Consider the following 72,089-nt stretch of genomic DNA (forward strand, 5'->3'; position numbering starts at 1 on the left):
TTGGGATCTCTTCAGGGACAGATGGGACCTGTACAAGAAGGACGGGTTGCATCTAAACTGGAGGGGCACAAATATCCTGGCTGCGAGGTTTGCTAGCGTCACTCGGGAGGGTTTAAACTAGTGTGGCAGGGGGGTGGGAACCAGAGCAGTAGGACAGCAAGTGAAATAAATGAAGGGGAACTAGTAAATAAGGCCAGTAAGACTGAGAGGAAGAGCAGGCAGGGAGATGTTGCGGAGCACAGCGGGACTGGTGGTCTGAAGTGCATTTGTTTCAATGCAAGAAGTATAACAGGTGAGGCAGATGAACTTAGAGCTTGGATTAGTACTTGGAACTATGATGTTGTTTCTATTACAGAGACTTGGTTGAGGGAAGGACAGGATTGGCAGCTAAATGTTCCAGGATTTAGAAGCTTCAGGCGGGATAGAGGGGGATGTAAAAGGGGTGGGGGAGTTGCATTACTGGTTAAGGAGAATATCACAGCTGTACTGAGGGAGGACACCTCGGAGGGGTCGTGCAGCGAGGCAATATGGGTGGAGCTCAGAAATAGGAAGGGTGCAGTCACGATGTTGGGGGTTTACTACAGGCCTCCCAACAGCCAGCGGGAGGTAGAGGAGCAGATATGTAGACAGATTTTGGAAAGATGTAAAGGTAACAGGGTTGTAGTGGTGGGTGATTTTAACTTCCCCTATATTGACTGGGACTGACTTAGTGCTAGGGGCTTGGATGGGGCAGAATTTGTAAGGAGCATCCAGGAGGGCTTCTTGAAACAATACGTAGATAGTCCAACTAGGGATGGGGCCGTACTGGACCTGGTATTGGGGAAAGAGCCCGGCCAGGTGGTCGAAGTTTCAGTCGGGGAGCATTTCGGGAACAGTGACCATAATTCCATAAGTTTTAAGGTACTTGTTGATAAGGATAAGAGTAGTCCTCGGGTGAAGGTGCTAAATTGGGGGAAGGCTAATTATAACAATATTAGGCAGGAACTGAAGAATTTAGATTGGGGGCGGCTGTTTGAGGGTAAATCAACATCTGACATGTGGGAGTCTTTCAAACGTCAGTTAATTAGAATCCAGGACCAGCATGTTCTTGTGAGGAAGAAGAATAAGTTTGGCAAGTTTCGGGAACCTTGGATAACGCGGGATATTGTGACCCTCGTCAAAAAGAAAAAGGAAGCATTCGTAAGGGCTGGAAGGCTAGGAACAGACAAATCCCTTGAGGAATATAAAGACAGTAGGAAGGAACTTAAGCAAGGAGTCAGGAGGGCTAAAAGGGGTTATGAGAAGTCATTGGCAAACAGGATTAAGGAAAATCCCAAGGCTTTTTATACGTATATAAAGAGCAAGAGGGTAGCCAGGGAAAGGGTTGGCCCACTCAAGGACAGAGAAGGGAATCTATGTGTGGAGCCAGAGGAAATGGGCGAGGTACTAAATTAGTACTTTGCATCAGTATTCACCAAGGAGAAGGACTTGGTGGATGATGAGCCTAGGGAAGGGAATGTAGATAGTCTCAGTCATCTCATTATCAAAAAGGAGGAGGTGTTGGGTGTCTTGCAAAGCATTAAGGTAGATAAGTCCCCAGGGCCTGATGGGATCTACCCCAGAATACTGAGGGAGGCAAGGGAAGAAATTGCTGAGGCCTTGACAGAAATCTTAGTATCCTCATTGGCTACAGGTGAGGTCCCAGAGGACTGGAGAATCGCCAATGTTGTTCCTTTGTTTAAGAAGGGTGGCAAGGATAATCCAGGAAATTATAGGCTGGTGAGCCTTACGTCAGTGGTAGGGAAATTATTAGAGAGGATTCTTTGGGACAGGATTTACTCCCATTTGGAAACAAATGGACTTATTAGCGAGAGGCAGCATAGTTTTGTGAAGGGGAGGTCATGTCTCACTAATTTGATTGAGTTTTTTGAGGAAGTGACAAAGATGATTGATGAAGGAAGGGCAGTGGATGTTATCTATATGGACTTCAGTAAAGCCTTTGACAAGGTCCCTCATGGCAGACTGATACAAAAGGTGAAGTCACATGGGATCAGAGGGGAGCTGGCAAGATGGATACAGAACTGGCTCTGTCATAGAAGACAGAGGGTATCAGTGGAAGGGTGCTTTTCTGAATGGAGGGATTTGACTAGTGGTGTTCCGCAGGGATCAGTGCTGGGATCTTTTCTGTTTGTAGTATATATAAATGATTTGGAGGAAAATGTAGCTGGTCTGATTAGTAAGTTTGCGGATGACACAAAGGTTGGTGGAGTTGCGGACAGTGATGAGGATTGTCAGAGGATACAGCAGGATATAGATCGGTTGCAGACTTGGGCGGAGAAATGGCAGATGGAGTTTAATTCGGACAAATGTGAGGTAATGCATTTTGGAAGGTCTAATGCAGGTGGGAAGTATACAGTAAATGGCAGAACCCTTCGGAGTATTGACAGGCAGAGAGATCTGGGCGTACAGGTCCACAGGTCACTGGAAGTGGCAACGCAGGTGGATAAGGTAGTCAAGAAGGCATACGGCATGCTTGCCTTCATCGGTCGGGGCAGAGAGTATAAAAATAGGCAAGTCATGCTGCAGCTGTACAGAACTTTAGTTAGGCCACACTTAGAATATTGTGTGCACTTCTGGTCGCCACACTACCAGAAGGACGTGGAGGCTTTGGAGAGGGTACAGAAGAGGTTTACCAGGATGTTGCCTGGTCTGGAGGGCATTAGCTATGAGGAGAGGTTGGATAAACTTGGATTGTTTTCACTGGAACGACGGAAGTGGAGGGGCAACATGATAGAGGTTTACAAAGTTATAAGCGGCATGGACAGAGTGGATAGTCAGAAGCTTTTTCCCAGGGTGGAAGAGTCAGTTACTAGGGGACATAGGTTGAAGGTGAGAGGGGCAAAGTTTAGAGGGGATGTGCGAGGCAAGTTCTTTACACAGAGGGTGGTGAGTGCCTGGAACTTGTTGCCAGGGGAGGTGGTGGAAGCAGGTACCATAGAGACGTTTAAGAGGCATCTTGACAAATACATGAATAGGATGGGAATGGAGGGATACGGACCTCGGAAGTGCAGAAGGTTTTAGTTTAGGCAGGCATCAAGATTGGCGCAGGCTTGGAGGGCCAAATGGCCTGCCTGTTCCTGTGCTGTACTGTTCTTTGTTCTTTAGTTAAGATGGCCAAAAGCTGGGCCAATGAGGTAGGTTTTAAGCAGCATCTGAAAGGACAAAAGAGATATGTTTCGGGAGGGACTTCCAGAGCTTAGGGCCCCAGCTGAAGGGATGGCTCCAATTGTGAAGTGATTAATATCGAGAGGTCAGAATTGGAGGAGAGCAGAGATCTCAGAGTGTTGTGGAGCAGGAGGTGATTAGATTTGAAAATGAGAGTGAGAATTTTAAAACTGAGGCGTTGCTTAACCAGAAGCCAATGTAGGCCAGCAAGCCCAGGGATGATGGGTGAACAGGATTGGTGCAAGTTATGACATGGTCAGCAGAGATTTGAAAGACCTCAGGTTTTCTAAGACATGCAAACTCACTCATTCTTGCACGCATAGACATCACACTCATAGAATCATAGAATGATACAGCATAAAAAGCCATTTGGCCCATCATGCCTGTGTCAGCTCTGTGATCGAGCTATTTAATTAATCCCATGTCTCCACTCTTTCCCCATAGCCCTGTAAATGTCTTTCCTTCAAGTATTTATAAAATTCCCTTTTGAATCTATTTCTGCCACCTTTTCAGGCACTGCACTCCAGATCATAACAATTCATGTGTAAAGAAATGTTTCCTTATGTTGTCTCTGATTCTTTTGCCAATTATGTTAAATCTATGTCTCTGGTTACTAACCCTTCTGTCACTGGAAACAGCTTCTCCTTATTTACTGTCAAAAATGCTCATGAATTTAAGCGGATCCATCGTGCTGTGTGGTTAAATGAGATTGATTCAGATCTAGCAGCTCAAAACTGGGCATCCATGAGGTGCTGTGGCCCATCAGCAGCAGAATTGTATTCAACCACCATCTATAATCACATGACCTAGCATAATCCCTCACTCAATCATTACCATCAAGCCAGGAGACTAATCCCGCTCCAATGAGGAGTGTAGAAGAGCACGCCAGGCGCAACACCAAGCACACCTAAAAATGAGATGCTACAGCACAGAACTATATGGATGCTAAACAACGGAAGCAGCATGCTAAAGACAGAGCTAAGTGATCCTGCCAAAGGATCTGATCAAAGCTCTGCAGTCCTGCCACGACCAATTTTGAATGGTGGTGGACAATTAAACAACTAACCAGAAGAGGAGGTTCCATAAACATCCATATCTTAAATGATGGTGGAGCTCAGCACATCACTGCAAAAACCAAGACTGAAGCATTTGCAACCATCTTCAGCCAGAAGTGCCGAGTGGATGATATACCTCGACCTCCTTCTGAGATCCCCACCATCACAGATGTTATCCTTCAGCCTATTTGATTCACTCCATGTGATATCAAGAAATGGCTGAGCGCAGTGGATACCTCAAAGACCATGGGCCCCGATGACATCCCGGCTGAAGTACTGAAGTCATGTGTTCTAAAACTAGTCGTACTTCCAGCCAAACCGTTCCAGTAATTCAAGAAGGTGGCTCACCACCACCTTCTCAGGGGCAATTAGGGATGAGCAATAAATGCTCATTGGATCAGCCATGATCTTGTTGAATGGAAGAGTGGCTCAAAGGGCCGAGTGGTCTCCTCTTGCTCCCAATTCGTATGTTTGCATGGCCAGCAATGCCCACATCTCATGAAAGAATTAAAAACAATCTCTTAACCTTCTCTGCTTTAAGGAAAACAACCCCAGCTTCTATAGTCTCTCCACATAACTGAAGTCCCGTTCTACTAAATCTCCACTTCATCCTCTCTAATGTCTTGACATCCATCCAAAAGTATGGGCGCAGAATAAAATACCATACTATGGCGGAGACCTAACCAATGTTTTGCAAATTCTAAGCATAACTTCCTTACGTTTCTACTCTTTACCTCTATCAATAAACCAAGGATCCTATGTGCCTTTTTAAGTCTTCTCAACTTATCCAGCCTCCTGCAAAGATTTGTGTACATACACCTCCAGGTCTCCCTGTTCATGCACTCCCATTAAAATTGTCCCATTTCATTCATATTGCTTCTCTTCATTCTTCCTACCAAAATGTAACACTTCACATTTCTCTGTGTTAAATTTCATCTGCATGTGTCCACCAGTTTCACCAGTCTGTCTATGACCTCCTTAAGTCCGTTACTATCCTCTTCATTGTTTACTACATTCCCAAGTTTTATGTCATCTGCAAACTTTGAAATCATACCTTGCACAGTCAAATCCAGGTCATTAATATGTCAAAAAAGGACTGGTCCTAACACTGACCCCTGGAGAACACCAGTATACTACTCTCCTGTCTGAAAAACCATTCATCACAACTCGTTGCTTCCTGTCCCTTAGCCAATTTTGTATCCACACTGCCACTGGCCCTTTAATCCCATGGGTTTTAATTTTGCTAACAAGTCTATGTGATATTTTATACTTCATCAAAGAACTCAATCAAGTCAGTCAAATACAATTTGCCTTTAACAAATCTGTGCTGACTTTCATTTACTAGCCATATTTTTCCAATGTACTTGTTTGTGACATTTAGTTTCCTCTACTTCTCACACTGAATTTATTGACTCCTCGCAGACACTGCCACACCTCACTTCTCACACTTCATATTAGCTCCTCAAAACTTCATTGTTTACAGTATCATTCACACATAAGATCTTTAACATAAATATACTAAGGCACTTCCCAATTAAGCAAAAGGGAATGAATGCCAAGCTGGGAAGGGAAGCTGGGAAAGAAGACTAAAAGCTGGTTGATGAGATGGGCTCTGAATTTTAGGTGGAGAGGGTAGGAGTTTCAGGGGTGAATAGGAATGGAGGTGGTTAATGACTGTCACTACTGGTGGGGAAAATGGAGGGATATATACACAATAGGTTAGTCAGAGGAACAGAATTTTCATTGGAAAGGGAGGAGACCAATTAGCCCCTTGAATCTGTTACATAGAAACTGGAGAAGGCCATTCAGTCCCTCAAGCCTGTTACATAGGAATAGAAAGAGGTTATTCAGCCCCTCCAGTCTGTTCTATCATTCAATTAGATCATGGCTGATCTGTACCTCAACTCCATTTACCCACTTTAGTTCCAAATCTCAAAACCCTTACCCAACAAAAATCTATCTCTGTCATGAAGGCTCCAACTGATCCTCCAGCATCCATATGCTTTTGGGAGAGTGTTCCAGATTTCCTGATTTCACTCCTAATTGCCTAGCTCTAATTTTAAGATTGTGCACCTTGTTCTTGATTCCCCTACAAGAGGAAATAGTTTCTCTCTAACCGATCAACTCCTTTCAACAGTTTAAGCACCTTGATCAGATCACCAAACAATCTTAAAAAGTGAAGGGAATACAAGTTAAGTTTATGCAATCTGTCCTCATAATTTAATTATTTAAGGCCCAGTATCTTTCTGATAAATTTGTGCTGTAATCCCTCTAAGGTGAATTCTTCCTCCCTAACTGTACTCCAGATGAGGTCAAACCAGACCTTTATACAACTGAAGCATCACTTCCTCCCCTTTGTATTCCAGCTCTCTTGAGACATTCCATTAACTTTTTACTTTTTTTTGTGATTTCTGTACTTTGGCTCCAGAATCTCTGCAGCTCCTATTTTCTCATAATTTAGAAAATACACTAATCTATCTTTCTCAGGTCCAAAATGACCTCACACTTTCCCAAATTGAACTCCACCTTTCCACAGGTTTTCCCACTCACTTAACATGTTTATTCCTTTAGGTTACATGTGTGTTCGGCCAAGCAACAAAATTTAAAAGGCCCGTGTACTTAAACAAATTGGCTGCACATTAGTAAAAGAATTAGAGGGTACATTGTTCATGCACCTGCTCAAAGGCACTATCACATACTTTATACACTCAATCTTAAAACTCACTTTCATTTCACACACCTCCATAATTGTATTAACTATTCACACAGACACTAATCGATATTAATTTACATGTGCTAATACTATCACGAATGCATTTCCCACTCACTCTCAATTCACTCATACTCACTTTCACATTCTTTCACACACTCTATGGGCTGCATTTTAAAGAACCCTTGATGTCGGGATCCGTGGTCGGGGGGCCTGAAGTTGGCCACTGGAGGGGCCCGGCCTGATCCTCCTGGTGGGTGCGAGGCACCGTGGCAGCACTCCCGCCATTCAGCATAGGGACCACAATCAGCATGTGCAAATGAATAAAATGATTATATTTACATGTACTTATCTTTAATCTTGATGGCCCACTCTGATCTTCGGCTCGGTGGCTGGAACACTTGCGCCTTCGGATCCCCGTCCAGGGAAATGAGACACAACACTGGTGGGAAGGGGGGAGGAGCAAAGTTGCTCCGTGCAGGGAATGGGGGCGGGGGTGGGGGGGGAAATGGGGTTAAATTAATGTCATGGGTTTAGGGGATGGTGGGAAGGTTATAGTTTAAATTTTGTGCAGCTTTGGGGGGGGGGGGGGGCGAAAGGTCAGATGGTAAAGCTAAGTATTTTGTGGGGAGGGAGAAAGGAAAAATAATTAATTTAATTGCTGTTGGGGGGGGGGGGCGGGGGGGAGGAAGAGGGGCAAAAGAAATGTATTTTTATTGAATATTTCTTTAAATATTAAAATAAGCCAGTAGGGCTGGCTGCCCTTTAAAAATGGTGACTGTGCCTGCACACAGGCAGCTGATGCCATTGTCAGGGATGGACAGCCTTCCCCCTCCATGTGATCGGGGGGTGGGGTGGGGGAGCTGCGGGGGGGGGGCCGCCTGCCTGGCTATTTAAATGAGCTGCTGTGATCAGCGGGTGAGCCGCCATTTTTGAAAACCACTGCCTAAAATGCAGCAGAATGTTTTAGCTGTGGCTCAGTGGCGAGCACGCTCACCTCCAAGGTTTAAGGTTGTGGGTTCAAATCTCACTCCAGAGACTTAAGCATAAAATCCAGGTTTTTCAGATGTGATGTTAAATTGAGACCTTGTCAACCTGCTCAGGTAGATGTAGATGTAGAAGATCCTGTGGGACTATTTGATGTAGAGCAGGGGAGTTCTCCCCAGTGTCCTAACCAACATTTATTTCTTAACCAAAACCAAAATAGAATTACCTGGTCATTATCTCATTGTGGTTTATGGGACCTTGCCAGATGCAAATTGCCTGTCATAGTTTTATTTTTTTTTAAATTTATTTTATTTATAGATACAGCACTGAAACAGGCCCTTCGGCCCACCGAGTCTGTGCCGACCATCAACCACCCATTTACACTAATCCCATATCCCTACCACATCCCCACCTGTCCCTATATTCCCCAACCACCTACCTACACTAGGGGCAATTTATAATGGCCAATTTGCCCATCAACCTGCAGGTCTTTGGCTGTGGGAGGAAACCGGAGCCCCGGAGAAAACCCACGCAGACACAGGGAGAACTTGCAAACTCCGCACAAGCAGTCCCCAGAATTGAACCCGGGTCCCTGGAGCTGTGAGGCTGTGGTGCTAACCACTGCGCCACGTTACGACAATGCCTACACTGCAAGAATACTCCACTGGCTTTGGGATGTCTTCAGATTGTGAAAGCATTTTTTTCTTTTTTCCTCACAAACACTGTTGAAAATTTGCTTCTCACACTTACACACATTTAGTCAAAGCCAACATATGCATTTTCAAGGGCCCGCACAGGCACATCAAGCTGAATGTACCCCTTCTGTGCTATAATTCTATGATTCTAAACAGAATTAATGTTTCAGGTCATTGACTTTACGCCAGAACTGTCAAAAAGGTAGAAATGTAACAGGTTCTATGATTCGGTACATTCACATATTTCCCATTCCACACTCTCTCACAGTCTCACTCACCCATTCATGTACTTCCGTGCACTAACTTTGTATAGTTTTGGTTTGGATACAATCATTAAAATGATTGTGCCAGATGATGATGAATTTCATTGTAATGACATTACTACATTTAATCCAATCACACACCAAGAGGTGTTTCTGAAAAGGTATTCTAACATTTAATCAAAAGTCATATTGTGAACAGGACAGACAGCTGTCAATTATTGAACCCCAAAGTGGATTAATTCATTCCTGAGAAACACTTCAGAATAATACTTCCCTCAATATGTTTCCAGGATCACCACCCTGTTCAGTGTCGACTATGGTGCACAGAGCAACTAACCAATGGAATACATAACCTAGAACATCTTGTTATTCACAACCTCTGCCCAGTCAGCTTATCTTACAGGGAGATTGCTCTGCCCTTTTATAAATGAAAGATTAGAGCAAAATTCCTTTATTTATTTTGAAAAACATTTCCCCTAAACTAAGATTGGACATAAATAGCCAGATTGGAAAGTCATTCTGGCCATTGAATGTGTTCCTTCTGCTGAGGCTGCAAATGGTCAGCTCCACATCAGAGTCTCCCCAAATTATTTAGACTTCTGAAAGAGGAAAAGCATCCAAAGGAAAACACTCGAGAAACTCCTCAACTTCTTCTGATGGAAGTGGATCAAGGTTCTAGGCTTTAGGTCGAATATCATAATCTTCATTATGCAGCCCAATAATCAGCACCTGAGAGATTACACCTGTGATCTCATACTGCCCCACACAGAATATCTTTGGCATCTATATGAGGGTGGAACTTTGCCTCAGACCTCTGGGTTCTGCTACATTGTATGTAGACAGGCCAACCAGGGGCGATGCCACATTGGATTTGGTACTGGGTAATGAACCCGGCCAGGTGTTAGATTTAGATGTAGGTGAGCACTTTGGTGATAGTGATCACAATTCGGTTAGGTTTACCTTAGCGATGGGCAGGGACAGGTATATACCGCAGGGCAAGAATTATAGCTGGGGGAAAGGAAATTATGATGCGAGTAGGCAAGATTTAGGATGCGTAGGATGGGGAAGGAAACTGCAGGGGATGGGCACAATCGAAATGTGGAGCTTATTCAAGGAGCAGCTACTGCGTGTCCTTGATAAGTATGTACCTGTCAGGCAGGGAGGAAGTTGTCGAGCGAGGGAGCCGTGGTTTACTAAAGAAGTTGAAGCGCTTATCAAGAGGAAGAAGAAGGCTTATGTTAGGATGAGACGTGAAGGCTCAGTTAGGGTGCTTGAGAGTTACAAGCTAGCCAGGAAGGATCTAAAGGGAGAGCTAAGAAGAGCAAGGAGAGGACACGAGAAGTCATTGGCAGATAGGATCAAGGAAAACCCTAAGGCTTTCTATAGGTATATCAGGAATAAAAGAATGACTAGAGTTAGATTAGGGCCAATCAAGGATAGTAGTGGGAAGTTGTGTGTGGAATCAGAGGAGATAGGGGAAGCGTTAAATGAATATTTTTCGTCAGTATTTACAGTAGAGAAAGAAAATGTTGTCGAGGAGAATACTGAGATTCAGACTACTAGGCTAGATGGGATTGAGGTTCACAAGGAGGAGGTGTTAGCAATTTTGGAAAGTGTGAAAATAGATAAGTCCCCTGGGCCAGATGGGATTTATCCTAGGATTCTCTGGGAAGCCAGGGAGGAGATTGCAGAGCCTTTGTCCTTGATCTTTATGTCGTCATTGTCGACAGGAATAGTGCCGGAAGGCTGGAGGATAGCAAATGTTGTCCCCTTGTTCAAGAAGGGGAGTAGAGACAGCCCTGGTAATTATAGACCTGTGAGCCTTACTTCGGTTGTGGGTAAAATGTTGGAAAAAGTTATAAGAGACAGGATTTATAATCATCTTGAAAAGAATAAGTTCATTAGCGATAGTCAGCACGGTTTTGTGAAGGGTAGGTCGTGCCTCACAAACCTTATTGAATTTTTCGAGAAGGTGACCAAACAGGTGGATGTGGTGTATATGGATTTCAGTAAGGCGTTTGATAAGGTTCCCCACGGTAGGCTATTGCAGAAAATACGGAAGTATGGGGTTGAAGGTGATTTAGAGCTTTGGATCAGAAATTGGCTAGCTGAAAGAAGACAGAGGGTGGTGGTTGATGGCAAACGTTCATCCTGGAGTTTAGTTACTAGTGGTGTACCGCAAGGATCTGTTTTGGGGCCACTGCTGTTTGTCATTTTTATAAATGACCTGGAAGAGGGTGTAGAAGGGTGGGTTAGTAAATTTGCGGATGACACCAAGGTCGGTGGAGTTGTGGATAGTGCCGAAGGATGTTGTAGGGTACAGAGGGACATAGATAGGCTGCAGAGCTGGGCTGAGAGATGGCAAATGGAGTTTAATGCGGAAAAGTGTGAGGTGATTCACTTTGGAAGGAGTAACAGGAATGCAGAGTACTGGGCTAATGGGAAGATTCTTGGTAGTGTAGATGAACAGAGAGATCTTGGTGTCCAGGTACATAAATCCCTGACAGTTGCTACCCAGGTTAATAGGGCTGTTAAGAAGGCATATGGTGTGTTAGCTTTTATTAGTAGGGGGATCGAGTTTCGGAGCCACGAGGTCGTGCTGCAGCTGTACAAAACTCTGGTGCGGCCGCACCTGGAGTATTGCGTGCAGTTCTGGTCACCACATTATAGGAAGGATGTGGAAGCTTTGGAAAGGGTGCAGAGGAGATTTACTAGGATGTTGCCTTGTATGGAGGGAAGGTCTTACGAGGAAAGGCTGAGGGACTTGAGGTTGTTTTCGTTGGAGAGGAGGAGGAGAGGTGACTTAATAGAGACATATAAGATAATCAGAGGGTTAGATAGGGTGGATAGTGAGAGTCTTTTTCCTCGGATGGTGATGGCAAACACGAGGGGACATAGCTTTAAGTTGAGGGGTGATAGATATAGGACAGATGTTAGAGGTAGTTTCTTTACTCAGAGAGTAGTAGGGGTGTGGAACGCCCTGCCTGCAACAGTAGTAGACTCGCCAACTTTAAGTGCATTTAAGTGGTCATTGGATAGACATATGGATGAAAATGGAATAGTGTAGGTCAGATGGTTTCACAGGTCGGCGCAACATCGAGGGCCGAAGGGCCTGTACTGCGCTGTAATGTTCTACTTCTACTTCTACTAACTGCTCCCCACTTGATGCTTTGCTTTTTCCCTGTGTTTACTCACATTACTCAGAAGATGAAATAAACTGCAGAGTCCCTGATGATGCAGATTATACACTGTTTGCTGGAAGGACTGGGATGTGGAGGTACAGAAAACTTCTCCAATAAAACAATCCCAGCAGCAGAGACTCTCCGCTACTGGATTCAGGTCTGTCACAAATGAGCCACAATAACTAGTTTGAATTTTTCATTTAACCCACTGCAGGTTTGGAAGCATCGACACTGATTGAGCTGCTGGTCAACTGGTAGCAGCAGAGTTATTGGGGTTTGTAACTGCCCCTAGAAATGGAACTTCCTACACAGAATTTGGTGATATGCCCAAAGAGCTGAGCATGGGGTGCGGGGTGGGGGGGGAGACCGAAAAAAACAGATGATATTACAGGAAAATGTTCCTACTAGTTTGACAATCACAAGACTCAGTTCTAAGGCAGTGAGACCACTGCTCTGTGAAGATGGATCATGCAAAGCGCCACACACATTGAGCTGCTCTAACTCAGACTTCACTCATCACTGATCGGGTGGTGATCAGCACATCTGGTGTTGAAGGGAAGAAGCAGGATGGTCGTTCATGTACCTTCTGAGAATGCAGCTGGACGATTCTGGAAAAAGAAGGGTTCAGATTGAAATTGTGCTTGAGATAGTCGAGGTCTCAGTCAAAGTGTAACACAGCAAAAGCACATAGGGTTGATCAGATTCACAGCAGGCACTCGGACGAAGTCCAGCTCATGTATTTCTGGCCTGTGTACCTCTCTATCTGTGTCGGTGTATTTATTTATCGGTATCCTCATGTCTGATTGGATCCACAATATAGCAGTTAATCTCACCTCAGTTTGTCCCTGACATTTGACCTGCAACACATAACAGCTGTTGCTATGAAATGCAGGCAGGACAAATGCATGCATTGGGCAGGAGTTGAATGCTTGGGCTCAGACATGAGGTGTACGTATGGTTTGGTTTAGTTTAGTTTAGAGATACAGCACTGAAACAGGCCCTTCGGCCCACCGAGCCTGTGCCGACCATCGACCACCCATTTATACTAATCCTACACTAATCCCATATTCCTACCACATCCCCACCTATCCCTATATTTCCCTACCACCTACCTATACTAGGGGCAATTTATAATAGCCAATTTACCTACCAACCTGCAAGTCTTTTGGCTTGTGGGAGGAAACCGGAGCACCCGGAGAAAACCCACACAGACACAGGGAGAACTTGCAAACTCCACACAGGCAGTAGCCAGAATTGAACCCTGCTCGCTGGAGCTGTGAGGCTGCGATGCTAACCACTGTGCCACTGTGCTGCCCAAACCCAACCAGATAAGCACCAAATACTGGCCTCACCCACTGAACTCACAGGTGTTCTGGAGTTCTTCAGAGTCATGCAGAACCCCACCTACCAAGAATGAGGCATATTAATTTTCTCATACGAACATTGATTTTAAACATTTGCTGGAGTGAAGAAAGGACTTGTTAAAAAATATCACCAGACACTTGGCTGGAAGGATATTTGCAAACTAATAGGTCGTGCTTGTGGAGACAAAGGACTATTCCCTGGTCCACTTAACCCACAATGGACTTTGATCATCAGACATTGAAGGTGAGGCAGCTCACATTCCAGGATGACTGCTAAGATGGTAGAATCCACAAACAGAAGTGGTCAAACCAGCTAGTCACATGACTAACCTGCTGGGCAACCTGGTTTTTTTTAAATTGTGCCACACAGAAAGACTCAGCAGGCAGATTGGAACTGGAACCTGGAGCAAGAAAGCCTCTCTCTCTCTTGCTTTCTCCCAAGCCACCAGACCCACGGAAGACACATAAACCTCAAGAGAGAAAAGACTCCGACCTCGAAACAAGTTGAAGTGTGCACTGGGCCCCAACGAATTTGCAAGTCTGACCGGCAACCAAAGACTTCACAGCAAACTCAAAGGACAGTAAAATAAAAACCCATCTATTGCCTTAAACTTTTCCCCTTTATGCTTTTTTATTTTTCTGTCTCTATCTGTGCGTGTTTATTGCGTATGTGTGCTAGTGTGGTGGCGCCGCATATTCTTAGTCGGAAACCGGATTAGAGTTTAAGATTAATAAACTTCTACCTTTCTTGTTTAAAATCTAAGAAAACCTGTCTGAATTGATTTCTTTGCCCTACAATTGGAAAGCGGAGAACAAGGATTCACTAAGAGGGAGCTAAAATACAGTGTTTTAAAAAATTAAACCCTGTTACAGTTAAACCAGGCAAAGGCTGAGAGGGAACCCCTAGACCCCTCCTTCCTGGTCGTAACAAGAGCCTCAGTGTAGCGAGTTCAGTGAGTAAAATATGTTTTAGTGGACAAAGTAGGTAAAAAGTAGTTAAGCACTTTTGAAGTGTTTAATATTTCAGGAATTAGAGGATGATGAGATCATTTCTTTATTGGAGATAAATGTTTAATTCTTTCAGCCTAGTTTGGTGCAATGCTCATTCTCACTTCCTAAAGAGTACAAGGATCATTGAGCTGAATAGTCTGCAATTTTGCCACATTTCTCTTCCACAGCTTAGTGGATGGAGGGAGAGCAGTTGAAGAGACGAGGCTGCTTCTCAGCTGTCACTCTGCAGTTTTCTTTTGGGTCACGACCTCTTACCTGAACAACACTTAACTTTTCTAGTGGACTTTCCACGCAAGGGAGTGCAAGCATCACACAGACCGGTTTCGGCACACTCCGCGCTCTCTTACACATGGGACTCGGGCCCTTAAAATTATGGACAACACAGCACACCTGCAAGAAATTATTGGAGAGTCTTAGGACTTATACTTTGTTCCCAATGAAAATATAGTTCTCTTTAAATACGATGTATGTAAAAGAGAACCATTTAGAACTCTTCTGGTGAATTATCAGAGCAGTTCAACAGGGAATAATCCTTATCCTGCTGAGCAACAACTCTGTACAGTGACATAGTGAGAAATCCTTATCCTGCTGAGTAACAACTCTGTACAGTTACATAGTGAGAAATCCTTACCCTGCTGAGTAACAACTCTGTACAGTTACATAGTGAGAAATCCTTACCCTGCTGAGTAACGATTCTGTACAGTTACATAGTGTGAAATCCTTACCCTGCTGAGTAACAACTCTGTACAGTTACACAGTGAGAAATCCATACCCTGCTGAGTAACAATTCTGTACAGTTACATAGTGAGAAATCCTTATCCTGCTGAGTAACAACTCTGTACAGTGACATAGTGAGAAATCCTTACCCTGCTGAGTAACAACTCTGTACAGTTACATAGTGAGAAATCCTTACCCTGCTGAGTAACGATTCTGTACAGTTACATAGTGAGAAATCCTTACCCTGCTGAGTAACGATTCTGTACAGTTACATAGTGAGAAATCCTTACCCTGCTGAGTAACAATTCTGTACAGTGACATAGTGAGAAATCCTTACCCTGCTGAGTAACGATTCTGTACAGTTACATAGTGAGAAATCCTTACCCTGCTGAGTAACGATTCTGTACAGTTACATAGTGTGAAATCATTACCCTGCTGAGTAACAACTCTGTACAGTTACACAGTGAGAAATCCTTATCCTGCTGAGTAACAATTCTGTACAGTGACATAGTGAGAAATCCTTACCCTGCTGAGTAACAACTCTGTACAGTTACATAGTGAGAAATCCTTACCCTGCTGAGTAACAATTCTGTACAGTGACATAGTGAGAAATCCTTACCCTGCTGAGTAACAACTCTGTACAGTTACATAGTGAGAAATCCTTACCCTGCTGAGTAACAATTCTGTACAGTTACATAGTGAGAAATCCTTACCCTGCTGAGTAACAATTCTGTACAGTTACATAGTGAGAAATCCTTACCCTGCTGAGTAACAACTCTGTACAGTGACATAGTGAGAAATCCTTACCCTGCTGAGTAACAACTCTGTACAGTTACATAGTGAGAAATCCTTACCCTGCTGAGTAACGATTCTGTCCAGTTACATAGTGAGAAATCCTTACCCTGCTGAGTAACAATTCTGTACAGTTACATAGTGAGAAATCCTTATCCTGCTGAGTAACAATTCTGTACAGTGACATAGTGAGAAATCCTTATCCTGCTGAGTAACAATTCTGTACAGTTACATAGTGAGAAATCCTTATCCTGCTGAGTAACAACTCTGTACAGTGATATAGTGAGAAATCCTTATCCTGCTGAGTAACAACTCATCAGATCATTGACCTGAAACGTTAACTCTGCTTATCTCTCCACAGATGCTGCCTGACTTGCTGAGTATTTCCAGCACTTTCTGTTTTTATTTCAGGTTTACAGCATCCGCAGTATTTTGCTTTTATTTAAGAATTGTTAATGTCTGCATAATGTCTGGAAGGAACTTAAGCAAGAAGTTAGGAGGGCTAAAAGGGGTCATGAAAAGTCATTGGCAAACAGGATTAAGGAAAATCCCAAGCCTTTTTATACATATATAAAGAGCAAGAGGGTAACCAGGGAAAGGGTTGGCCCACTCAAGGACAGAGATGGGAATCTATGCGTGGAGCCAGAGAAAATGGCGAGGTGCTAAATGAGTACTTTGCATCAGTATTCACCAAGGAGAAGGACTTGGTGAATGATGAGCCTAGGGAAGGGAGTGCAGATAGTCTCAGTCATCTCATTATCAAAAAGGAGGAGGTGTTGGGTGTCTTGCAAAGCATTAAGGTAGATAAGTCCCCAGGGCCTGATGGGATCTACCCGAGAATACTGAGGGAGGCAAGGGAAGAAATTGCTGGGGCCTTGACAGAAATCTTTGCATCCTCATTGGCGACAGGTGAGGACCCAGAGGACTGGAGAATAGCCAATGTTGTTCCTTTGTTTAAGAAGGGTGGCAAGGATAATCCAGGAAATTATAGGCCGGTGAGCCTTACGTCAGTGGTAGGGAAACTATTAGAGAGGATTATTCGGGACAGGATTTACTCCCATTTGGAAACAAACGAACTTATTAGCGAGAGACAGCATGGTTTTGTGAAGGGGAGGTCATGTCTTACTAATTTGATTGAGTTTTTTGAGGAAGTGACGAAGATGATTGATGAGGGAAGGGCGGTGGATGTTGTCTATATGGACTTTAGTAAAGCCTTTGACAAGGTCCCGCATGGCAGACTGGTGCAAAAGGTGAAGTCACATGGGATCAGAGGGGAGCTGGCAAGATGGATACAGAACTGGCTCGGTCACAGAAGACAGAGGGTAACAGTGGATGGGTACTTTTCTGAATGGAGGGATGTGACTAGTGGTGTTCCGCAGGGATCAGTGCTGGGACCTTTGCTGTTTGCAGTATATATAAATGATTTGGAGGAAAATGTAGCTGGTCTGATTAGTAAGTTTGCGGACGACACAAAGTTTGGTGGAGTTGCGGATAGTGATGAGGATTGTCAGAGGATACAGCAGGATATAGATCGGTTGGAGACTTGGGTGGAGAAATGGCAGATGGAGTTTAATCCAGACAAATGTGAGGTAATGCATTTTGGAAGGTCTAATGCAGGTCGGAGGTATACAGTAAATGGCAGAACCCTTAGGAGTATTGACAGGCAGAGAGATCTGGGCGTACAGGTCCACAGGTCACTGAAAGTGGCAACGCAGGTGGATAAGGTAGTCAAGAAGGCATACGGCATGCTTGCCTTCATTGGTCGTGGCATAGAGTATAAAAATTGGCAAATCGTGTTGCAGCTGTGCAGAACCTTAGTTAGGCCACACTTAGAATATTGCGTACAATTCTGGTCGCCACACTACCAGAAGGACGTGGAGACTTTGGAGAGGGCACAGAGGAGGTTTACCAGGATGTTGCCTGGTCTGGAGGGCATTAGCTATGAGGAGAGGTTGGAAAAACTCGGATTGTTTTCACTGGAACGACGGAGGTGGAGGGGCGACATGATAGAGGTTTACAAAGTTATGAGCGGCATGGACAGAGTGGATAGTCAGAAGCTTTTTCCCAGGGTGGAAGAGTCAGTTGCTAGGGGACATAGGTTTAAGGTGCGAGGGGCAAAGTTTAGAGGGGATGTGCGAGGCAAGTTTTTTTTACACAGAGGGTGGTGAGTGCCTGGAACTTGCTGCCAGGGGAGGTGGTGGAAGCAGATACGATAGCGATGTTTAAGAGACATCTTGACAAATATATGAATAGGAAGGGAATAGAGGGATATGGGCCCCGGAAGTGCAGAAGGTGTTAGTTTCAGCAGGCATCAAGATCGGTGCAGGCTTGGAGGGCCGAATGGCCTGTTCCTGTGCAGTACTGTTCTTTGTTGCTCAACCCTGTAGCCTTGAACATATTTTCATTTATTCACAACCTTTTCTCTTCTATGTCATTTACTGATTTTTTGGGGGGATTCCCAGGTGTTCTCATTCTACTAACAAAAAACACTCAGAATCAGCTCTGAGCATGTCTGAAATGTCTGGACCCAGAAGGCTTGTGATTTTAACTGAATCTTCAGAAAAAACGCTGAATTGAGGTCGGTCTGTATTGGCATTGCTCACTCTTCTCAACCCAATCGCCAGTCAATATGGGTTGTATCTCTACTCTCCCAAGACCTATTCCATTTTCTATGAGATTCTTGCCTGCTGCCACTCACCAGAAACACAGCAACTGCTCCACCAGTGAGGAATCCCACAAGAACATCCGTCCAATGGTTCCGATACTCGGAGACTCGCACCACACCCGTTAAAAACGTGAGGCACAGGAGCGTCAGACATAGCACAGGCTTGGTGAGCCGTGTCCCCTTGGCTTGGAACATGATTGTAACATACATCTGGGAATAAAAACAAGCTGACACTCACACATCAGGGTCTACAAAATGAATCAGGTACAGAGAATGATCAACAAAATAATTTTCTCTAAATTTTAAACACAATTTTCCATACAAGTATCTGCAATTTACATCTGGGTTATTCGAAGCCAAAGACTGACTGTATCTCACACCTGCTGCTACAGTGAATATTTTGGATATCTGTTTTCTGAGGCTCCTCTCTTTTGCTTGTCACAGTTTCTGATCAGTTATTAAGAGTACAATAGCTGCTTACTGCCTCAGGGACCAGCTTGTGACTTTTATTTTCTAATTTCCTTCCTTTTTAAAAGCTTAACAAGCCAACTGGTCACCACATTTCTCAGTCAGTTTTCTCAAGAAATGTGTGTCATTGTCTCTTGAACCCATTCTCACCAGGATCTTCAGTTTCCTTGCACGGTAATTTATTCCTCACTTGATTGGTTACAGCCCATTTCACTGTTCACTACAAGTTCACTAGTGTACAAGTTGAACTTGCTCTGTGGGATGGTGGGGCTGCACATCTATTGCCTCAAATAATGAGTGTCAACAGGATTTTTAACACTGGCGACATCATAGTCAAGCTTCACCCATCATTCACTCAGTCTCACACATACTGTCACACACACTGTCACACACAAACACCTCGACACACACACACACACACCGTCACACACAGCGTAATACACATACCGTCATACACACACACCGTCACATACACACACACACACCGTCACACACACACCGTCACATACACACACACATACCGACACACGCACACAGTCACATACACACTGACCGTCTCTCACACACACAGACACCGACACACAGACACACAGACACACACACTGTCACACACACGCCACACACACATACTGCGTCTCATGCACACCGACACACACATACCGACACACACACACAGTCACACTCCAGTGATCAAGAGTAAGAATCCTGGTTGACTTGTTCTATCACAAGGGGACTGAATCCTATGCCTCACTGGAGGAAATGAGCTCACAGTGCAGACTGCTAGTCAAACCCAGCATATTCAATTATTTGGAGCCACTGGTCCATTTTTGATCTGTGTCTCTGATATCTGCTGTCATGCTGTGTCTGCAATCATGTTCAGGGTTGTATACACTGATGTCAGTGACTGTTTCCTTCAAACATTTCTCATTGCATGAATATTCTTCAGCTTGTGCCTGTTCATTTACTGTGCACAGTCTCATTCTGCAGACGGTCTGTTAATTTACTTTAAACCATGAGAAATAGGAGCAGGGGTAGACCATTTGGCCCCTTGAGCCTGCTGCTCCATTCAATAAGATCATGGCTGATCTGAATGTGGCTTCCACTTTCCTGCCTGCCCCCCCACCCGTGCCCTGCAGATTCCTTGACTCGCTTGTAGATCCTGCTGGGTGTCTGGAGCCATTTCCTGCACCTTCTCCTTCACCACACAGCACATCCCTGACAATCACTTCTCCAGCTCCTGGTTCTCCTCTTTCCCCTTACCGAGCTTCCTGCTCCTCAGATTTTCCTGTAGCCTGTTATCCACTGTTAGGGCCTTTAGCTCAAGGGATGCTTGGAGTCTGGGCCTCACTATCACTGTGCTGAGGGATTGGACCCATCAGAATCTGCTGCTCTCTCTAAAGTACATGACGCTGGATTGCACTGAGCTGTTGGAGCCTCTGACACTAACACAGAAATTCTCTGTCAGGAGCAGAGTCACACCCTTTGTGTGGCCCATGAGGCCAATGCTGCCGGATGAGACATACAGGGCACACTTGTACATTCGTAGTCACTAACAGTCAGAGAATTACTAAAATGCATAAAAGTTTATTCCTCAGTGAAATGTGTATTTGCAGCAGTGGCCGTGTGCTGTGTGTTTCACTTACCATTGTGTACATGGCAGCATACATACTAAGAGCAGCATCCTTGGAAGGAAATGCTCGTCTCGCATTGGACACGAGGTTGGGGCTTCCTGTGCAGGCATCCTGTGAGTTGATGAACTGGGTGGATAACCTGCAGCCCAGAGCAGTATAGTTTGGTTGACAGACTGTTAGGAAATGTGGTGTTGGGCTCCCCATCACAACTTGTCCCGCATTTACAAATATGTCAGTTGCAAAAAGACCAAAAGTATAAACCCCTAGAAAAGAAAAGGCAACTCAGAACTGAAAGAAAAATGCAAATCGAATTAGTAGCTTGTCTCACTCAATATCCAATCTCTACCATTTACTTAAATCTTTTCCCCTCTCAGTTTCTGTTTTTTATCCTGCAGCTGCCAAATCTGGGATTAGGAATCCCCCCGCTCCCCTTCCCCAGGCCTGGAATCAGGGATCCCCCCAGGCTAGGGATCAGGGCTCCTCCGCTGCAGGCCTGGGATCAGGGATCATCAGTCCCCCACCAGGCCTGGGATGAGGGATCACCCCTCCTCAGGCTTGGGAGGAGGGCTTCTCCCCTGTAACCCTCTTCCCCCAGACCTGGGTCAGGGTTCCTCCCAGGCTCAGGCCTCTCCCACCAGTCTCAGGTGGAGGCAGTGATGAATGGTTTTATGGCACATCTTTGAGTCCCATTTTGTGTTTCATCAGAAGTTGCAGCCATTAATTGCCATTATTCTAAAACATTAGAAAGCTCAAATGGATTTTGAATTTGTATTGATTTGAACAACAGAAATTAGGTACTTAAAATTAGACTGAAAAAAGGCATTTATTTATATAGCACCTGTCACAAACACAGGACATCTCAAAGCACTTTACAGGCAATGAATTACTATTGTGAATTGTAGTTACTGTTGTAATGTCGGAAATGCGGCAGCCAGTTTGTGCACAGCAAGATCCCACAAACAGCAGTGAGATATTAACTAGATAGTCTGTTTTCGTGATATTGATTGAGGGATAAATATTGGCCAGGACACCAGGGAGACATCCCCTGCTCTTATTCAAAACACTGCTGTGGGATCTTTTACATCCACCCGAGCAAGCAGATGGGACCTCGGTTTAAGTTTCATCCGAAAGACAGCATCTCCAAAAGTGCAGCACTCCCTCAGTACTGCACTGGAATGTCAGCTTTGAATTTTGTATTCAAGTCCTGGAGTGGGGCTTAAACCCACAACCTTGTGGCTCAGAGGCATGAGTGAGTGCTACACTCATTTCTAAATGTGGGGAAACCAACACTGGGTATTAATCCCACTACCAATAGGAACACAGGAACAGGAGACCATTCAGCCCTTTGAGCCTGCTGCACAGAAAGAGGTGGAGGAGGAGGATGAGGCAATTCAGCTCTTCAAGCCTGTTCTACTATTTAAATTAGATCATGGCTCATTTCTAACCTAACTCCATTTACCCGCCATGATTCCATAACCCTTGATACCATTGCCAAACAAAGACCTATCAATCTCAGTTTTGAAATTTTAACTTGACCCCCAGCCTCAGTAGTTTTCGAGGAGAAAGTTCCAGATTTCCACTACCGTTTATGTGAAGAAATGCTTCCTGACATCACCCCTTAATGGCCTAGCTCCAATTTTAAGGTTATGCCCCCTTGTCCTGGACTCCCCCAGCAGAGGAATTAGTTTCTCTCCATTTACCCATTGTTCATCTTGAATAATTAACTAACTTTAGAAAAATGAAGAAAAAGGGAACAAATGAGCTTGTTTGTGTAAGGTGCAGTTTCACTTTCTATTCATCAGCCCCAGGCACATATTTCAGGGCCTTCACCTCTATCTGTGCTCCCAGAAAACATGACTTTCACTCACAAGATTGATCTTTAGAAGGATGTCGATGTATCTGCGGACAAGGCGCCACTGATCGCCTGCGGACAGGGCGCCAGTGCCAGTCTCTACTGAGGGCGCCAGTGTCAGTTTGTACTGAGGGCACCAGTGTCAGTCTGTGGAGAGGAAGCCAGTGTCAGTCTGTACCGAGGGCACCAGTGTCAGTCTCTACCGAGGGCACCAGTGTCAGTCTCTACCGAGGGCACCAGTGTCAGTTTGTGGAGAGGAAGCCAGTGTCAGTTTGTACCGAGGGCGCCAGCGTCAGTCTGTGGAGAGGAAGCCAGTGTCAGTCTGTGGAGAGGGCACCAGTGTTAGTCTGTGGACAGGAAGCCAGTGTCAGTTTGTACTGAGGGCACTAGTGTCAGTCTGTGGAGAGGAAGCCAGTGTCAGTTTGTACTGAGGGCACTAGTGTCAGTCTGTGGAGAGGAAGCCAGTGTCAGTCTCTACCGAGGGCACCAGTGTCAGTCTGTGGAGAGGAAGCCAGTGTCAGTTTGTACTGAGGGCACTAGTGTCAGTCTGTGGAGAGGAAGCCAGTGTCAGTCTGTACCGAGGGCACCAGTGTCAGTCTGTGGAGAGGAAGCCAGTGTCAGTCTGTACCGAGGGCACCAGTGTCAGTCTGTGGAGAGGAAGCCAGTGTCAGTCTGTACCGAGGGCACCAGTGTTAGTCTGTGGAGAGGAAGCCAGTGTCAGTCTCTACCGAGGGCACCAGTGTCAGTCTGTGGAGAGGAAGCCAGTGTCAGTTTATACTGAGGGCACTAGTGTCAGTCTGTGGAGAGGAAGCCAGTGTCAGTCTGTACCGAGGGCACCAGTGTCAGTCTGTGGAGAGGAAGCCAGTGTCAGTCTGTACCGAGGGCACCAGTGTTAGTCTGTGGAGAGGAAGCCAGTGTCAGTCTCTACCGAGGGCACCAGTGTCAGTCTGTGGAGAGGAAGCCAGTGTCAGTCTCTACCGAGGGCACCAGTGTCAGTCTGTGGAGAGGAAGCCAGTGTCAGTCTGTACCGAGGGCACCAGTGTCAGTCTGTGGAGAGGAAGCCAGTGTCAGTCTGTACCGAGGGCACCAGTGTTAGTCTGTGGAGAGGAAGCCAGTGTCAGTCTCTACCGAGGGCACCAGTGTCAGTCTGTGGAGAGGAAGCCAGTGTCAGTTTGTACCGAGGGCGCCAGCGTCAGTCTGTGGAGAGGAAGCCAGTGTCAGTCTGTACCGAGGTCACCAGTGTCAGTCTGTGGAGAGGAAGCCAGTGTCAGTCTGTACCGAGGGCGCCAGTGTCAGTTTGTACCGAGGGCGCCAGCGTCAGTTTGTACCGAGGGCGCCAGCGTCAGTCTGTGGAGAGGAAGCCAGTGTCAGTCTCTACCGAGGGCACCAGTGTCAGTTTGTACTGAGGGGACCAATGTCAGTCTGTGGAGAGGAGACCAGTGTCAGTTTGTGGAGAGGAAGCCAGTGTCAGTTTGTACCGAGGGCACCAGTGTCAGTCTGTGGAGAGGAAGCCAGTGTCAGTTTGTACCGAGGGCGCCAGCGTCAGTCTGTGGAGAGGAAGCCAGTGTCAGTCTGTACCGAGGGCACCAGTGTCAGTCTGTGGAGAGGAAGCCAGTGTCAGTCTGTGGAGAGGGCGCCAGTGTCAGTTTGTACCGAGGGCGCCAGCGTCAGTCTGTGGAGAGGAAGCCAGTGTCAGTCTGTGGAGAGGAAGCCAGTGTCAGTCTGTGGAGAGGAAGCCAGTGTCAGTCTGTGGAGAGGAAGCCAGTGTCAGTCTCTACCGAGGGCACCAGTGTCAGTTTGTACTGAGGGGACCAATGTCGGTCTGTGGAGAGGAGACCAGTGTCAGTCTGTGGAGAGGGTGAACCAGGGAAACACAATTAAATCAGCAGACATCTCAAGGATTTCCCTCTCTATAGATAGCTATTAGTCTATAACCAGTGAGTTACACTTTCAATGAAAACAGGAAAGAACATAAGTCAGACAGACCTAAAAACCTTATGACTCTGCGAAGCAGTGGATTCAGAGAGCAGCAATCTGCAGTGACAATTGTTCTCTCCTGACGCACAAACTCTGCTTGAAAGACAAATGCAGCCAATTCGCCCACAATAATCTATAAAACAAAAGGTGAAAGCCATTTGCTGCCCTAATCAGAAAATTTACTGACTGAGTATTTCCCAATTTTGTGTTCTTTCTCCCAGCTCATTTCGAAATCATGTTGAAGTAAGAACTGGACGGCCAGTGTCCAGCTTAGAGGCAAAATCAGACTCGTCAGGATCTGCATACATATTGGGCAAAAGGGAGAATCAATTATCATGTGGTGTGATACAACTCAGATAAGTCACAGCAAAAGCTCACTTTCTATACCATAAACATCGGGTAAAAGGGAATGATTCACTTCTGGTCTGTACCACAAGGCCGGCTGATTGTCAGCATTAGCTTTAGAAGCAAACAATTTACCAGACAGTAGTCAATTAAAATAACTTTACACGGAGTGAAGAAGCTGACTTGAAGCCTTATGAGAAGAACTAGTTGACAGTATCAGTAACTCCGGTCCCCTCACACCGTCACTAACAGTAACTCTGGTCCCCTCACACCATCACGATCAGTAACTCTGGTCCCCTCACACAGTCAGTATCAGTAACTCTGGTCCCCTCACACCATCAGTATCAGTAACTCTGGTCCCCTCACACCGTCACGATCAGTAACTCTGGTCCCCTCACACCGTCACTAACAGTAACTCTGGTCCCCTCACACCATCAGTATCAGTAACTCTGGTCCCCTCACACCGTCACTAACAGTAACTCTGGTCCCCTCACACCATCAGTATCAGTAACTCTCGTCCCCTCACACCGTCACTAACAGTAACTCTGGTCCCCTCACACCATCACTAACAGTAACTCTGGTCCCCTCACACCGTCAGTATCAGTAACTCTGGTCCCCTCACACCGTCAGTATCAGTAACTCTGGTCCCCTCAAACCATCAGTATCAGTAACTCTGGTCCCCTCAAACCATCAGTATCAGTAACTCTGGTCCCCTCACACCATCAGTATCAGTAACTCTGGTCCCCTCACACCGTCACTATCAGTAACTCTGGTCCCCTCACACCGTCACTATCAGTAACTCTGGTCACCTCACACCATCAGTATCAGTAACTCTGGTCCCCTCACACCGTCACTATCAGTAACTCTGGTCACCTCACACCATCAGTATCAGTAACTCTGGTCCCCTCACACCATCAGTATCAGTAACTCTGGTCCCCTCACACCGTCACGATCAGTAACTCTGGTCTCCTCACACCGTCAGTATCAGTAACTCTGGTCCCCTCACACCGTCACGAACAGTCACTCTGCTCCCCTCACACTGTCACTATCAGTAACTCTGGTCCCCTCACACCGTCACGATCAGTAACACTGGTCCCCTCACACCGTCACGATCAGTAACTCTGGTCCCCTCACACCGTCACGATCAGTAACTCCGGTCCACTCACACCGTCAGTATCAGTAACTCTGGTCCCCTCACACCATCAGTATCAGTAACTCTGGTCCCCTCACACCGTCACGATCAGTAACTCTGGTCTCCTCACACCGTCAGTATCAGTAACTCTGGTCCCCTCACACCGTCACGAACAGTCACTCTGCTCCCCTCACACTGTCACTATCAGTAACTCTGGTCCCCTCACACCGTCACGATCAGTAACACTGGTCCCCTCACACCGTCACGATCAGTAACTCTGGTCCCCTCACACCGTCACGATCAGTAACTCCGGTCCACTCACACCGTCAGTATCAGTAACTCTGGTCCCCTCACACCATCAGTATCAGTAACTCTGGTCCCCTCACACCATCAGTATCAGTAACTCTGGTCCCCTCACACCGTCACTAACAGTAACTCTGGTCCCCTCACACCATCAGTATCAGTAACTCTGGTCCCCTCACACCGTCACTATCAGTAACTCTGGTCCCCTCACACCGTGACTATCAGTAACTCTGGTCCCCTCACACCGTCACTATCAGTAACTCTGGTCCCCTCACACCGTCACTATCAGTAACTCTGGACCCCTCACACCGTCACTATCAGTAACTCTGGTCCCCTCACATCGTCACTATCAGTAACTCTGGTCCCCTCACACCGTCACTATCAGTAACTCTGGTCCCCTCACACCGTCAGTTTCAGTAACTCTGGACCCCTCACACCGTCAGTATCAGTAACTCTGGTCCCCTCACACCGTCAGTATCAGTAACTCTGGTCCCCTCACACCGTCAGTTTCAGTAACTCTGGTCCCCTCACACCGTCAGTATCAGTAACTCTGGTCCCGTCACACCGTCAGTATCAGTAACTCTGGTTCCCTCACACCGTCAGTATCAGTAACTCTGGACTCCTCACACCGTCAGTATCAGTAACTCTGGTCCCCTCACACCGTCAGTATCAGTAACTCTGGTTCCCTCACACCGTCAGTATCAGTAACTCTGGACTCCTCACACCGTCACTATCAGTAACAGTGGTTCCCTCACACCGTAACTATCAGTAACAGTGGTTCCCTCACACCGTCACTATCAGTAACTCTGGACCCCTCACACCGTCAGTATCAGTAACAGTGGTTCCCTCACACCGTCACTATCAGTAACAGTGGTTCCCTCACACCGTCACTATCAGTAACTCTGGTCCCCTCACACCGTCAGTTTCAGTAACTCTGAACCCCTCACACCGTCAGTATCAGCAACAGTGGTTCCCTCACACCGTCGCTATCAGTAACTCTGGTCCCCTCACACCGTCAGTTTCAGTAACTCAGTTCCCCTCACACCGTCACTATCAGTAACTCTGGTCCCCTCACACCGTCACTATCAGTAACTCTGGTCCCCTCACACCGTCAGTTTCAGTAACTCTGTTCCCCTCACACCGTCACTATCAGTAACTCTGGTCCCCTCACACCGTCAGTTTCAGTAACTCTGTTCCCCTCACACCGTCACTATCAGTAACTCTGGACCCCTCACACCGTCACTATCAGTAACAGTGGTTCCCTCACACCGTCAGTTTCAGTAACTCTGTTCCCCTCACACCGTCACTATCAGTAACTCTGGTCCCCTCACACCGTCACTATCAGTAACTCTGGACCCCTCACACCGTCACTATCAGTAACTCTGGTCCCCTCACACCGTCAGTTTCAGTAACTCTGAACCCCTCACACCGTCAGTATCAGCAACAGTGGTTCCCTCACACCGTCACTATCAGTAACTCTGGTCCCCTCACACCGTCAGTATCAGTAACTCTGGTCCCCTCACACCGTCACTATCAGTAACTCTGGTCCCCTCACACCGTCACTATCAGTAACTCTGGTCCCCTCACACCGTCAGTTTCAGTAACTCTGTTCCCCTCACACCGTCACTATCAGTAACTCTGGTCCCCTCACACCGTCAGTTTCAGTAACTCTGTTCCCCTCACACCGTCACTATCAGTAACTCTGGACCCCTCACACCGTCACTATCAGTAACAGTGGTTCCCTCACACCGTCAGTTTCAGTAACTCTGTTCCCCTCACACCGTCACTATCAGTAACTCTGGTCCCCTCACACCGTCACTATCAGTAACTCTGGACCCCTCACACCGTCACTATCAGTAACTCTGGTCCCCTCACACCGTCAGTTTCAGTAACTCTGAACCCCTCACACCGTCAGTATCAGTAACTCCGGTTCCCTCACACCGTCACTATCAGTAACTGTCAGGATCATTTTGTTCTTCGCTAAGAAACCGAGACCAATGTACCAATAAAAGAATAAAACTCAGCTAGATTTGAAATTCTCTCTCAGGTGCAGAATTCACTGAATAAATCAAAATATTATCTGGGTGTGTGCAATAAATATGGTGATCAAAGTGATTCTTACTGTTGTCATTGGAACAGCAGAAGCTAAGGACTGAAGCAGGACTGGGGGCAGCACACTGGTCTCCTCTGGCCCCGGGTACGGTTTCATGTAAGCACTGTCGAAGCAGAAAAAACCTTGCGAGTGCACAGTGAAGGTGTCCGTGTATTCAAAGTAGTAGGCGAGCAGCATTGTCCCAACCATAATCATCAGCTGTAAATACAACACAGTCTGAGAATGTGAGGGGTACAGAAAGTGGCGGGGGGGGGGGGGGGGGGAGGAAAGAGAGAGAGATAGAAAGGCACTTGGACGAAAATAGAGCAAACAGAAAAGACAGAACAAGAGAAAATAAAGCCCAAAATTGAGAGCTGAAAGGTAAAATAAAGAGAAAACCAGAAATAAGAGATGGAGAAATAGATAGAAAACTGATAAGGAGGGAGAGAGAAAAACAGAGACAAAAAAACACAATGAAGGAAAACAGAAAGAGAGAGAAAATGAAACGGGAGACAGAGAAGGAAAGAGAGTAATAAAGGAAAATATCAATGAGACAGAGAGGAAAAAAAAGAGGCCAAGAGCAAGAAAGACAAAGAGAGACAGAAAGAGAAAGAAAACAGTGAAAAATTGAGGTTACACAAAGGAAGAGATGGAGAGAAATACATACAAATAACAGAGCAAAGGAGTGGAAGAAAAGAGCAAGCGACACAATAAGAGAGTCAAAGAAAGGATAAAGACAAAGAATAGACAGACAATTAGATAATTTTAATCCCCAGGGCATGGGAGGTTAATTTTTTTTTTAAATGGGCCAAGGGCCCATTTCGGGTTTTAACAAAGGCGGTTAACCAAATGCTCTCATGATGAGGGTCAGAACTTATAATATTTTAAGAAGGCTGCCTACCTCTATTTAAAATAATATTTTTAAACCCACAGAGCCTTGGCTTCCTGTGTCTTGGACAACCTGGCAACTGAAGGGAGGCATGAATCATAAAATTATAGAAACTTACAGCACAGAAAGAGGTCATTTGGCCCATTTTTCAAAGAGCCAGCACTAGAATGAGCAGTTGTGTTTAGTCCATATCCCCATTTTATGTCTGTAACCCTGGATCTTCCCTCTCCTCAAGTACCTGCCCAACTAAAATTATTTATGAAATCAGTTTCCACCACCTTTTCAGGTAGAACATTCTAGATTCCAGCAACTGAGTGAGAAAATTTCTCCTCCTCTCCTCTCCAGGGCCAGAATTGTATGCCCCCCACCCCCCCACACCCTGCAACCAGGTGCGGGCTGGGAGGCCTGAGGTGGGGCTGTAAAATCAGGTGGGATGGCGGGGTTGGCGTACCCATTGCCTACCTGCCCCTGCTGGAACTTACCAGTGGTGGGGGAGGTGGCAGGCCTCTTGCCTGCCCTTAGGCTAATTGGCCATGTAAGGCCTCTTCCCACTATCACTGGCATGTTACCAGTGCACTTCGCCACCTGGGAGGTACCCAGTAATACCTTGCAGCCTCCTTGCGGGCTGGGTGGGGGAGGGGCGAGTGCCCTCCTGATCGGGCTCCCTGTGCCCCATGGTGGGGGCCCCCCAGTGGCATGGGCCACCCCCACTGAAACATCCTCCTGCCCTCTCGATTGATCAACACCCCCGGCATGACCGGGGCCTGGCTGATTGGCCCTGGCATGCCCCAACCCCTCTTACCTGCTTCCGAGACAGGTGTCCATGGTGCCTCTTCGCACTGGGTACAGTCCCAGCAGTGGCCACTGCTCCCAGTGGTGCTGCTGGGACTGAAGAGCTGCTGACCCTCTGATTGGCTGGCAGCTCTTGGAGGTGGGTCATCCAGCCTCAGAGGGGTGGAAGGCACAACTGCAGGCAGCTAATTGCCTGAGCCACACAAAATGCGGTCATAGCTTCCAGAGCCGGCCGAGGCGGGCTTGCCTCTGGGGAAACCACCTCCTCGTGAAATTCCAGCCTAGATCTTTTTCCCAATGATTTCATCTCTATGACCTCTAGTTATTCGCTCACTCACCAGAGGGAATATCTAATCCATCAAAACCTCCCATCATTTTGAAAATCTCTATCAGGTCACCTCTTAACCTTCTCTGATCCAAGCAGAACAGTTCTAACTTGTTCAACCTCTCCTCCTAACTGAAGTCCTTCATCCCTGGTAAACCTCCTCTGTCCCCTTTCTAAGGCTTTTATAGCTTTCCTGAAGTGTGGTGCCCGGAATTGTCCACAATGCTCCAGCTGAGGCCTGACAAGTGATTTATAAATTCCCAACAGGATCTCTTTGCTCTATATTCGGGTTGGTTAGCATCCTTCCATCTACGAAAGATGACGAACAGGCAGCAAACAATCCATTTAGGTGGGGTGTCTTCTTTTGGTGCACCTTTGTAGATGGCTGTGAAAACCAATCCTTGAGAGGCAGGTTATGCTTCAGTTATACAGGGCATTGGTGAGACCATATCTGGAGTAGTGGTTAGCACCGCAGCCTCACAGCTCCAGGGACCCAGGTTCAATTCTGGGTACTGCCTGTGCGGAGTTTGCAAGTTCTCCCTGTGTCTGCGTGGGTTTCCTCCGGGTGCTCCGGTTTCCTCCCACATGCCAAAGACTTGCAGGTTGATAGGTTAATTGGCCATTATAAATTGCCTCTAGTATAGGTAGGTGGTAGGGAAATATATAGGTGGGGATGTGGTAGGAATATGGGATTAGTGTAGGATTAGTATAAATGGGTGGTTGATGGTCGGCACAGACTCGGTGGGCCGAAGGGCTTGTTTCAGTGCTGTATCTCTAAACTAAAAAACTAAACAGTACTGGTCTCCGTACTTAAAGAAGGATGTTAATGCCTTGGAAGCAGTTCAGAGAAGGTTTACTAGACTAATACCTGGAATGGACGGGTTGTCTTATGAGGAAAGGTTGGACAGGCTAGGCTTGTATCTGCTGGAGTTTAGAAGAGTAAGAGACAACTTGATTGAAACATATAAGATTCTGTGGGATCTTGACAGGGTGGATGTGGAAAGGATGTTTCCCCTTGTGGGAGAATCTAGAACTGTTTAAAAATAAGGGGTCGCCCATTTAAGACAGAGATGAGGAGAAATTTTTTCTCTCAGAGGGTCGTGAGTCTTTGCAACTCTCTTCCTCAAAAGGCAGTGGAAGCAGAGTCTTTGAATATTTTTAAGGCAGATGTATAGAGATTCTTGATAAGCAAGGGGGTGAAAGGTTATTGGGGTAGGTGCAAGTGTGGAGTTGAGGTTACAATCAAATCAGCCATGATCTTATTGAACGGCGGAGCAGGCTCGAGGGGCCGAGTGGCCTACTCCTGCTTCTAATTCGTATGTATGTTCGTATGTATATACAAGTGCTGTACGTGAAACTGCCAAGTGAGTTGTTGTTTTGGATGTTGGTGCCTGTTGCCATGCTGCTCTAGCAACTGGTCATCGTGGTAGTGCTCACCAGTCCACAGGATGTGTCACCATTACCCTCTTTCACCAGCTAGAGACTCCCAGGTGCGATAGTCGACATTTAGGTCCTGCATGTCATGCTTGCAAGCATCTTTGAAGCGAAGCTTGGTGACTTACTGGTTGTCTGGCCCCGGCTACCTCACCATTCAGAAGGTCCTTGGGTATGTGACCGTCTTCCATCCTGTGGACGTGTCCGATCCACTGAAGCCGCCTCCGTTTGATTAGTGCCAACACAATTGGGAGATCTGCCTTTGAGAGGACTGCCACATTTCTGATATTGTCCTGTCAGGATATATCCATAATGCGCCACAGGCAGCAAAGATGGAAATTATTGAGCTTCTTTTCCTGGTTATATGCTCTGTCTTTAGTTATAAGCCCAAATTACCCATAGAGTCATTTACAGCACAGAAGGAGGCCATTCAGCCCATCAGGTATATGCTGGCTGTCCCGATAGCATCCAATCAGTCCCATTCCCCTGCTTTAAACTCACAGCCCTGCAAGTATACTTCCTTCAAGTGCCTATCCAATTTCATTTTGAAATCCTTGATCGTCCCTGCTTCCACCACCCTCATAGGCAGCGAGTTCCGGGTCATTACCACTCACTGCGAAAAAAGTTCTTCCTCACATTCCCCTGCATCTCTTGCCCAAAACCTTAAATCTGTGTCCCCTAGTCCTTGTACCATCAGCTAATGGGAACAGTTCTTCCTTGTCTACCTTATCTAAACACATCATAATCTTGTACACCTCTATCAGATCTCCCCTCAATCTCCTTTGCTCCAAGGAGAACAACCCCAGCTTCTTCAGCTTAACCTTGTCGCTAAAATCCCTCATCCCTGGAACCATTCTGGTAAATCTCCTCTGCACCCTCACAGAAGTGTGGTGACCAGAACTAGATACAATAATCTAGTTGTTACCTAACCAGAGCTTTATAAATGTTCAGTATAACTTTCCTGCTTTTATACTCAATGCCTCTATTTATGAAGCCCAAGCTCCCATATTCTTTGCTAACCACTCTCTCAATATGTCCTGCCACCTTCAAAGATCGATGCACATGCACCCCCAGGTCTCTCTGTCCTTGCACACTCTTTCGAAATGTGTAATTAAGTCTATATTGCCTTCCCTAACCCTTCTGCCAAAATGAATCACCTCAAACCTCCTTGTATTAGATTCCATTTGCCACTTGTTTGCTCATTCTGCTCGCCTATCTATGTCCTGTTGCAGTCAATTTGTATCATCCTCACTGCCTGCCATACCTCCATGTTTGGTATCATCAGTAAATTTTGAAATGTTACTCTGTATTCCAATATCCAAGTCATTTAAATATATCTATCAAAAAAGCAGAGGTCCCAGCACTGACCCTTGGGGAACACTACTGTCTCCCATCCCTCAGTCTGAAAAACTATTTACTGCAACTCATTGTTTTCTATCCTTAAACAAATTTTTTTAACCAAGCTGACACTGTCCCTCCAATTCCATGAGCCTCAATTTTGTCAACCAGCCTTTAATGTGGTACTTTGTCATAACCCATAAGCTTTTTTTTAATAAACCATCTTCACTTATCGTGGCACTTTTAAGGATTTATGTATATAGACACGAAGGTCTCTATGCTCATCTACACTTTTCAAAATCGTGTCATTTATAGTATACTGTCTTTCCTGATTAGTCCTCCCAAACTGCATCACTTCACACTTCTCTGCATTGAATACCATTTGCCATGTTTCCACCAATTTCACCATCCTGTCTATGTTATCCTGAAACCTAGAAGCACCCTCATCACAATCGATTACTTCACCAAATTCCGTATCAACTGTAAACTTTTAATGCTGCTCCTTACACCAAAGTCTAGGTAAAGGATAAAAATGGAAAAGAGTAATGGACCCAACACTGACCTTTGGAGAACACCACTGAACCACATTCCAGTTAGGAAAATCATCCATCAACCACCACCCTCTCCTCCTTTCCCCCACAACCCCCTCTCTCTCCCCTTCCCTCTCTCTCTCTCTCACCACCCCCTGTCCCTCTCTCAGAGAGAGGGGTCAGAAAAAACGGGGAGAGAGGAAAGTGAGGGGAGAGAAAGGAGGCAGAGAAAGAAGCGCTGAGGACAGAGAGAGAGGGAAAGGGGGGTTGAGAGGGGTAGAGAGATGGCGGGGACAGAGAGGGAGGCAAGCGAGGGAAAGGAGAGGAGAGGGAAGCAAGGAAAGGGAAGGCGAGAGAGGGTGAGAGGGGTAAATGGGAGACAGATGGAGAGGGGGAGAAAGAGAGAAAGGGGAGAGGGGGAGAGCGCGAGTGCAGTAGTGAGGGAGAGGGAGGTGGGAGAGAGAACGGAGAGAGAGGGAGAGAATAGGACAGAAAGGGAGAGTGAGCATATGAACGTACGAATTAGGATTAAGAGTAGGCCACTTGGCCCTTTGAGCCTGCTCTGCCATTCAATAAGATCAAGACTGATCTGATTGTAACCTCAACTCCACATTCTTTCCTACCCCCAACAACCTTTCAACCCCTTGCTTAACAAGAATCTATCGACGTCTGCCTTAAAAATATTCAAAGACTCTGCTTCCACCGCCTTTTGAGGAAGAGAGTTGCAAAGACTTGCAACCCTCTGAGGGAAAAAAATTCTCCTCATCTCTGTCTTAAATGGGTGACTCCTTATTTTTAAACAGTGACCCCTAGTTCAAGATCCTCCCACAAGAGGAAACATCCTTCCCACATCCACCCTGTCAAGACCCCTCAGGATCTTATATGTTTCAATCAAGTCGCCTCTTACTCTTCTAAACTCCAGCGGATACAAGCCTAGCCTGTCCAATCTTTCCTCATAAGACAAACCACCCATTCCAGGTATTAGTCTAGTAAACCTTCTCTGAACTGCCTCCAATGCATTTACATCCTTCCATAAATAAGGAGACCAGTACTGTACACAGTACTCCAGAGGTGGTCTCAAAATTGCCCTGTATAAAAGGGAGAGAGAGGGATGGGGGGGGGGGGGGGGAGGAAAGAAAGGAAGGAGAGAGGGAGAAAGGGTGGGGGAAGAGAGAAAGGGTGGGGGGGGGGAAGAGAGAAAGGGGGGGGGGGGGAAAGAGAGAAAGGGGGGGGGGAAGAGAGAAAGGGGGGGGAAAGAGAGAAAGGGGGGGGGAAAAGAGAGAAAGGGGGGGAAAAGAGAGAAAGGGGGGGGAAAAGAGAGAAAGGGGGGGGAAAAAGAGAGAAAGGGGGGGGGAAAAGAGAGAAGGGGGGGGGAAAAGAGAGAAGGGGGGGAAAAGAGAGAAAGGGGGGGGGGAAAAGAGAGAAAGGGGGGGGAAAAGAGAGAAAGGGGGGGGGAAGAGAGAAAGGGGGGGGAAGAGAGAAAGGGGGGGGGGGAAGAGAGAAAGGGGGGGGGGGAAGAGAGAAAGGGGGGGGAAGAGAGAAAGGGGGGGGAAGAGAGAAAGGGGGGGGGAAGAGAGAAAGGGGGGGGGAAGAGAGAAAGGGGGGGAAGAGAGAAAGGGGGGAAGAGAGAAAGGGGGGGAAGAGAGAAAGGGGGGGAAGAGAGAAAGGGGGGGGAAGAGAGAAAGGGGGGGGAAGAGAGAAAGGGGGGGGAAGAGAGAAAGGGGGGGGGGAAGAGAGAAAGGGGGGGGGGAAGAGAGAAAGGGGGGGGGGGAAGAGAGAAAGGGGGGGGGGAAGAGAGAAAGGGGGGGGGGGAAGAGAGAAAGGGGGGGGGAAGAGAGAAAGGGGGGGGGGAAGAGAGAAAGGGGGGGGGGAAGAGAGAAAGGGGGGGGGGAAGAGAGAAAGGGGGGGGGGAAGAGAGAAAGGGGGGGGGGAAGAGAGAAAGGGGGGGGGGAAGAGAGAAAGGGGGGGGGGGAAGAGAGAAAGGGGGGGGGGGAAGAGAGAAAGGGGGGGGGGGGAAGAGAGAAAGGGGGGGGGGAAGAGAGAAAGGGGGGGGGGAAGAGAGAAAGGGGGGGGGGAAGAGAGAAAGGGGGGGGGAAGAGAGAAAGGGGGGGGGAAGAGAGAAAGGGGGGGGGAAGAGAGAAAGGGGGGGGAAGAGAGAAAGGGGGGGGGAAGAGAGAAAGGGGGGGGGAAGAGAGAAAGGGGGGGGGAAGAGAGAAAGGGGGGGGGAAGAGAGAAAGGGGGGGGGAAGAGAGAAAGGGGGGGGGGGAAGAGAGAAAGGGGGGGGGAAGAGAGAAAGGGGGGGGGAAGAGAGAAAGGGGGGGGGGAAGAGAGAAAGGGGGGGGAAGAGAGAAAGGGGGGGGAAGAGAGAAAGGGGGGGGAAGAGAGAAAGGGGGGGGAAGAGAGAAAGGGGGGGGAAGAGAGGAAGGGGGGGGAAGAGAGAAAGGGGGGGGAAAAGAGAGAAAGGCGGGGGGGGGAGAGAGAAAGGGAGGAGGTGAGGAAGAGAGAAAAGGATGGGGGAGAGAGGCAGAGAGGGAGAGAAGCAGAGAGAGTGATTGGAGGGAGAGAAGATGATCCGAATTTGATTGCAATATACTCAGAGCTCAGGAGAAATTAATTTTTTACATATCAAACACACCTCAATACACATGAAACAAGGAATGATAGAATCGCTCCGACGTACTTCATTCGCCTCTCGGGTCATCTTCGATGCCACAGGCTTGCCTGACCTGAAAGAACATAAGAAATAGGAGCAGGAGTATGCCATTCAGTCCTTCTGTCCCACTCCACCACTCAATGAGATCATGGCTGATCTTATACTTCAACACCATTTTCCTGCACTATCCCCATATCCATTATGTTTTTAATATGTAGAAATTTATTGATCACAGTTTTGAACATACTCAACAACTGAGCCTCCACAGCCTTCTGGAGCAGAGAATTCCAAAGATTCACCACCCTCTGAGTGAAGAAACTCCTCCTCATCTCAGCCCTAAATGGCTGACCCCTTATTCTGAGATTGTGTTCCCTGGTTCTAGACCCCCAGCCAGGGGAAACATCCTTTCTGCATCTACCCTGTCGAGCCTTGTAAGAATTTTGTAAGTTTGAATAAGATCATCTCTCATTCTTCTAAACTCCAGAGAATAAAGGCCCAGTCTATTTAATCTTTCCTCACAGGACCAGCCCTCCATCCCAGGAATTAGTTTGGTGAACCTTCGTTGCACTCCCTCTATGTCAAGTTTTTCTTTCCTTGGGTAAGGAGATCAAAACTGCACATAATACTCCAAGTGCGGTCTCACCAAGGCTCCATATAATTGCAGTAAGACATCTTTACTCCTATACTCAAATCCTCTGTAACAAAGGCCAACGTACGTTCGCCTTCTTAATTTCTTGCTGTACCTGCAGGTTAGCTTTCAGTGACTCCTGAACAAGGACACGCAAGACCCTTTTAAGTTCAACACTTCCCAGCTTCTCACCATTTAAGAAATACTCTGTATTTCTGTTTTTCCTATCTAAGTGGATAACCTCAAATTTCTCCACATTGTATTTCATCTGCCAAATTTTTGTCCACTCGCTTAGCCTCTCCAAACCCCCTTGAAGCATCTTTGCATCCTCCTCACAACTCACACCTAGCTTTGTGCCATCTGCAAACTGGGAAAATTACATTTAATCTCCACATTGATACAGATTGTGAATAGCTGGGGCCCAAGCACTGATCCCCACCAGTCACAGCCTGCCAACCTGAAAATGACCCATTTATTTCTACTCTGTTTTCTGTCCTTTAACCAGTTCTCAATCCATGCCAGTATATTCCCCCCAATCCCATGTTTACTAACCACTTGTGTGGGACCTTACCAAAAGCTTTCTGAAAATCTAAATATACCACATTCACTGGTTCTCCTTTATCTATTCTGCTAGTTACATCCTCAAAAAACTTCAACAGGTTTGTTAAACATGATTTCTCTTTCATAAATCCATGTTGACTCTGCCCAATCCTACCATAATTTTCTAGGTGTCCTATTCTAGATTCTAGCATTTTCCCGACAACTGGTGTTAGACTAACAGGTCTGTCATTCTCTGTTTTCTCTCTCCCTCCTTTCTTAAATAGTGGGGTTACAATTGCCACCTTCCAATCTGCAGGAACCAGTCTATAGAATTTTGAAAAATTACCACCAATGCATCTGCTATCTCTACAGTCACCTCTTTCAAATTATCTCTAAATAAATAAATAAAATACACACTCTGGGATATAGATCATCAGGTCCAGGGGATTTATGTACTTTAAGTCCCATTAATTTCTCCAATACTTTTTTTTATAATATTAATATCTTTCAGTTCCTTGTTTACACTAGTGCCTTGACTCTATTATTTCTGGGAGGTTTTTAGTATTTTCCTCTATGATGACAGGCACAAAGTATTTTAGTATTTTAGAAACAACTAGCTTCACCTGTTGCTCAAATTTTTGGGAGACATTACCCTTCCATGGTAATTTGAGGTAGATTGGGCACCTTTCGGGGCCAAAAATGATGGCCTTAGGCCTGTTCGTAAGTTGTCCTGATGAGTGCAAAGCTTCGACAAAATGTCTCTATTTTCAGCAACACCCAAGTTCTGTACTACCAAACGACTATTTGAATAAACTATGTATTAGTTCTTTAAACGTTAGCCATTGCCTGTCTACCATCATACCTTTTAACGTAGCTTCCCAATGCACCATAGCCAATTTGCCCCTCATACATTCATAGTTTTCTTTGCTTAGAGTTAAGACCCTAGTTTTTGATTGAACTACTTCACTTTCAAACTTAATGTAAAATTACAATCATAGAGTCATAGAGTTTTACAGCACAGAAACAGGCCCTTCGGCCTAACGCGCCTGCGCTGACCATCAAGCACCCATCCAAACTAGTCCCATTTTCCAGCACTTGGCCCGTAGCCTTGTATGCTATGGCGTTTCAAGTGCTCATCTAAATACTTCTTAAATGTTGTGAGTGTTCCTGCCTCTTCAGGCAGTGTGTTCCAGATTCCAACCACCCTCTGGGTGAAAAATCTTTTCCTCAACTCCCCTCTAAACTTCCTGCCCCTTACCTTAAATCTATGTCCTCTGGTTATTGACCCCTCCTCTAAGGGAAAAGGTTTCTTCCCATCTATCCTATCAATGTCCCCCCATAATTTTGTACACTTCAATCAGGTCCCCCCTCAGCCTTCTCTGCTCCAAGGAAAACAACCCCAGCCTATCCAGTCCCTCTTCATAACTGAAATGCTCCAGCCCAGGGAACATCCTGGTGAATCTCCTCTGCACCCTCTCCAGTGCAATCACATCCTTCCTATAGTGTGGTGACCAGAACTGTACACAGTACTCCAGCTGTGGCTTAACCAGCATTCTATAGAGCTCCAGCATAACCTCCCTGCTCTTATATTCTATGCCTCAGCTAATAAAGGCAAGTATTCCGTATGTCTTCCTAACCACCTTATCTACCTGTGCTGCTGCCTTCAGTGATCTATGGACAAGCACCCCAAGGTCCCTCTGACCCTCTGTACTCCCTAGGGTCCTACCATCCATTGTATATTCCATTGCCTTGTTAGTCCTCCCAAAGTGCATCACCTCACACTTCTCAGGATTAAACTCCATCTGCCACAGCCATGCCCATCTTACCAGCCCATCTATATCGTCCTGTAATCTAAGGCTTTCCTCCTCACTATTTACAACACCACCAATTTTTGTGTCATCTGTGAACTTACTGATCATACCTCCTATATTCGCATCTAAATTATTAATGTACACTACAAACAGTAAGGGTCCCAGCACCGATCCCTGCGGTACCCCACTGGTCACAGGCCTCCATTCGCAAAAACAACCCTCGACCATCACCCTCTGCCTCCTTCCACTAAGCCAATTTTGAATCTAATTTGTCAAATTACCCTGGATCCCAGGGGCTCTCATCTTCTTAACCAATCTCCCATGCGGGACCTTATCAAAAGCCTTACTGAAGTCCAGGTAGACTACATCAACTGCTTTACCCTCATATTATAGTCACTCTTTCCTAAAGGCTCCTTTACAAGATTATTAATTAGCCCTTTTTTATTGCACAATACTAGATCTAAATTAGCCCTTTCCCTAGTTGGTTCTTCAATGTACTGCTCTCGAAAACTATCTCGTATACATTCCAAGAATTCGTCCTCCACAGTATTAGCACTAATTAGTTCATCCAGTCTATGTGTAGATTGAGATCCCCCATAATTACAGTATTCCCCTTGTTTCACGCAACTCTAATTTCCAGATTTATACTTTGATTTACAATACCACTGTTGTTTGGTGGCCTATAAACAACTCCCACCAATGTTTATGGCCCCTTGGTGTTTCTTAGTTCCACCCAAACTGATTCATTGTCTTGATCTTTAGAACTAAGGTCATCTCTCACGACAGCATTAATGCCCCCTTTAATTAACAGAGCTACCCCACCACTTTTTCCCAGCTGCCTGTCCTTCCTGAATGACACGTACACTTGGATATTCAGGTCCCAACTTTGATTTCCTAGTAGCCACATCTCTGTAATGTCTATAAGGTCATACATATGAATTTCTATTTGAGCTCACGACTCATCTGTTTTATTGTGAATGCTGTGGGAATTCAGATACAGAGCCCTTAATTCAGTTTTTTTTTACTGTTTTTGTAAACTCTGGCCCTATTTGCTGACACACTCTTAAATTTGCAATCACTGTCCCTTCCTGCTATACTGATTATCATTACCTTTATTGCTACCTTAATCTATCGTCTTGTCATTCCCTTTAATTTACTCAATCTCCCCCTACATGATCTCTTCCCCCCCCCTCTATTTAGTTCAAAGCACTCTCTACTTCCCTAGTTATATGAATCGCTAGAACACTGGTCCCAGCATGGTTCAGGTGAAGTCTATCCCAACAATACAGCCCTCACTTTTCCCAATACTGGTGCCAGTGCCCCACGAACCAGAACCCATTTCTCTCACAACTGTCTTTGAACCATGCATTCATCTCTTTAATCTTATTTGCCCTATGCCGATTTGCATGTGGCTCAGATAATAATCCAGAGATTATTACCTTTGAGGTTCTGCTTTTTAATTTAGTACCTAGCTTGTCATATTCCCTATGCAGAACCTCTTTCCTAGTTCTATCTATGTCATTGGTACATACATGAACCACAACAACTGGATCCTCTCCTCACACAGTAAGCTTTTCTCCAGCCCTGAGCAGATGCCCCAAACCCGAGCATCAGGCAAGCAACACAGCCTTCTGTACTCTGCTCTCGGCTGCAGAGAACAGTGTCTATCCCCCTGACTATACTGTCCCCTACTACCACTACATTCCTTTTAACTCTCCCCACTTGAATGGCTTCCTGTACCATGTTGCCATGGTCAGTCTGCTCATCCACACTACAGCCCTCACTTTTGTCCATACAAGCTGCAAGGACCTCAAACTTATTGCTCAATTGCAAGGGCTCCTCCACTTCTCGATTTCCTTACCTGCCTGACTCACAGTCACACCCTCCTGTCCCTGACCACTGACCAAATCAGACGACCCTATCCTAAAGGGTGTGACTGTCTTCTGGAACAGTGTCCAGATAACTTTCCCTCACCTTGATGCATTCCAGTGTCAGGAGCTCCAGCTCACTGACTGTGAGCCGAGGCACCTGGAGCCGCAGAGACCTATTGCAGACGTGTTTGCCGTGAATCACACTGGCGTCCACCTGCTCCCACATACTGCACCTGTCCTGCCTTCTTTATAATGTGTTAATTAATTTATTTTTCTTAGTTAATTTACAATTAATAAACCCCAGTACTGCTAAGGCCCACTTCTAGTTAGCTTTACTACTGCTGGTAAACCTTACTACAACTAATAGAACCTTACTAATAAATCACCTGAGTCTCAGAAGATTCTTATGGTGACTATTCCAACCAATATTATACTAACTCCAATTAGAATTCCTTTGTTTAGATAAGAGAAAAAGAGAACATGTTCACCAACCAATCACTTACCTTCTATGCTGGAACATCACACATCAATTCCTCTTTCCCCCTCTGCACCGAATTCCCATGTGAACCAAATTCCCACCTTCACACTCTGACTACGTCTCACTTCAGTGAAATCTCCGCTCTGTGCACCCCTCACTCAAAGAGATTGGCAGCATATTCATGAGTCACTATCACACTGGAAACTGGACAGAAGACAATGACAGCTGGAATCATTGCGGTCCTGTCAGACAGGATACATGGCCAGTATGATTGAGCGGTTGGAGAGATTTGATTATGAGGAGTAATTATGTGAATTGGTTATGTTCTCAATTGAAAAGAGAAGGTTGAGAGGTGATATGATATGTTGTTAGGAATCTATAAAGACTGGGAAATATGTACCATGAGCAGTTGTTCTCACCTCCAGCAGAACAGCTGAACTACAGAACACAACCTGCATTTGAAGGTGGGAAATTCAAAGTGATAGAATCATAGAAATTTACCACACAGAAGGCGGCCCATCGTGTCAATACCAGCTGAAAAATATCTATCCAATCTAATCCCACTTTCCAGTACTTGGTCCATAGCCTACTAGGATACGGCACTTTAATAGCATATCCAAGTGCTTTTTGAATGCGATGAGCGTTTTCTGCCTCTACCACCTTTTCAGGCAGTGATTTCGGACATCCAACAACCTTAAGGTGAAAAAATTCCTCCTCAATTCCCCTCTAATCCTTCTACCATTTCACTGCTAAGGGAAATAGGTCCTTCCGTTCCACTCTATCTAGTACCCTCATAATTTTATATGGCATCATCCTCGTAAATCTTCTCTGTACCATCTCTACTGTTGTCGCATCCTTCCTATAATGCTATATGCAATATTCTAACTGTGGCCTAACTATTGTTTCATATAGTTCTAGCATGACCTCCCTGCTCTTATATTCTAGCCTCGGCTAATAAAGAAAAGTATCCTATACACCTGGCTTGCTACCTTCAGGGATCTGTAGACATGCATCCAAGTTCCCGCTCTTCTTCACTCCATCTCAATATCCTACCATTTATTGTGTATTCCTTTGCTTTGTAAGCCCTTCCAAAATGCATTACCTCACACTTCTCTGAATTAAATTCAGTAGAGCACTTTTCTTCCCACTTGACCAGTCCATTGATATATACTTGCATTTGCAGCTTTCTTCCTCGCTATTAACCACATGGCCACCTTTTTAATCATGCCCCTACATTTCAATCTAAATCATTGATTTATACCAAGAAAAACAAGGGATCTAGTACTGAGCCCTGTGGAACCTCATTGGAAACAGCCTTTCAGTTACAACTCATTGACCATTATCCTTTGCTTCCTGCCATTGAACCAATTTTGAATCCAACTTGCCACTTTCCTCTCGGTCCCCTGGGCTTTTACTTTGTGACCATTCCACCATGTGGAACCTTGTCAAAAGCCTTGCTAAAATCCATGTAGACTACGTCAAATGTGCTGCCCTCATTGACCCTCCTTGTTACCTCCTCAAAATATTCAATCAAGTTAGTCAAATTTGACCATACTTTAACAAATCCACAGACTGTCTTTGATTAATCCATGCCTTTTTAAATGGCGATTAATAAGGCATACGGGATCCTGGGTTTTATAAATAGAAGAATAGAGTACAAAAGCTAGGAGGGTATGGTAAACGTTTATAAAACACTGGTTTGATCTCAGTTGGAGTATTGTGTCCAATTCTGGGCACCACACTTCAGGAAGGATGAAGGTGTTAGAGATGATGCAGAAAAGATTTACGAAAATGGTTCCAGGGATAAGGGATGTAGAGAAGAAATTTGACAGAGGTGTTCAAAATCATGAGAGGTCTAGATAGATAGGGAGAAACTGTTCCCAATGGTGCAAGAGTTGAGAACCAGAGGACACCAATATAAAATGAATGGCAAAAAAACAAAGGCGACATGAGGAAAAACCTTTTGCCGCAATGAGTGGTTAGGATGTGGAATGCACTGCCTGAGACTGTGGCAGGTTCAATTGTGAATTTCAAAAGAGAATTGGATAATTATCAAAGAGAAACAAATTGCAGGGCTACAGGTGAAAAGATGGGGGAGTGGGACTATCTAAGTTGCTTTTGCAGACAGCTGGCATGGATGTGATGGATCGAATGGCCTTATTCTGTGCGTAACTATTCTATGATTAATACAGTCCCTCAGAATACTTTTCAATAATTTGCCTACCACTGAGATTAGGCTGACGGGCCTGTCATTATTTGCTCTATCCCTTTCTCCCTTTTTAGACAATGATGCAAAGTTAGCTGCGTCCAGTCCTCTGGCACCAAGCCTGTAGCTAGAGAGGATCATAAAATGATGGTCAACGCCTCTGCTATTTCCTCCCTTGCTTCTCTTGACAGCCTACGATACATTTCATCCAGGCCTGGCGATTTATCTTCTTTCAAAGATGCTAAGCCACTTAATATTTCCTTCCTCACTTTATTTTTCCTCTTCAATAATTCACACTCCTCCACCTTAACTGTAATGTCTGCACTGTCCCCCTCTTTTGTGAAGACAGATGCAAAGTATTCATTAAGAACCATGCCCAGTTCTTCCTCTTCAATACACTCGTTACCTTTCTGGTCTCTAATAGGCCCAATGGCCTCCTTCTGTGCCATAAATGACTCTATGACTCTTTCCTTAGCAAGACTCATGCTCTTTATGTATTTATAAATCATCTTTAGATTTTCCTTATTTTACCTGCAAATATTTTTTCATGCCCTCTCTTTGCTTACCTAATTTCCTTTTTAATTTCACCATGCACTTTCTATACTTCTCAAGACTTTCTGCAGTATTGAGCTCTCATTATCTGACATAAGCTTCCTTTTTTTGCCTTTTCCTACCCATATGCTCCTTGACATCCACGGGGCTCTAGATTTGGGAATCCTCCCTTTCTATTTGTTCTGAACCCTCACGATCTCCTTTAATGCCTTCCGCTGCTCTGACATTGATTTACCTTAAAGTAGCTGTTTCCAGTCCACTTTTGCTCAATCACAGTAAAATTGGTCTTTCCTCAGTTGAGAACTTTTACTCCTGGTCTCTATTTGTCCTTTTCCATAGCTACACTAAATCTAACTGAATTATGGTTAATGATGTTTTTCGGGCTGCAGGAAGGTTTGTAGTGGAGTTCCCCACGGGTCAGTGTTGGGACCTTTGCTTTTCCTGATATATATTAATGACCTAGACCATGGTGTACAGGCATGATTCCAAAATTTGCGGATGATACGAAACTTGGAAACATTGTGAACTGTGAGTAAGATAGTGTAGAACTTCAAAAAGACATAGACAAATTGGTGGAATGGGCAGACAAGTGGCAGATGAGGTTCAATGTGGATAAATGTGAAGTGATTCATTTTGGTAAGAAGAACATGGACAGACAATATAAAATAAAGGGTAAAACTCTAAAGTAGGTGCAGGAGCAGAGGGATCTGGGTGTATATGTACATAAGTCATTGAAGGTGGGCAGGACAGGTTGAGAGCGAGGGTACAAGATTAAGTAATTAATGTTGAACTTGTATAAGACACCAGTTCGGCCTCAGCTGGAGTATTGTGTCCAGCTCTGGGTGCTGCACTTCAGGAAAGATGTGAAGGCATTGGAGAGAGTGCAGAAAAGATTCACGAGAATGGTTCCGGGGTGAGAAACTGCAGTTACATGGATAGATTGGAGAAGTTAGGACTGTTTCCCTTGAAGAGAAGGCTGAAAGGAAAATTGATAGAGGTATTCAAAATCATGAGGGGTCCGGACAGAGTAGATAGGGAGCATCGAGAACAAGCGGGCACAGATTTAAAGTAATTGACAAGAGAAGCAATGGCGACATGAAGAAAAGCTTTTTCACACAGCGAGTGATTAGGATCTGGAATGCACTGCCTGAGAGTGTGGGAGAGGCAGGTTCAGTCGAGGTATTCAAAAGGGGATTAGGCTGTTCTCTGAAAAGGAAGAATTTGCAGGGTTACGGGGAGAAGGCAGGGGAGTGGCAGTAGTGAATTGCTCATTTGGAGTGCCAGCATGGACATGATGGGCTGAATGGCCTCCTTCTGAGCTGTAACTACTCTGTGATTCTATGATCTCTACCATCATAATGCTCTCCCACTGATACCCCTTTCACCTGCTGGGCATCATTCCTTAAAACTAGAATCTTAGAATGGATACAGCACAGAAGGAAGCCATTCGGCCTGGCTCTCTTCAAGAGCAGCTCAGCTAGTCCCATTCCTCTGACCTTTCCCATAGCCCTGCCAATGTTTCTCTTCAGGTGCTTATCCAATTCCTTGTTGAAAGCCACGTTTAAATCTGGCTCCACCACACACTCAGGCAGTGCATTCCAGATCCTAACCATTCGCTGTGTAAAATGATTTCCTTTATCTTTTGACATTCATCTTATATCCATGTCGTCTGGTTCTTGACCCTTCCGCCAATGAGAACAGTTTCTCCCTATCTACTCTGTGTAGAACCCTCATGATTTTGAACACCTCCAACAAATCTCCTCTCAATCCTCTCTTCTCTAAGGAGGACAGACCCAGCTTCTCCAGTCTATCCACTTAACTGAAGTCCCTCACTAAGTCCAGAACTGCCCCATTTCTTGTTGGGCTTGCTATGTATTGGCTAAAAAAAAAATTCTCCTGAATGCGTTTTAAGAATTCTGCGCCCTCTATACCTCTTATACTGATTCTATCCCAGTTAATATTAGGGTAGTTGAAATCCCCCACTATTACTGCCCGACTGTTTTTGCATTACTCAGACATTTGCCAACATATTTGCTCTTCTATCTCCTTCTGTATGTTTGGGGATCTATAGTACACTCCCAGCAGTGTGATTGCTCCTTTTTTTTGTTCTTCAGTTAAACCCACATTGCCTCATTTGGTGATCCTTTTAGCATATGATCCTTACAACTGTAAATGCTTCTTTAATCAAAATTGCGACTTCCTCCTTTTTTTATTCCTCTATGTCTGAAAAACCTGTAACCAGTAATGTTAAGCTGCCATTCCTGCCCTTCTTTAAGCTATGTTTCAGTAATAGCTATAATATCATATTTTCAAGAGTCTATCTGTGCCCTCAGCTTATCTGCTTTATTCACTGGACTCCTTGCATGGCAGTATATACCATTAAGCAGTGACTCCTCAGATACTGAAGCAGTCCATGTAGAAATGCAGCAAGACTTGGACAATATCCAGGCTTGGGCTGATAAGTGGCAAGTAACATTCGCACCACACAAGTGCCAGGCAATGACCATCTTCAACAAGAGAGAATCTAACCATCTCCCCTTGACATTCAATGGCATTATCATCGCTGAATCCCCCACTATCAACAACCTAGGGGCTACCATTGACCAGAAACTGAACTGGAATAGCCATATAAATACCGTGGCTACAAGAGCAGGTCAGAGGCTAGGAATCCTGCGGTGAGTAACTCACCTCCTGACTCCCCAAAGCCTATCCACCATCTACAAGGCACAAGTTAGGAGTGTGATGGAATACTCTCCACTTGGCTGGATGGGTGCAGCTCCAACAACACTCAAGAAGCTTGACACCATCCAGGACAAAGCAGCCCACTTGACTGGCACCCCATCTACAAACATTCACTCCCTCCGCCACCAACGCAGAGTGGCAGCAGGGTGAACCATCTACAAGATGCACTGCAGCAACGCACCAAGGCTCCTTAGACAGCACCTTCCAAACCCGCGACCTCTACCAACTAGAAGGACAAGGGCAGCAAATACATGGGAACACCACCACCTGCAAGTTCCCCTCCAAGTCACACACCATCCTGCCTTGGAACTATATTGCCGTTCCTTCACAGTCGCTGGGTCAATATCCTGGAACTCCCTTCCAAACAGCACTGTGGGTGTACCTACCCCACAGGGACTGCAGCAGTTCATGAAGGCAGCTCACTACCACCTTCTCAAGGGCAATTAGGGATGGGCAATAAATGCTGGCCTGGCCAGCAATGCCCACATCCCATGAATGAATAAAAAAAAGTGCCAAACTCCTTTGTTTTCATTTCCTCTGCCTTCCACATTCATTTACTAATTTTGTGCCTTTCCATTTCCAGCTTTGCTTCTCTCCCTTCTGAATCTACACTCAGGTTCCCATCCCCCTGCCAAGCTAGTTTAAACCCTCCCCAACAGTTCTAGTAAACCTCCCTGCAATGATATTGCACCCAGCCCTGTGCAGGTGCAATCCGTCTGGCTGGTACAGGTCCCACCTCCCCCAAAACTGGTTCCAATGCCCCAGGAATCTAAAATCTTCCCTCCTGCACCATCTCTATAGACATGCATTCATCTGCACTACCTTCCTATTTCGATACTGAATTGTGGGTGGCACCAGTAGTAATCGGAGATTATTAATATCTTTCCTAGATTCCTAAAATCTGTCTGCAGGACCTCATCCTTCTTCCCACCTATGTTATTGGTACCAATATGGAGCTTGACCTCTGGCTATTCACCTTCCCCCTTCAGAATGTTGTGCAGGCGCTCAGTGATGTCCTTGACCCTGGCACCAGGGAGGCAGCACACCGTCCTGGATTCACATCTGTGGTTGCAGAAACACCTGTCTGTTCCCCTTACTATTGGATCTCCTATCACTATTGCTTTTCTGTTCTTCCTCCTTTCCCCCCACCCCATGTCCTCATGTCACCCATGGTGCTGTGGACTTGGCTCTGACTACACTCCTCAGAGGAACCATCGCTCTCACCAGTATTCAGAACTGAATATCAGTTAGACAGTGAGATGCACTCAGGGGACTCCTGCACTACCTGCATGTTCTTCCTTGGCTGGAATTTTACGTCCTCCACGGGATTGGGTTGGAGGTGGAGAGGACGTAAAATTGAGTGGGAGGCGGGTGGTGCTGTTCCCATTGCCTTTCTGCCTCTGCTGCAATTTTACGAGTGGTAGGAAGGTGACAAATGACCCGCCTGCCAGTGGCGGACGAGTGACCCAGCACTTCAGGAGGGCACCCAGTAAAACCTGGTGGCCTCCTTGCGGGCTGGGGGGGGGGGGCCCTCCTGATTGGGCACCCTGTGCCCCACAGAGGGCCCCCCCATGACACAAGCCACCCCCGCTAGAGCACATTGTTCCCCCCCACTTGCTGGGGCCCAGCCGATTTTCCCTGGCGAGGCCCCACTCACGTTCCTCAATTCTGGGGCCTCCTCCATTACCCTCTTGCTGGGTGCAGTTGTTGCACTGGCCACCACTCCTGGTGGTGGTGCTGGGACTGAAGAGCAGCCGGCCCGCTGATTGGCCGATAGCTTTTGGAGGCTGGACGTCCTGCCTCAGGGGGCCTGGAAGCCATGCCTTGGTGGACTCGCCCCCGACCTTTTTGGCTGCTGGGCGGGGCCTCTGTTTCGACATCAAATTCTGACCCTGGTCTGTCAGGCAGTATAGGAATACTCATTCATGCTTTCAAATCCCTCCATGGTCTCATGCTTTCCCATTGCTATAACCTCCTCCAAGATCTCTGTGCTCCTCCAATTCTGGCCTGTTATCCATCCCCAGTTTTAATCACTCGGCCATTGGTGGCCGTGCCTTTATCCTCCTGGGCCCTAAGTTATGGAATTTACACCCTGAATCTCTCTGCCTCACTACTCATTTAGGATGCTCCTTAAAACCTACGCCTTTGACCAAGCTTTTGGTCCTAATATTTCCTTAATTATCTTGGTGTCAGTTTTGTTTGATAACACTCCTGTGAAGCACCTTGGGGTGGTTTCTACATTTAAAGGTGCTATATAAATGCAAGCAGCTATTGTTGATTAGGCTATAACAGTCAGGTATTTATTTGGGATGAAACATTTTGAAGAGATACATGAAATTCAATACACAATCTAAACTAAAATATCTCCCTCAACTGTGCCACTCCATTCGAAGTTATAACCATGATGAAGAATGCATCGCTTTTACTCATTTATTCAGCACAGTGCCTTATCTATTCGAGCCCGGACCCTTCCTGATTGAATCAGGATTAGATTGATACATCAACTATCACAGCAAGAAGCTGCTGCCACCCCTTCATATTTCATCTTTCACATCACCTGCTGTTCTTTGTTAGAATAGCTTTGCCTAGCGGATAAAAACATCCGTAACCAGCCGACCCAATTCCGAGTGGGAGCAGACTCACCTTCAATCCTCAGCCATTTTCTTTCTTTCCCAATCGCTTCTCTGTTTAAAGATCTCCTGCCCAGCGAATCCCTCACTGTCGAGAACAGCACAGCCTCTGAGCCCCAAGCACAGAATTCCTATAGACCACAAATCCCCAAATCAGACACAGTGGAGCATCAAGAATTCAGTCACGTCTGAAACAAAGGACACAATCAGCATCGGCAAAAAGACAACAGGAATAGTAACGCAGCAGCAATACTGAAAAAGCAGTAAACCACCACAGCAACAATACCGACACAGCAACAAAACCACCAGAGCAATAAAAACAACACAGCAATAACATAACACAACAGTATTACTAATACTAACACAGATATAATACTAACAGTAATAATACCAACACAGGATGTAGGAATAATATATCTTCCAGGAATAATATTGTGCAATGCATGAATAATACTGCAACATTATGAGGCATCAAAATAGTAATGCAACATTACACAGAAATAACAGTACCAACACCAAAACCTTACAATATCCTGTTTTCGCCCCATAACCCTGTATCAATCCCAAACTACTCCCACTGCGCTGCTCCCTCCACATAGCCCTGCATCATTCCCAAACTAATCCCACTGCCCTGTTCTCTCCTCATAGCCCGGCATCATCCCAAACTAATCCCACTGTTCCATTTCCTCCCCATAAAACCGCATCAGTCCTAAAATAATTCTGGTGCCTCTCTTTTTCCAAAGCCCTGTATAAATCCCAAACTAATCCTGCTGCCCAACTCCCTTCCCATAGACTTGTATCTTTCTCTACTTTAAAATTATGTAATCAAAAACTGGAAACATGGGAATTCTTTTCATGAATAGCTTTAGCTCAGTTACTGTACTTAAAGTTAAACACAGAATACAATTACTGTGCACTTATTTATTTTATTTTTTTTAGAGATACAGCACTGAAACAGGCCCTTCGGCCCACCGAGTCTGTGCCGACCATCAACCACCCATTTATACTAATCCTACATTAATCCCATATTCCTATCACATCCCCACTTGTCACTATATTTCCCTACCACCTACCTATACTAGGGACAATTTACAATGGCCAATTTACCTATCAACCTGCAAGTCTTTGGCTGTGGGAGGAAACCGGAGCACCCGGAGAAAACCCACGCAGACACAGGGAGAACTTGCAAACTCCGCACAGGCAGTACCCGGAATCGAACCCGGGTCCCTTGATGTTGAATGATCCACAGATTAGAGGCCTGCTACCCGACCCGACCCCGAAGGGACCCGACAACATGTGTCTGGTTCGGATCGGGTCGGGCCCATCGTCCGGGTCCAGCTTTCGGGCTTGGGCCCGGTCGGGCCGAGTCCAGATCGAGTCAGGTCGGGTCGGGTCGGACACACACGGCAAGTGCTCTGCTGGTAAGTATTAAAAATAAAAATACTTACCTGAGCTGGGAGTCCGGGACGAAACTGAGTCTGCACAGTGAGCAAGTGACGTCACTATGACGTCTCACGCATGCACTGCAGCTTCCTGAAGGTTCGATGTCAGGAAGGTAAGTAAACGGATGGTCAGGCTTGGGTCGGGCCAAGTAGTGGCGGGTTCGGGTTGGGTCGGGCTTGGGGCAAAATCGGAGGGACTCGGACCAGGTCGGGCTCGGGCCCGCTGTGGTTCGGTCATGTTCAGGTCAGGTTTGATCAGCGGTAGCAGTGATAGTGCGAGCCAGGGGGCAGCTGGGAAGGTAAGTTTCACTATAAAGTACTTACCTCGTGATTTGGCGGACGCAGACACGGGGACTGCTGGGTAAGTGAACTCATATATTCGGGCAGTGGCTAAACCCGAAACACTACACGTGTAGTGTCTCCCACCCATCCTCCTCCTCTAACCAAAAAAAAAGGGTTTGGTAAGGTAAGGTTTTCCTTTATTTTTTTTAAAATCTCTGTTGTCAATTTAGAGCAGAGGGGATGGAAGCTAGGGCAGTTGCATGCTCCTCTTGCAGGATGTGGGAGGTAAGGGTCACCACTTGTGTCCCCGCTGACTTCACCTGTGAGAAGTGCACCCAACTCCAGCTCCTCACAGACCATGTTAGGGAACTGGAGCTGGAGCTGGATGAACTTCGGATCATTCAGGAGGCTGAGGGGGTGATAGAGAGCAGTTATAGGGAAGTACTGACACCTAAGTCACAGGATAAAGGTAGCTGTGTGACCGTCAGGGGAGGGAAAGGGAATAGGCGCACAGTGCAGGGATCCCCTGTGGCCGTTCCCCTCAATAATAAGTATACCGTTTTGGATACGGTTGGGGGGGACGACCTACCAGGGGAAAGCCGCAGTGGCCAGGTCTCTGGCACTGAGCCTGGCTCTGCGGCTCAGAAGGGAAGGGGGGAGAATAGGAGAGCGATAGTGATAGGAGATTCAATGGTTAGAGGAACAGACAGGAGATTCTGTGGTCGCGAACGAGACTCCCGGATGGTATGTTGCCTCCCGGGTGCCAGGGTCAGGGATGTCTCGGATCGAGTCTACAGGATTCTTAAGGGGGAGGGGGAGCAGCCAGAAGTCGTGGTACACATCGGTACCAATGACATAGCTAGGAAAAGGGATGAGGACCTGAGAAGCGAATATAGGGAGTTAGGTTGGAAGCTAAAAGGCAGGACGAGCAGAGTAGTAATCTCAGGTTTGATACCGGTGCCACGTGCTAGTGAGGCTAGAAACAGAAGGCGAGTGCAGCTGAACACGTGGCTACAGAGGAGGGAGGGCTTCAGATATGTTGATCATTGGGATACCTTCTGGGAAAGGTGGGACCTGTACAAGAAGGACGGGTTGCATCTGAACTGGAGGGGCACCAATATCCTGGGCGGGAGGTTTGCTAGAGCTCTTCGGGAGGGTTTAAACTAGTTTGGCAGGGGGATGGGAACCGGAGCTACGGAAAAATGGATGGGGTAGCTGTTGAACAGGCAGATACCGAGTGCAGAGAGTCTGTGAGGAAGGTTAGACAGTTGACAGGGTAAAGTTGCAGCCAGTATGATGGGTTGAAGTGTGTCTATTTTAATGCAAGAAGTGTCAGGAATAAGGGTGATGAACTTAGAGCATGGATCAGTACTTGGAGCTACGATGTTGTGGCCATTACGGAGACTTGGATATCACAGGGGCAGGAATGGATGTTGGATGTTCCGGGGTTTAGATGTTTCAAAAGGAATAGGGAGGGAGGTAAAAGAGGTGGGGGAGTGGCATTGTTAATCAGGGATAGTATCACAGCTGCAGAAAGGGAGGTCATCGAGGACGGTTTGTCTACTGAGTCATTATGGGTGGAAGTCAGAAACAGGAAAGGAGCAGTCACTTTATTGGGAGTTTTCTATAGACCCCCCAATAGCAACAGAGACACGGAGGAACAGATTGGGAGGCAGATTTTGGAAAGGTGCAGAAGTAACAGGGTTATTGTCATGGGTGACTTCAACTTCCCTAATATTGATTGGAACCTCCTTAGTGCAAATAGTTTGGATGGAGCAGATTTTGTCAGGTGTGTCCAGGAAGGTTTCCTGACTCAATATGTAGATAGGCCAACTAGAGGGGAGACTATGTTGGATTTGGTGCTTGGCAACGAACCAGGCCAGGTGGCAGATCTCTCGGTGGGAGAGCATTTCGGTGATAGTGATAACAACTCCCTGACCTTTACTATAGTCATGGAGAGGGACAGGAGCAGACGGGATGGGAAAATATTTAATTTGGGGAGAGGGAATTAAAATGCTATTCGGCAGGAACTGGGGAGCATAAATTGGGAACAGATGTTCTCAGGAAAATGCACGACAGAAATGTGGAGGTTGTTTAGGGAGCACTTGCTGCGACTGCTGGATAGGTTTGTCCCGATGAGGCAAGGAAGGGATGGGTTGGGTGAAGGAACCTTGGATGACAAGAGATGTGGAACAGCTAGTCAAGAGGAAGAAGGAAGCTTACTTAAGGTTGACTAAGCAAGGATCAGACAGGGCTCTAGAGGGTTACAAGGTAGCCAGGAAGGAACTGAAGAATGGACTTAGGAGAGCTAGAAGGGGACATGAAAAAGTCTTGGCGGGTAGGATTAAGAAAAATCCCAAGGCGTTCTACACTTATGTGAGGAACAAGAGGATGGCCAGAGTGAGGGTAGGGCCGATCAGGGATAGTGGAGGGAACTTGTGCCTGGAGTCGGAGGAGGTAGGGGAGGTCCTAAATGAATACTTTGCTTCAGTATTCACTAGTGAGAGGGACCTGGTCGTTTGTGAGGACAGCATGAAACAGGCTGATATGCTCGAACAGGTTGATGTTAAGAGGGAGGATGTGCTGGAAATTTTGAAAGACATGAGGACAGATAAGTCCTCGGGGCCAGACGGGATATACCCAAGGATATTAAGGGAAGCGAGGGAAGAGATTGCTGCACCTTTGGTGATGATCTTTGCGTCCTCACTGTCCACTGGAGTAGTACCAGATGATTGGAGGGTGGCAAATGTTATTCCCTTGTTCAAGAAAGGGAATAGGGATAACCCTGGGAATTATAGACCAGTCAGTCTTACGTCGGTAGTGGGCAAATTATTGGAGAGGATTCTGAGAGACAGGATTTATGATTATTTGGAAAAGCATAGTTTGATTAGAGACAGTCAGCATGGCTTTGTGAGGGGCAGGTCATGCCTCACAAACCTTATTGAATTCTTTGAAGATGTGACAAAACACATTGATGAAGGAAGAGCAGTGGATGTGGTGTATATGGATTTTAGCAAGGCGTTTGATAAGGTTTCCCATGGTAGGCTCATTCAGAAAGTAAGGAGACATGGGATACAGGGAAAGTTGGCTGTCTGGATACAGAATTGGCTGGCCCATAGAAGACAGAGGGTGGTAGTAGATAGAAAATATTCAGCCTGGAGCTCGGTGACCAGTGGTGTTCCGCAGGGATCTGTTCTGAGACCTCTGCTCTTTGTGAATTTTATAAACGACTTGGATGAGTAAGTGGAAGGCTGGGTTAGCAAGTTTGCCGCGGACACGACGGTTGCTGGAGTTGTGGATAGTGTGGAAGGCTGTTGTAGGTTGCAACGGGACATTGACAGGATGCAGAGCTAGGCTGAGAAGTGGCAGACGGAGTTCAACCTGGAAAAGTGTGAAGTGATTCATTTTGGAAGGTCAAATTTGAATGCAGAATACAGGCTTAAAGACAGGATTCTTGACAGGATTCTTGGTAGTGTGGAGGAACAGAGGGATCTTGGGGTCCATGTCCATAGATCGCTCAAAGTTGCCACCCAAGTTGATAGGGTTGTGAAGAAGGCGTATGGTGTGTTGTCTTTCATTAACAGGGGGATTGAGTTTAAGAGCCGCGAGGTTATGCTGCAGCTCTATAAAGCCCTGGTTAGACCACACTTGGAATATTGTGTTCAGTTCTGGTCGCCTCATTATAGGAAGGATGTGGAAGCTTTAGAGAGGGTGCAGAGGAGATTTACCAGGATGCTGCCTGGACTGGAGGGCATGTCTTATGAAGAAAGGTTGAGGGAGCTAGGGCTTTTCTCATTGGAACGAAGAAGGATGAGAGGTGACTTGATAGAGGTGTACAAGATGATGAGAGGCATAGATAGAGTGGATAGCCAGAGACTTTTTCCCAGGGCAGAAAGGGCTATCACCAGGGGGCATAATTTTAAGGTGATTGGAGGAAGGTTTCAAAGAACAAAGAACAAAGATAATTACAGCACAGGAACAGGCCCTTCGGCCCTCCAAGCCTGCGCCGATCCAGATCCTCTATCTAAACATGTCGCCTATTTTCTAAGGGTCTGTATCTCTTTGCTTCCTGCCCATTCATGTATCTGTCTAGATACATCTTAAAAGACGCCATCGTGCCCGCATCTACCACCTCCGCTGGCAACGCGTTCCAGGCACCCACCACCCTCTGCGTAAAGAACTTTCCACGCATATCCCCCCTAAACTTTTCCCCTTTCACTTTGAACTCGTGTCCTCTAGTAATTGAATCCCCCACTCTGGGAAAAAGCCTCTTGCTATCCACCCTGTCTATACCTCTCATGATTTTGTACACCTCAATCAGGTCCCCCCTCAACCTCCGTCTTTCTAATGAAAATAATCCTAATCTACTCAACCTCTCTTCATAGCTAGCGCCCTCCATACCAGGCAACATCCTGGTGAACCTCCTCTGCACCCTCTCCAAAGCATCCACATCCTTTTGGTAATGTGGCGACCAGAACTGCACGCAGTATTCCAAATGTGGCCGAACCAAAGTCCTATACAACTGTAACATGACCTGCCAACTCTTGTACTCAATACCCCGTCCGATGAAGGAAAGCATGCCGTATGCCTTCTTGACCACTCTATTTACCTGCGTTGCCACCTTCAGGGAACAGTGGACCTGAACACCCAAATCTCTCTGGACATCAATTTTCCCCAGGACTTTTCCATTTACTGTATAGTTCACTCTTGAATTGGATCTTCCAAAATGCATCACCTCGCATTTGCCCTGATTGAACTCCATCTGCCATTTCTCTGCCCAACTCTCCAATCTATCTATATTCTGCTGTATTCTCTGACAGTCCCCTTCACTATCTGCTACTCCACCAATCTTAGTGTCGTCTGCAAACTTGCTAATCAGTCCACCTATACTTTCCTCCAAATCATTAATGTATATCACAAACAACAGTGGTCCCAGCACGGATCCGTGTGGAACACCACTGGTCACACGTCTCCATTTTGAGAAACTCCCTTCCACTGCTACTCTCTGTCTCCTGTTGCCCAGCCAGTTCTTTATCCATCTAGCTAGTACACCTTGGACCCCATGCGCCTTCACTTTCTCCATCAGCCTGCCATGGGGAACCTTATCAAACGCCTTACTGAAGTCCATGTATATGACATCTACAGCCCTTCCCTCATCAATCAACTTTGTCACTTCCTCAAAGAATTCTATTAAATTGGTAAGACATGACCTTCCCTGCACAAAACCATGTTGCCTATCACTGATAAGCCCATTTTCTTCCAAATGGGAATAGATCCTATCCCTCAGTATCTTCTCCAGCATCTTCCCTACCACTGACGTCAGGCTCACCGGTCTATAATTACCTGGATTATCCCTGCTACCCTTCTTAAACAAGGGGACAACATTAGCAATTCTCCAGTCCTCCGGGACCTCACCCGTGTTTAAGGATGCTGCAAAGATATCTGTTAAGGCCCCAGCTATTTCCTCTCTCGCTTCCCTCAGTAACCTGGGATAGATCCCATCCGGACCTGGGGACTTGTCCGCCTTAATGCCCTTTAGAATACCCAACACTTCCTCCCTCCTTATGCCGACTTGACCGAGAGTAATCAAACATCTGTTCCTAACCTCAACATCCGTCATGTCCCTCTCCTCGGTGAATACCGATGCAAAGTACTCGTTTAGAATCTCACCCATTTTCTCTGAGTCCAAGCATAACATTCCTCCTTTGTCCTTCAGTGGGCCAATCCTTTCTCTTGTTACCCTCTTTCTCCTTATATATGAATAAAAGGCTTTGGGATTTTCTTTAACCCTGTTTGCTAAAGATATTTCATGACCCCTTTTAGCCCTCTTAATTCCTCATTTCAGATTGGTCCTACATTCCCGATATTGTTTCAAAGCTTCGTCTTTCATCAGCCGCCTAGACCTTATGTCTGCTTCCTTTTTCCTCTTAGCTAGTCTCACAATTTCACCTGTCATCCATGGTTCCCTAATCTTGCCATTTCTATCCTTCATTTTCACAGGAACATGTCTCTCCTGCACGCTAATCAACCTCTCTTTAAAAGCCTCCCACTTATCACATGTGGATTTACCTTCAAACAGCTGCTCCCAATCTACATTCCCCACCTCCTGCCGAATTTTGGTATAGTTGGCCTTCCCCCAATTTAGCACTCTTCCTTTCGGACCACTCTCGTCTTTGTCCATGAGTATTTTAAAACTTACGGAATTGTGATCACTATTCCCAAAGTAGTCCCCTACTGAAACTTCAACCACCTGGCCGGGCTCATTCCCCAACACCAGGTCCAGTATGGCCCCTTCCCGAGTTGGACTATTTACATACTGCTCTAGAAAACCCTCCTGGATGCTCCTTACAAATTCTGCTCCATCTAGACCTCTAACACTAAGTGAATCCCAGTCAATGTTGGGAAAATTAAAATCTCCTATCACCACCACCCTGTTGCTCCTACATCTTTCCATAATCTGTTTACATATTTGTACCTCTATCTCACGCTCGCTGTTGGGAGGCCTGTAGTACAGCCCCAACACTGTTACCGCACCCTTCCTATTTCTGAGTTCTGTCTATATTGCCTCACTGCTCGAGTCCTCCATAGTGCCCTCCTTCAGCACAGCTGTGATATCCTCTTTGACCAGTAATGCAACTCCTCCACCCCTTTTACCTCCCTCTCTATCCCGCCTGAAGCATCGATATCCTGGGATATTTAGTTGCCAATCATGCCCTTCCCTCAACCAAGTCTCAGTAATAGCAATAACATCATACTCCCAGGTACTAATCCAAGCCCTAAGTTCATCTGCCTTACCTACTACACTTCTTGCATTAAAACAAATGCACCTCAGACCACCAGTCCCTTTATATTCATCATCTGCTCCCTGCCTGCTCTTCCCCTTAGTCACACTGACTTCATTATCTAGTTCCTTACAGGCTTTTGTTACTACCTCCTTACTGTCAACTGACCTCAATTGGTTCCCATCCCCCTGCCACATTAGTTTAAACCCTCCCCAACAGCGTTAGCAAAAGCACCCCCAAGGACATTGGTTCCAGTCCGGCCCAGGTGTAGACCGTCCAATTTGTAATAGTCCCACCTCCCCCAGAACCGGTCCCAATGTCCCAAAAATCTGAACCCCTCCTTCCTGCACCATCTCTCAAGCCACGCATTCATCCTGACTATTCTTTCATTTTTACTCTGACTATCACGTGGCACTGGGAGCAATCCTGATATTACTACCTCTGAGGTCCTGCTTTTTAACTTGGCTCCTAACTCCCTAAACTCTGCTTGTAGGACCTCATCCCGTTTTTTACCTATATCATTGGTGCCTATGTGCACAATGACAACTGGCTGTTCACCCTCCTCCTTCAGAATGTTCTGCAGCCGATCTGAGACATCCCTGACCCGTGCACCTGGGAGGCAACATACCATTCGGGAGCCTTGCTTTCGACCACAGAACCGCCTATCTACTCCCCTTACAATCGAATCCCCCACGACTATAGCCCTTCCACTCTTTTTCCCACCTTTCTGAACAGCAGAGCCAGCCACGGTGCCATGGACCTGGCTACTGCTGCCTTCCCCTGGTGAGCCATATCCCTCAACAGTATCCAAAACAGGATACTTGTTTTGGAGGGAGATGACCGCAGGGGACTCCTGCGCTGCCTTCCTGCTCTTTCTCTGCCTTTTGGTCACCCATTCCCTTTCTCCCTCAGCAATCCTAATCTGCGGTGTGACCAATTCACTAAACGTGCTATCCACGACCTCCTCAGCATCGCGCATGCTCCAAAGTGAGTCCATCCGCAGCTCGAGAGCCATCATGCGGTCTAACAAGAGCTGCAGCTGGACACACTTCCTGCACGTGAAGGAGTCAGGGACATCAGCCATGTCCCTGAGCTCCCACATTGAGCAAGAGGAGCATGACACGGGTCTGAGATCTCCTGCCATTTTTAATCTTAAGCTTAACTTCGTTAAATGAAAAAGGAACGAAAAGTTTTTACCAATCACGATAAAACCAGAGAAATAGAAAAAGCCTTACCTTATAAACACCCCACCGAGTCCTTTTTTTTTGGTTAGAGGAGGAGGGCGGGTGGGAGACACTACAAGTGTGGTGTCTCGGGTTCAGAAACCGCCCAAATATATCGTGTTTAACTTACCCAGCAGCCCCCTGGCCTCCGCCGAAAACAAAAGGAAATTAAGTTTACTTTCAAACTGACCTTCCCAGCTGCTCACTCGCTCACACTCTGCTCCCGAAAAAGCTGCTGCAATGAAAGGAAAGTTATTTTAAACCGCCCAAATATATAGTGTTTTACTTACCCAGCAGCCCCCTGGCCTCCGCCGAAAACAAAAGGAAATTAAGTTTACTTTCAAACTGACCTTCCCAGCTGCTCACTTGCTCACACTCTGCTCCCGAAAAAGCTGCTGCAATGAAAGGGGAGATGTCAGAGGTAGGTTCTTTACACAGAGAGTGGTGGGTGCGTGGAATGCACTGCCAGCGGTGGTAGTAGAAGCAGATACATTAGGGACATTTAAACGACTCTTGGATAGGTACATGGATGATAGTAGAATGAAGGGTATGTAGGTAGTTTGATCTTAGAGTAGGTTAAAGGTTCGGCACAATATTGTGGGCCGAAGGGCCTGTACTGTGCTGTTCTGTTCTATGTTCTATGTTCTTTTTCCCGACCTAAAGCAGGCGTCTACTACAGATTTTCAAATTATCCATTTTAGTTTATCTGCTTGCAGCATTTGGTAGAAACCCTGTTAAATATGTATATATTGTGTGAAACTGAAGAGCACAGCTGTCGATACTTTAATCTCCGATCCTGCTGTCTTCACCGCCCAGAGTGTCTGCGGCCACGGTGTGCGGCAAGTCCATTGAGGAGAAGAAGGAGCAGCGGGACCCTAGGGAAGCCTTGAGAAAAGGTGCTCCGAACACCCAACAAATCCATGAACGGCTCCTCGGCCGCAACTTCAAAGCGCCCGCGGGAGATGGCTCGGAGAGCATCTGCAGCGCACTGTCGGCAATGCGGTATGCCTTTATATAAACCACATCCAAAAAACCCTTAGCGAATATAACCACCTTTGTAAATCTGCCCAAAGATGCTTCACCTCCCGAAGGACGCGGATGAGCTTTCCGGACGTCGATGGTGGGAACTGAGGAAATGGCTTATTACCTGCACCCGCTTTCCGCTCCCTTCCCCTTCCCCCCTTTCCACACCCCCCCTTCCCCTTCTCTGCTCCACCCTCTCAGCTCACCCCCTCACAACCCCGTCCCAGCCCCCACCTCGCACCATCTTCCCCCGGCACCCCCTTCCCCTGCACCCCCCCCCCCACCCCCTTACAGCCCCCTTCCCAGCTCCCCCTCGCACCCCCCTCCCTCCCCCCATTCCCCTGCACCCCCCCACCCCCTTACAGCCCCCTTCCCAGCTCCCCCTCGTACCCCGCTCCCTCCACCCCTCCCCCTCACATCCCCTCCTCCCACCGGCATCATCCTACACCTGTGTAGGGGCCCTAACAACCCCACTGCCTTGTGGGCGTCTCGGGAGAGACCAAGGCTAAGGGAGTAAACCCTAACAGAAAATCCGGAGCGGAACCCTGTAGGCGGTCATGTGTCACCTTTGGCATGTTTCCGGCAGTTCCTGCAGCCATACTGGTGCCAAACGTCGTGCTCTGCATTCCTTTGGACCCCACCAGAAAAGCCGAGAGGGGGGTTTTGACAACTGGGCAACTCTCAACCTCCATAAATTCGCCCAGGCATGCGCCATGGAGAGGTCACTCCATAGTTGCCTCACAGCGACTGAAACAACACGGAAGGCAGCAGTTACGGGTTATAAGTCCAGATAAATTGGCGTAGAAACTGGGCGCCACGGGTTGCCTTTGTCGGTGGGAGACGTCATCGCACCTCACTGGACAGTTACCGCCCGCCTCAAACCAGGCAGCCCCCGGTCAATAAGGTTCTGTCCCGCCACAGTCTACCTGCTTCAGTGGGTGCTTGGAGCTCAGGGTCATTGCCCGAAAGGTGGACTGAAACACCGCACCAAACAACACGAGAAAAGGAAAGACGGTACCAGCCCTTTGCTTTGCAAGCTGGAACGTCAGAACTATGTGTACTGGCCTGTCGGAAGACCTTACACAAATCAACGATTCTCGGAAGACCGCCATCATTAACAATGAGCTCAGTAGACTCAATGTAGACATTGCAGCACTTCAGGAGACACGCCTCCCCGCGAGTGGATCTCTAGTAGAGCAAGACTACACCTTCTTCTGGCAGGGCAGGGATCCTGAAGAACCAAGACAACATGGAGTGGGCTTCGCCATCAGAAACTCCTTGCTCAGCATGATAGCGCCTCCCTCAAATGGCTCGGAACACATACTGTCCATCCGACTGCTCACCACCTCTGGTCCAGTACACCTACTCAGCATCTATGCTCCAACACTCTGCTCCCCACCTGAAGCTAAAGATCAGTTCTACGAGGAACTCCATAACATCATTAGCAGCATCCCCAACACCGAACACCTATTCCTGCTGGGGGACTTTAATGCCAGGGTTGGGGCCGACCATGACTCATGGCCCTCCTGCCTTGGGCACTATGGCGTTGGAAGGATGAAGGAGAATGGGCAGAGACTGCTTGAGTTGTGTACCTATCATAACCTCTGCATCACCAACTCGTTCTTTCACACTAAACCCTGTCACCAGGTTTCATGGAGGCACCCAAGATCGCGTCGTTGGCACCAGCTAGACCTCATTGTCACAAGGCGAGCCGCCTTAAACAGTGTTCAAATCACACGCAGCTTCCACAGTGCGGACTGCGACACCGACCACTCCCTGGTATGCAGTAAGGTTAGACTGAGACCAAAGAAGTTGCATCATTCCAAGCAGAAGGGTCACCCGCGCATCAACACGAGCAGAATTTCTCACCCACAGCTGTTACAAAAATTTCTAAATTTACTTGTGTCAGCCCTTCAAAACACTCCCACAGGGGATGCTGAGACCAAGTGGGCCCACATCAGAGACGCCATCTATGAGTCAGCTTTGACCACCTACGGCAAAAGTGCGAGGAGAAATGCAGACTGGTTTCAACCTCACAACGAAGAGCTGGAACCTGTCATAGCCGCTAAGCGCATTGCACTGTTGAACTACAAGAAAGCCCCCAGCGAGTTAACATCCGTAGCACTTAAAGCAGCCTGATGCACTGCACAAAGAACAGCCAGGCGCTGCGCAAACGACTACTGGCAACACCTATGCAGTCATATTCAGCTGGCCTCAGACACCAGAAACATCAGAGGAATGTATGATGGCATTAAGAGAGCTCTTGGGCCAACCATCAAGAAGATCGCCCCCCTCAAATCTAAATCAGGGGACATAATCACTGACCAACGCAAACAAATGGACCGCTGGGTTGAGCACTACCTAGAACTGTACTCCAGGGAGAATGTTGTCACTGAGACTGCCCTCAATGCAGCCCAGCCTCTACCAGTCATGGATGAGCTGGACATACAGCCAACAAAATCGGAACTCAGTGATGCCATTGATTCTCTAGCCAGCGGAAAAGCCCCTGGGAAGGACAGCATTACCCCTGAAATAATCAAGAGTGCCAAGCCTGCTATACGGTCAGCACTACATGAACTGCTATGCCTGTGCTGGGACGAGGGAGCAGTACCTCAGGACATGCGCGATGCCAATATCATCACCCTCTATAAAAACAAAGGTGACCGAGGTGACTGCAACAACTACCGTGGAATCTCCCTGCTCAACATAGTGGGGAAAGTCTTTGCTCGAGTCGCTCTAAACAGGCTCCAGAAGCTGGCCGAGCGCGTCTACCCTGAGGCACAGCGTGGCTTTCGTGCAGAGAGATCGACCGTTGACATGCTGTTCTCCCTTCGTCAGATACAGGAGAAAAGCCGCGAACAACAGATGCCCCTCTACATTGCTTTCATTGATCTCACCAAAGCCTTTGACCTCGTCAGCAGACGTGGTCTCTTCAGACTACTAGAAAAGATTGGATGCCCACCAAAGCTACTAAGTATCATCACCTCATTCCATGACAATATGAAAGGCACAATTCAACATGGTGGCTCCTCATCAGACCCCTTTCCTATCCTGAGTGGCGTGAAACAGGGCTGTGTTCTTGCACCCACACTTTTTGGGATTTTCTTCTCCCTACTGCTTTCACATGCGTTCAAGTCCTCGGAAGAAGGAATTTTCCTCCACACAAGATCAGGGGGCAGGTTGTTCAACCTTGCCCATCTAAGAGCAAGTCCAAAGTATGGAAAGTCCTCATCAGGGAACTCCTCTTTGCTGACGATGCTGCTTTAACATCTCACACTGAAGAGTGCCTGCAGAGTCTCATCGACAGGATTGCGGCTGCCTGCAATGAATTTGGCCTAACCATCAGCCTCAAGAAAATGAACATCATGGGGCAGGATGTCAGAAATGCTCCATCCATCAATATTGGCGACCATGCTCTGGAAGTGGTTCAAGAGTTCACCTACCTAGGCTCAATTATCACCAGTAACCTGTCTCTAGATGCAGAAATCAACAAGCGCATGGGAAAGGCTTCCACTGCTATGTCCAGACTGGCCAAGAGAGTGTGGGAAAATGGCGCACTGACAGGGAACACAAAAGTCCGAGTGTATCAAGCCTGTGTCCTCAGTACCTTGCTCTCTGGCAGCGAGGCCTGGACAACGTATGTCAGCCAAGAGCGACGTCTCAATTCATTCCATCTTCGCTGCTTCCGGAGAATATTTGGCATCAGGTGGCAGGACCGTATCTCCAACACAGAAGTCCTCGAGGCGGCCAACATCCCCAGCTTATACACACTACTGAGTCAGCGGCGCTTGAGATGGCTTGGCCATATGAGCCGCATGGAAGATGGCAGGATCCCCAAAGACACATTGTACAGCGAGCTCGCCACTGGTATCAGACCCATCGGCCGTCCATGTCTCCGCTTTAAAGACGTCTGCAAACGCGACATGAAGTCCTGTGACATTGATCACAAGTCGTGGGAGTCATTTGCCAGCATTCGCCAGAGCTGGAGGACAGCCATATAGGTGGGGCTAAAGTGTGGTGAGTTGAAGAGACTTAGCAGTTGGCAGGAAAAAAGACAGAGGCGCAAGGAAAGAGCCAACTGTGTAACAGCCCCGACAATCAAATTTTTCTGCAACACCTGTGGAAGAGCCTGTCACTCTAGAATTGGCCTTTTTAGCCACTCCAGGTGCTGCTCCACTCACCTCTGACCACCTCCAGGCGCTTACCCATTGTATCTCGAGATAAGGAGGCCAAAGAGTCTGTTATACCATCTGTAAAGTGTTAGGAACTAATTAGCTGGGAACTAGTTGTTATGTGTAAATGATTCAGTAGGGGGCGACATTCACGGCTGCACTGGGGAGTCATGTTATATGTAACACAAGAACCACGGAATCGGGTTTTACAGTACAAAGCATGGTGCTGCAATAAACAAGACTGACTCCAGACTTTTCCAAGTTTAAAGTGTGATTCTTTCCAACATCAGGGAACCAGAAACAACATAAAGACGAAACATGGTGGCAGCGAGTGTCTGTGAGTATACCTAGAACATTTTTAAAAGCATCAAATTGAGAGAAGTGACCCAAATTAGTGACAGGGAAAGAGACAGAAAAACTGAGTGATTCATGCGAAAACTCTAAAAAAAAGGATCGAAATGTCAAACCGGGACAGGAATGAATGCACTGCTGCAGCCCATCATGAAGTGGGGAGCAGATGATGTCATAGAGGCATTTGAAAAGTTTAAACAAGAGTGCAATTTGGCATTCAGGAGTTTCCTAAAAGGCACTAGCGAAGGGGAGAGGGTCAGTTGTATCCTTCTGTAGGCTGGAGATAAAGGATTAAATTTATTTAACAGCTGGGACCTAAGCGAAGAGGACAGCAGAAACCCAGACAAAATATTTGAAAGATTCAGTACCCAAAATCAAATAATTGGATATATCGATATGAATTTCAAGGCCGCCGACAGGAACTAGGGTGATCTTATTGACAATTTTGTAGCAAGATTGAAAAATGCAGCCAGAAAATGTAAATTTAAGGACACAGATGAATGGCTAATAGATCAACTCATTTGGGGTTCTGCACATCCTGAAGTACAGAAACCTCTAATCGGACAGGACAAGCTCACAATATCACAAGCTGTTGTCACTGCCAGAGCACATGAAGCCTTGAGCAGACAGATAAAGACTCTGACCTCCCAAATGGCTAGCCTTCAGTTAAACCAAAAGACAGGCAGCAGGGTCGATGCAGTGAAACAACAACTAACGAATGTACACCAAACAGAGAGAAAGACGTGCAGGAGCTGTGGATGACCACATGAATTGACAGATAGAAGGAAATGTCCCGCATATGGATCAATCTGCAGAGCTTGCGGAAAGACCAATCACTGGGAAAAGATGTGCAGAACAAGGCAAGAAGGTGGTAGACGAGTCATCAGAGCCAGAGTAACAGCCTGAAGTCGGGGACGGTGGCAGCGGACCTGGAAGGAGTCAGGAGTGGAATAAGACCTATAAAAGAAAGAGCGGGGCTCGAGGCCCTTCACTAACCTGAAGTCGGGGACGGCGGCAGTGGACTCTCTGACTGTTTCTGCGCGCGCTCTATTTGGATTTAATGTAAAACATTACTGTAATTCTGTGCACTGACTGGTCGGTGAGTGGCCGCTGTTATAACTGTGATTGATTGGAGTTAAAAAAAAGGTTCCTTTTAAATTAAAACCCTAGGATAGCTACCTGTAAATTTTTAGTATTTACTGGCTATACGAGTGCTGTTTGCATGTAGTGAGGCTGTAAGTTAAATGTGGGTATTTTCGTTGGCTCGGGGCGGTGTGGTGGAAGGTGCCCTTTGGTCTTTTTCTTTCTCAGTCTCAAAGGTACAGGGGATAAAAGTTGATTGTAAATATCTGGTAAGATATTACACAAGCAAGATTTTTTTTTTATTGTAAAAGTAAGTAATGGCAGGGCAGCTTGGTCAAGCAGAATGTACCTCCTGTGCAATGTGGGAAGTAGTGGACTTGGAAAACATGTCTGCAGAAAGCATCTCCGGTTGCAGAAGTTTGAGCTTCGGGTTTCGGAGCTTGAGTGGCGGCTGGAGTCACTGTGGCGCATCCGCGAGGTGGAGGACTACGTGGATGGCACGTTTCAGGAGGTAGTCAAGCCAGTGCCTAGGCAAGCACAGTTGGGGGGTGACTGGGTGGCTGCTGGATGGACAAAGAAGTCAGGGCAGGTATTGCAGGATTTCCCAGAGGACATCCCACTTTCTAACCGGTATTCAGTTCTGAGTACCGATGAGGGAGAGGGTTCCTCTGGAGAATGCACCGAGAATCATGACCGGAATGTCATGGCTGACTCGGCTGTGCTGGGATGGAGAAAAAGGGACAAGAGGGCAATAGTGGTAGGGAATTTAGTTTAGTTTTAGTTTAGTTTAGAGATACAGCACTGAAACAGGCCCTTCGGCCCACCGAGTCTGTGCTGACCATCAACCACCCACTTATACTAATCCTACACTAATCCCATATCCCTACCACATCCCCACCTGTCCCTATATTTCCCTACCACCTACCTATACTAGGGGCAATTTATAATGGCCAATTAAGTTATCAACCTGCAAATCTTTGGCATGTGGGAGGAAACCGGAGCACCCGGAGGAAACCCACGCAGACACAGGGAGAACTTGCAAACTCCACACAGGCAGTACCCAGAATTGAACCTGGGTCACTGGAGCTGTGAGGCTGCAGTGCTAACCACTGCGCCACTATGGTTAGAGGAACAGATAGGCATTTCTGTGATCGCAGACATGATTCCAGGATGGTATGTTGCCTCCCTGGTGCAAAGGTCTTGGATATCACTGAGTGGCTACAAAGTATTCTGGAAGGTGAGGGTGCACAGCCAGAGATCATGGTCCATGTTGGTACCAATGACTTAGGTAGAAAGAGGGATGAGGTCCTGCAAAAAGAATTTATGGAGCTAGGCAGCAGATTAAAAAGTAGGACCTCAAAGGTTGTAATCTCTGGGTTTCTTCCGGTGCCACGGGCTAGTGAGTATATGAATAGGAGGTTAGAGCAGATGAATGCATGGTTGGGGAAATGGTGCAGGAAGGAGGGCTTTAGATTCTTGGATCACTGGGCCTGTTTCTGGCGAAGGTGGGATCTATATAAGATGGATGGGTTGCACCTGAACCAGAAAGGGACCAGCATCCTTACTGGTAGGTTTGCTAGTGCTGTTGGGGGGGGGTGGGTTTAAACTAATTTGGCAGGGGGTTGGGATACAGAGTGGAAGCACAGAAGGAGGTGTTGTGCAATCAAATATAAATGTGAAGTTAAGTCATTCTGGAGGTCAGAGCAAATGTAGACTTGTTAAGGCTCAGGCAAATAATGCAAGGCTGGATTGTATCTATTTTAATGCAAGGAGTCTTACTGGTAAGGCAGATGAATTGAGGGCGTTGATTAACACATGGGAATATGATATTATTGCTATCACTGAGACATGGTTGAGGGAAGGGCAGTACTGGCAGCTTAATATCCCAGGGTATAGAATCTTCAGACGTGATGGGGGAGGGGGGGTTAAAAGAGGAGGTGGCATTGCACTGTTGATTAAGGAGTCAATTACTACAGTAAGGAGGGATGATATCCAGAGGGTTCCTCTAATGAGGCCATATGGGTAGAACTTAAAAACAAAAAGGGGGAAATCACTTGGCTGGGTGTGTACTACAGGCCTCTAAACCATCAGGCAGTAGTAGAGGAGCAGATATGCAGGCAAATCTCAGAGAGGTGCAAAAATAATAGGGTAATAATGGTAGGGGATTTCAACTTCCCCTATATTAAAGGGGATAGTCTAAGTGCAAAAAGCTTAAAGGGGGCGGAATTCTTCAAGTGCATTCAGGAGAGCTTTTTGAGCCAGCACGTAGAGAGTCCTACAAGAGGAGGAGCGGTACTGGACTTAATCCTCGGGAATGAAGCCGGACAAGTGGTAGAAGTGTCAGTGGGGGAGCATTTTGGGGATAGTGACCATAACTCTGTAAGATTTAAGGCTGTTATGGAAAAGGACATAGAGGGAATGGAAATAAGAGTACTGAATTGGGGGAAGGCAGATTTCAGTATTTATTTATTTAGAGATACAGCACTGAAACAGGCCCTTTAGCCCACCGAGTCTGTGCCGACCATCAACCACCCATTTATACTAATCCTACATTAATCCCATCCCCACCTTTCCTTAATTCCCCTACCACCTATACTAGGGGCAATTTATAATGGCCAATTTACCTATCAACCTGCAAGTCTTTGGCTGTGGGAGGAAACCAGAGCACCCGGCGAAAACCCACGCGGTCACAGGGAGAACTTGCAAACTCCGCAAGACAGTACCCAGAATTGAACCCGGGTCGCTGGAGCTGTGAGGCTGCGGTGCTAACCACTGCGCCACTGTGCTGCCCAAATCAAGCTTGGTTAACAACTATGATTCTCTAGAGGATTCTCAATGAAAGATGGCTATATGCATACAATCTGCAATGCTTGCACACTAGGAAAGGCATAATTATAATAAAAATGCATCTGCCTGTCCTGTTGTTTCACTCCAACCTGATGTGGGAGCTTACCTTGTTAACCAGTATCTGGGATCTCTTTAATGCAGTGAGATTACTGTCAGATCCCAGAGATGCTTTCTGTTGGTAACTAAAAGCACAGTGTTGAAGTTAAAAGTGGTGGTGACTTTTATTGTACCTGGTACTGCAAAGTGGATGGTAGGCTGCACTGTACGTCTTGGTTTAGTAGATGGCAGAGATGATTGAAACTTCCCTAGTCGATCAAAGCCTCGTCATGCACTGTTCCTCTAGTGCAGGAGGTCCCATCATAGGTTACTGCTAGAATCTAGTTCTGCCTGCTAAGTACTATAATCACCCTCTCCTTCTACAAAACCAAGTACATCATTTGTAACCCCGGATACTGCCCCCATAATGTGTCACACAATTACAGTCTTGTGTTACTAACTTAAAATGTGTGAATATTATGTTCTGTGTAATGGTATTGGCTTTCATTGGGTGTAATACACAGTGGTGCAATTCCATGAATCCTAGCTTTGTGCAGCCTGGGCAAATTTCTACCAGTGGCATTCTGGGCACATGCCTCCTAAGTTTTTCAACCCTTAAGGAAGGAACGCTTTTCATCTTCATCCGTAACATCCTCATGTCCCGCAGTGCTTCACACCAATAAAGCACTTAAACTACAGCCACGGTTGAAATACAGGCAAGCACAGCATCCAATGAGCATACAGAGAGGTCCAACAAACAGCAATTGGCCTTTGTAAGAGCAGCATGAAAATATCTAAAATAATTGGACAAAAACTTTAAGTTAGCAATTTTCTTACCCAGATGTTTGTTAATTTTCATTATTCTGCTACCTATATCCAGTTCTGCAAAGTCTGTTTCGATTTCGTGGAAAACATAAGAAACGAACCTTGTGATGATAAAACAGGATCTGGCCAAAGTGAACTGGGAGCAGTTTCTTATAGGAAAGTCTACATCGGACCAGTGGGAGTCATTTAGAAGGGAAATTGTGAGGGTTCAGGTGCAGCATGTTCCTGTAAAGGTGAAGAGCAGGACCAATAAGTCCAGGGAACCCTGGATGTCAAGGGATATAGAGGATTGGATAAGGAAAAAGAAAAGGAGGCGTATGGCAGATTCAGAGTGCTGAAAACAGCGGAGGCCCGAGAGGAGTATAGAAAGTGTAGGGGAGTACTTAAAAAAGTAATTAGGAGAGCGAAGAGGGGGCATGAAAAATCACTGGTAGACAAGATAAAGGAAAATCCCAAGGCGTTTTATAAGTATGTTAAGGGCAAGAGGATAACCAGGGAAAAAGTGGGGCCCATTAGGGATCAAAGAGGCAATCTGTGTGTGGAGCTGGAGGACATAGGGGAGGCTTTGAACGATTACTTTTCATCTGTGTTCACTATGGAGAGGGACGATATAGGTGTAGGAGAGGAATTGTGATATACGATCAAATTAGCATTGTAAAGGATTGGCTGTATTAGCGGGCTTAAAGGTGGATAAATCCCCAGGCTCAGATGAGATGTCTCCCAGGCTTCTATGTGAGGCAAGGGAGGAGATAGCGGGGGCTCTGACACAAATTTACAGATCCTCTCTGGCCACAGGAGAGGTACCGGAGGATTAGAGGACAGCGAATGTGGCACCATTATTCAAGAAGGGTAGCAGGGATAGAAAATAGGAGCAGGAGTAGGCCATTCAGCCCTTCGAACCTGCTCCGCCATTTATTATGATCAAGGTTCATCATCCAACTCAGTAGATAGAAACATAGAAAATAGGAGCAGGAGTAGACCATTCGGCATAAACCAGGTAATTACAGGCAGGTGAGTCTAACATCAGTGGTAGGGAAATTATTGGAAAAAATTCTGGGAAACAGGATTAATCTCCACTTGGAGAGGCAGGGATTAATCAGGGATAGTCAGCATGGCTTTGTCAAGGGGAGATCATGTCTAACAAATTTGACTGAATTTTTCGAGGTGGTAACTGGATGTGTAGATGAGGGTAAAGCAGTTGATGTAGTCTACATGGACTTCAGTAGGGCTTTTGATAAGGTCCCGCATGGCAGATTGGTTAAGAAAGTAAAAGCCCATGGGATCCAGGGTAATTTGGCAAATTGGATTCAAAATTGGCTTAGTGGAAGGAGGCAGCGGGTGATGGCCGAGGGTTGTTTTTGTGAATGGAGGCCTGTGACCAGTGGTGTACCGCAGGGATCGGTGCTGGGACCCTTACTGTTTGTAGTGTACACTAATGACTTAGACGTGAATATAGGAGGTATGATCAGTAAGTTCGCAGATGACACGAAAATTGGTGGTGTCGTAAATAGTGAGGAGGAAACCCTTAGACTACAGGATGATATAGATGGGCTGGTAAGCTGGGCAGAGCAGTGGCAAATGGAGTTTAATCCTGAGAAGTGTGAGGTGATGCATTTTGGGAGATCTAACAAGGCAATGGAATATACAATGGATGGTAGGACCCTAGGGAATACAGAGGGTCAGTGGCACCTTGGGGTACTTGTCCATAGATCACTGAAGGCAGCAGCACAGGTAGATAAGGTGGTTTGGAAGGCATATGGGATACTTGTCTTTATTATTATTGCCTTGGAACTATATCGTCCTTCCTTCACTATCGCTGGGTCAAAATCCTGGAACTCTCTTCCTAACAGCACTGTGGGTGTACCTACCTCACATGGACTGCAGCGGTTCAAGAAGGCAGCTCACCACCACCTTCTCAAGGGCAATTAGGGATGGGCAATAAATGCTGGCATAGCCAGTGACGCCCACATCCCATGAATGAATTTACAAAAAATTAGCCGAGGCATAGAATATAAGAGCAGGGAGGTTTTGATGGAGCTGTAGAAAACGCTGGTTAGGCCACAGCTGGAGTACTGTGTACAGTTCTGGTCACCACATTATAGGAAGGATGTGATTGCAATGGATAGGGTGCAGAGGAGATTCAGTAGGATGTTGCCTGG

General features: G+C 46.5%; 1 protein-coding gene across 3 annotated transcripts; it reads right to left on the minus strand.

The window, feature by feature from the left end:
* Nucleotides 1-9,044: 9,044 nt before the first annotated feature.
* On the minus strand, nt 9,045-50,168 carry plppr2a (phospholipid phosphatase related 2a). 3 transcript variants are annotated; one of them, XM_068021399.1, is made up of 8 exons: nt 49,878-50,168; nt 36,434-36,479; nt 28,476-28,664; nt 24,583-24,706; nt 20,757-21,007; nt 18,679-18,855; nt 14,743-14,861; nt 9,045-12,704 (listed from the first exon to the last, which is right to left on the minus strand). In XM_068021399.1, exons 2-8 carry the CDS (start codon nt 36,452-36,454, stop codon nt 12,599-12,601), a joined length of 987 nt encoding a protein of 328 aa, XP_067877500.1. In that variant the 5' UTR covers nt 36,455-36,479; nt 49,878-50,168; the 3' UTR covers nt 9,045-12,598. The 3 variants fall into 3 exon arrangements, with proteins under 3 accessions (XP_067877500.1, XP_067877499.1, XP_067877501.1); XM_068021398.1 differs by having other exon boundaries at nt 36,389-36,479; XM_068021400.1 differs by having other exon boundaries at nt 14,727-14,861; nt 36,389-36,479.
* Nucleotides 50,169-72,089: the final 21,921 nt, after the last annotated feature.

The sequence above is a fragment of the Heterodontus francisci genome, chromosome 43 (assembly GCF_036365525.1).
Source record: "Heterodontus francisci isolate sHetFra1 chromosome 43, sHetFra1.hap1, whole genome shotgun sequence".
Lineage (NCBI taxonomy): Eukaryota > Metazoa > Chordata > Chondrichthyes > Heterodontiformes > Heterodontidae > Heterodontus > Heterodontus francisci.

Bases quoted from the DNA above. Each gene is read 5' to 3' on its own strand.
- plppr2a (XM_068021398.1), bottom strand. From the start codon at position 36,454: ATGACCCGAGAGGCGAATGAAGTACGTCGGAGCGATTCTATCATTCCT. The intron at 28,665-36,388 runs GTGTGTTTGATA...TTGTATTTACAG, and splicing joins CTTGTTTCATGTGTATTGAG to CTGATGATTATGGTTGGGAC. The intron at 21,008-24,582 runs GTCTGTCTGACT...TTTCTTTTCTAG, and splicing joins CAGAGTCATAAGGTTTTTAG to GGGTTTATACTTTTGGTCTT.